General features: G+C 45.1%; 6 non-coding genes across 6 annotated transcripts; 3 read left to right on the top strand and 3 right to left on the bottom strand.

Annotated features, from left to right (window-relative positions):
- Window positions 1-268: 268 nt before the first annotated feature.
- trnas-uga (transfer RNA serine (anticodon UGA)) lies at window positions 269-350 on the top strand. The gene has a single exon. It is a non-coding gene; the product is annotated as a tRNA-Ser (tRNA).
- An 8,777-nt stretch (window positions 351-9,127) lies between these two features.
- On the top strand, window positions 9,128-9,209 carry trnas-gcu (transfer RNA serine (anticodon GCU)). Its single transcript has one exon. It is a non-coding gene; the product is annotated as a tRNA-Ser (tRNA).
- Window positions 9,210-48,101: 38,892 nt separating this feature from the next.
- trnal-cag (transfer RNA leucine (anticodon CAG)) lies at window positions 48,102-48,184 on the bottom strand. The gene has a single exon. It is a non-coding gene; the product is annotated as a tRNA-Leu (tRNA).
- Window positions 48,185-49,926: 1,742 nt separating this feature from the next.
- On the bottom strand, window positions 49,927-50,009 carry trnal-cag (transfer RNA leucine (anticodon CAG)). Its single transcript has one exon. It is a non-coding gene; the product is annotated as a tRNA-Leu (tRNA).
- A 580-nt stretch (window positions 50,010-50,589) lies between these two features.
- trnam-cau (transfer RNA methionine (anticodon CAU)) lies at window positions 50,590-50,661 on the bottom strand. The gene has a single exon. It is a non-coding gene; the product is annotated as a tRNA-Met (tRNA).
- Window positions 50,662-57,104: 6,443 nt separating this feature from the next.
- Window positions 57,105-57,177, top strand: trnak-cuu (transfer RNA lysine (anticodon CUU)). The gene has a single exon. It is a non-coding gene; the product is annotated as a tRNA-Lys (tRNA).
- The last annotated feature ends 3,771 nt before the right edge of the window (window positions 57,178-60,948 follow it).

Consider the following 60,948-nt stretch of genomic DNA (forward strand, 5'->3'; position numbering starts at 1 on the left):
AATTTCTAATATATTTCCAATGTAACTGATGTTGTTCCACAATCTATTTAATCGGTGGAATTGTGCGTTTAGGGAGCTGAGGTTTTCGAGTCTCTCAAGGCCTCTCTCCAAATCCAATGGTCATTTTCCACGAAGATTCAACCTCTCCTCACATAAACATCGGGGCCCCGTTGATCGTTTGAATGCAATAACTTCCTGGAGTGATTCCAGGCTGGTTTTAGAATGTATTCTATCGACCAAATTACTAATGAATGGCACACTAGACACAGCTGCGATGGCCGAGTGGTTAAGGCGTTAGACTTGAAATCCCGTGGGGCTTCCCGACGCTGGTTCGAACTCTGTTCGCAGCGACTGTGTTTCGAAGTGTTTGCGAAACTCCCCGCGCAAACCACTGACTCGAGAATGAATTGGAATGTTTGTAAATGAACGGTTTGAGTCAGTCAGATGTTCAGCATTGGTTTTGGAAACTGAACGAAATATAAAGAAGCTCGCACTCAAAACAACAATCAATAACTAATAACGTTTCCTGCAACGTTTGGAAGAGAAGCAGCAACGGCAGCGAATGGAAACGTGGTTCGGTTTCATTCAGCTGAATGTTTTTTTGGGTAAAAAGATCGTGTTAGAAATGGAACATATTTTATCTCTCTATCTGTTTCTTTGTTTCTTTCTCTCTCCCTCACTCACTGTTTTTGTGCTTCTCCGGGGACTGATTGGATACAGTGAAACTCAGCCCTATTTCATCCCAACTCTTTTGGACGAATACATCCTGGCGATGGGCGGTCCTGAATCAGTGGAAGAATCGACAAACTATTCCATTCTTGGCTCTGTGAGAAGTTCCATTCCTGGTTGTGAGGTGGTTCTGGGATAAAGGGATCGAGAGAGAACGAAGTGACTGCAGTCTGACTCTTACTCTGAAAACCAGTTAGTGCGCCCTTGTACAAAGTGGATGTGTCTGAGAACAGGAGGAAAGCAGATCATGGGCCTGTGATTGATTTTATTGAGCCAGACCTTGAAAAGTGAAGCAAACTTCTAACTAGTCGGTGCCTGTCTGAGAACTGGTAAGGAATTACGGCTGATATTGAAACGGTTCATCTTTAATTAGTTACAGCAAATCGATTCTTTCAGAGGTCATGGTGTATTGTTTTCAGAGTCACTGTCATAGTTTCTTAAAATATGATTTGTGCTTGTTTTTGTTTTGTTCAGTAATTTGGGGAATCTATTTGGAGCGGGTGCAGTTGGTCAGTATCTGTGCCTCTTGCTTGGCAGCTCCCCGGGAAGCAGCAGCTCCATTCCTATCGAGATCTGTGGACACAATCAGGAGACCCAAACTATTGCGCACTGCTGCCATCTCCTGGCTGAAAGCAAGTTGTGCAACAAGTTAACGAGGTATTCGTGATACGTTTCAATTGGAGCAAAATAACATTAACATGGTTAATATTATCACTGTAGTAATCACATTTAAATCCCCAGATATCTGATTTCTGACTGAGCGATCTGTTCATCCCGATTTATCGGAAAATGAAGGATTCCCATTCCAGCCGTATTGGTTACAAGAATATCCAATCTCTGATTTAATACATTCTCCCGCTTCATTGTTTGTGTATTCGTTCTATAAATACAGGCAAAGCTTGAAGAAATCAGTAACAGAGTAATCAATGTTCCCGGAGAGATGAAACTGCCGCCCCGAACTTCATTTTATGAAGGTGATTCCAGTCACTCCCCACTTTCCCATCAGAACAAATCACATCCCCTTCACAGAATAACCATTCAGCACGAAAGTAAATTATCTGAACTATGCTGACCAGAATCAGTGTGCTCAAACGTGTGTTCTTGTTGAAAGAAAAAATGAGGAAGTGAATAGCTGTGTGGCTACCGCAGGGCAGTAATGTTGTAGCTCCTGGTTTAAGGAGCAGAGTGCCGCAGCGGATGCGTGTTGGGTCATTAGCCCAAGGTCGAGGAATCGAGGCCATTCTCTGCTATTTACATCCTCCCTGACACGTAAAGTAAAAATAACGCACGTTCCTGTTTGCTTTGCAGCAAATACCGATCAGAAACTTTCTTGCAGTCTCATCCCGACATTAAACCCAGGATAAAGCAGACAGCATGACACATTACAACATTGTAAAGCTCACACAGAGGGAACCACAGAGAAAATGCTTTAAAGTCTCAGCAAGACTGACCAGATCTGTAGGGAGAGAAAAGAGTTAACGTTTCGAGTCCAGATGACACTTTGTCAAAGCTGGACCGGATACGATATCCAGTAGTACCCCACAAAGGGGCAATATAGATATATAACGATATCCATTAATAACTCACATGGGGCATATAAGGAAATAAAGCTTTATCGAGCAACAAATCACAATAGAAACTAAGTTCCCATCTTCCCCTCTCGGGCGGATGTGAACAATCGAACCTGCCTGACTATTTCCAAGAGAAGACGAATTTTACCCGGATCCTGGGATCAATATTAATTCCTCAACCAAAGTCACTGAAGCAGATTATCGAGTCATTAACTGCGCTTTTGCCTGTGTGGTCTTGCTGTGCGTATTTAAGCGGGAATCTCATGTCCTGAGACCAACGCTTTTCCATTGAAAGGAAGGTATTGGACATTCGTGAGGTTGAAAATCTCGCTGGAGAAAATTAACCTCGTGGGGGAAAGGTCAATATCAGGAGTGGGATTCGCACCCACGCTTCCAGAAGGGACTGCGACCTGAACCTTTGACCGCTCGGTCACCCTGATGCGTTGTCGCCGAAACTAAGATCCGTGCACACATCGGCTCAAATTCTATCTTCATCGTCATTCCATTTCAAACAAGATATGCTTATCCTACTTTTGAACACCAGCCAGAGTCCTGTATCTGAGTGTCATCCTTGTCCAGGCCGCTGAGGGTTAAGGAGCTCCTCATTGCTGCATTGATCAGTTTGCTCCAATCAACCAGGAACGAATTCCCGCTCTACCTGTTCCTCACTCGAAGATATTGAAAGCCTAAGATCTGAGCGACGTGAAGTATCCAATTGGAGAGTTGCTTCCTGACGACTGCATTCTCTCTCCACAGCTGCTCCCGGTGCTGCTTTCACAGACAAGTAGCCGAAGAATCCCTCCTTTTTCCAAACAGGAGAACGTTCATCCAGGAGAGGCGCCAGAAGAGTGTTCTGGGAGAAGTCAACTTTGTCACCTCGACTATACTGTGGGTAGCTGAAGAACAGGTGTCAAAGAGCGGATCAGACTGTAAGCAAAACGTTGATACTAATAAAGAAAAAGGTAGATGTGCTGCTGACTAATAGCGACTTGTTTTCGTTTGGTGTGATTGAGAATATATATAGCAGAGAGTGGTTTCGATCCATCGACCACTGGGTTATGGGCCGCTGCTCCACGCTGCTCGTGCTTGACCCTGTCCGGGGTCGGACTTGAGGCAATGTTTGAAGAAATCAATAACAGCGTGATCAATGTTCCCAGAGAGGTGAAACTGCCGCCCCGAACTTCATTCTATGAAGGTGATTCCAGTCACTCCCCACTTTATCATCAGAACAACGTCACACAAGAAATCACATCACCTTCACAGAACAAAATTCAGAACGCAAGCAAATTATCTGAAATATGCTGACCAGAATTACTGTGCTCAAACGTGTGTTCTAGTTGAAAGAAAAAAAATGAGCAAGTGAATACCTGTGTGGCTACCGCAGGGCAGTAAAATCGTAGCTCCTGGTTTAAGGAGCAGAGTGCCGCAGCGGAAGCGTGCTGGGCCATTAGCCCAGGTCGAGGAATCGAGGTAGTTCTCTGCTATTTACATTCTCCCGGACACAAAAAGAAAACATAACACACGTTCCTGTTTGCTTTGCAGCAAATACCTATCAGAAACATTCTTGCAGTCTCATCCCGACATTAGTCCCAAGAATGAAGGAGACAGCATGACGCAGTACAACATTGTAAAGCTCACACATAGGGAACCACAGAGAAAATGCCTTAAAGTCTCAGCAGATCTGACAGCATCTGTAGGGAGAGGAAAGAGCAAACGTTTCGAGTCCAGGTGACCATTTGTCAAAGCTGGACTGGAAACGTTATCCAATAGTACCCAACAGAGGGGCAATATAGAGAAATAACGATATCCAGTAATACCTCACAGGGGGCCAATAAGGAAATAAAGTTTTATCCAGCAGTAAATCACAATAGAAACCGAGTTTCCAACTTCCCCTCTCAGACGGATGTAATCACTCCAACCAGCCAGACTATTTACAAGAAGATAAGACGAATTTTACCCGGAGTCCTGTGCTCAATATTAATTCCTCAACCAGAGTCACTGAAGCAGATTATCGAGGCATTAACTGCGCTTTTGCCTGTGTGGTCTTGCTGTGCGTATTTAAACAAGAATCTCATGTCCTGAGACCAACACTTTTCCACTGAAAGGGAGGTATTGGATCTTCCTGATGTTGAAAATCTTGCTGGAGAAATTTAACCACATGGAGAAAAAAGGCAATATCAGTTGTGGGAGTCAAACCCACGCCTCTAGTAAAGACTTCGATCTAAACGCAGCAACTTAGACCACTCGGCTGTCGTCCAAACTAAGATCCACTCGCAAATCGACATAAATTCTATCTTCATCGTCATTTCATTTCAAACAATAGATGCTTTCCCTACTTTTAATCCCTAGCCAGAGCCCTTATCTGAGTGCCATCCTTATCCAACCCGCTGGGGGTGAAGGAGCTTCTCATTGCTGCATTGAACAGTTTGCTCCAATCAACAAGAACCGAATTCCCGCTCTACCTCTTCCTCACACGAAGCTATTGAGAGTCTAAGATCTGAGCGACGTGAAGTGTACAAATGGAGAGTTGCATTCTGGCGACTGCAATCTCTCTCCACAGCTGCTTCCGGTACTGCTTTCACGGACAAGTAGCCGAAGAACCCCTCCAGTGTCCAATCAGGTGAACGTTCATCCACTAGAGGAGCCAGAAGAATGTTCTGGGAGAACTCAACTTAGTCTCCTCGACTGTACTGTGGGTAGCTGAAGAACCGGTGCCAAAGAGCGGATCAGACTGAAAGCAAAACTTTGATACTAATAAAGAAAAAGGCAGATGTGCTGCTGACATATAGCAACTTGTTTCCGTTTCGTGTGAGTGAGAATATAAATAGCAGATGATGGTTTAGATCCATCGACCTCTGGGTTAGAGGTCCAGCACACGTCCGCTGCGCCACTTTGCTCGTAGTTGTCTTCTCTGGGGTCGGACTTGAAGCAAAGCTTGAAGAAATCAGTAAGAGCGTGATCAATGTTCCCAGAGAGGTGAAACTGCCGTCCCGAACTTCCTTCTATGAAGGTGATTCCAGTCATTCCCCACTTTCTCATCAGAACAACGTCACAGAATAAATCACATCCCCTTCACAGAACAACCGTTCAGCACGAAAGTAAATTAACTGAACTATGCTGACCAGAATCAGTGTGCTCAAACGTGTATTCTTGTTGAAAGAACAAATGTGGAAGTGAATAGATGTGTGGCTACAGCCAGGCAGTAATGTTGTAGCTCCTGGTTTAAGGAGCAGAGTGCCGCAGCGGAAGCGTGTTGGGCCATTAGCCCGAGGTCGAGGAATCGAGGCTATTCTCTGCTATTTACATTCTACCTCATAACAAAAGTAAACATAACGCACGTTCCTGTTTGCTTTGCAGCAAATACCTTTCAGAATCCTTCTTGCAGTCTCGTCCTAGGAATGAAGGAGACAGCATGACACAGTACAATGTTGCATAGCTCACACAGAGGGAACCACAGATAAAATGCTTTAAAGTCTCTGCTCAATTGATCCTCAAGATAAACACTTCCAAATTCCACCAATTCCATTGGGAAATGCATGAATATAGATTGTTTAAATTTTACATACTCCTAACACCTCTCCGTCCACCCGATCACATTCTATCACCGACAGTTCATGTGAATCTCCCCCGCTCTATTGCGGTTCTGTGTCGTGGCCAGTAGCTGTCAACACACTGTGGTAGAGCAAAGTTCACAGATTAGAGTGAGACACAACTGATAAAAATTGTTTTTATTATATCAAAGTTGGGACGGCGGGATTTCGAAGAAGATAATATGTGGTGATGATCTTTTCTTATATTTTGGTTGTGTTGAATCCGTCAACATGTTGTATGTGGGAGTGACGTGCATTCTCTCTGCCCTTCTCTGGTCCCGTTTGTAAATGGGGGATTCCTGTCACTCTCGGGTAATGTGTGAGAGTGTAAGAGACATTCTGAACCTGTCAGTCTTCGTCACTATATGTGCCTCTGGATACGTTGTCAATGGAACCGCACCGTGACACCAGTTCTTCGGCGACCCACAGTACAGTTGAGGTTACCGGGATGACGTCTCCCATAATTCTCCTCACCCACCTCTCCAGAATGAACTTCCTCCTGTTTGTAGACTGGAGGGGTTCTTTGGCTACTTGCCTGTAATAAGATCGCATATTAAAATTCCATTGAAGTAAATGAGTTGTATCATGTGGTTAAGGAGACGCACAATAATCCATTGTACTCTGCACACGTGGATTCAAATCCCATCCTCGTCTGTAATGTGTCTGTTGTGTCTCTGTTTGGTCCACTTCATGAGCATGAAGTACAAATGCTGTGATTTTTTGCTTTGGTTCACGGGCTTGGCGGGTGGTGAATTCGACGAACACTGTCCATGTTGAAACCACATTATAAAAAGGTTAGAAAGCTACTTATTTCACTCCCTGACCTAATTGCGTATAAATTCTGAGTTAGAAACAGTTCCGTCCTCTCAGTTTGAAACTCACAAAGTCGAGCAAAAAGTAAGTTCATAAAATAAAGAAGCAGACTTCAGCCATTAGACCCATCGAGTCTGCCCAGCCATTCTATTATGGCTGATATATTCCCCATCTGCGACCTAAAATGTTACAGACGAAGAGGTCGATTGCGTTATCAGCAGGAACACCTTCTCCCTAGAACGCATGACCTCGGAGCGGGAGTAGGCAATTTAGCCTCCTGAGCCTAACACCTCCCATGTGATGTTGGCTGATCCCATCCTGGCCTCAACTCCACCGTCTTCCCGTTCTCCGTATCCCTTGAACTCCTTACCAATAAAATCTCTCTACCTCCTCCTTAAACTTACTCACTCTCCCTCCATCCAACGCAATCTGTGGTACCGAATTCCACGGAATCATAAACCCTTTGGGATAAGTAGTTTTTCCTCAATTCTTTTTTAAAATTGCAATCTGTTATTCTAAGAGCATGACCTCTCGTTTTAGAATGCCCCACAAGAGGAAGCAACAGCCCCACGTCAACTTTTTACATACCTTTTGGTACCTTGAACATCTCAATTAGATAATTACGCATACATTCTGAGTGAGAAACTGTGGACCAGTCTTCCTCAGTTTAAAACTCACGATGTCGCACAATAACATCCGATTCAACTATTAGATCGATGACCAGGAATCGAACTGGGACAACTGCTTGGAAGAAAACTTTGCTCACCACTCTCCCACCATCGCTGCATTTCCAATTTTGAACACCAGGTGAATAGAAGGAAGCAGATACATTCCATCAGTTCATGGATGCAAAACGAATTAAAACCTGTTGACATGTGCAGTTGTGGGACGAGGTGGCCGAGTGGTTAAGGCGATGGGCTGCTAATCCATTGTACTCTACATACGTGTGTTCGAATTCCATTCTCGTTGATTTTAAATCCACTTTTCTCGGACGTGGGCCTTATTTTTCCTAGATGGATCTGCAATCACTGATGTGACAATCTATTCCAAGTTGTCAGGCCAGATTGCAGTAAGTTGGGTTAGAGGACGGAGGAACGAAGGCAGACGGGTTTGGGGCTTAACCGTTATTGACACCAGTTCTTCTTCGGCTATCCACAGTACAGTCGAGGATACCGGGTTGACTTCTCCCATAATTACCTTCTGCCACCTCTCCTGGATGAACATCCTCCTGTTTGTGCACTGGAGGGTTGCTTCGGTCACTTGTCTGTGAGAAGGTCAGACATTAAAGTTCCATGAAGTAAGGAGTTGTACCACGTGGTTAAGGGGATGCACAAGAAACCTTTGTGCTCTGCGCACTTGAGTTCGAATCCAATCCTCGTCTGTAACGTATCTGTTGTGTCTCTGTTTGATCCACTTCATGAGGGTGACGGAAAAATGCTGTGATTTTTAGTGTTTGGGACTTGGGGTTGTGAATAATCGAACACTTTGCATATTGAAACCACTTTAGAAAATGACGAGAAAGTTACTTAATTCACTTCCCCCCCATAATTGCGCACAAATTCTGAGTTGGAAACTATTTCTTTCCCTCAGTTAGAAAGTCATGAAGCCGCGCAAACGATAGATTCTTCAGATATGTGAGCAGTGTTACGCCATTCGACCCATCGAGTCTGCCCGCCATTCGATCATGACTGAAATGTTCATCATCTGCTACCTGAAATGTTACGGAACAAGAGGTCGATTGAGATATCAGCCAGAACACCTCGCTCCCGAGAACACATAACATTGGAGCTGGGATGTGCAATTCAGCCTCTTGGGCGTAAAACCTTCCATGTGATCTTGCCTGATCAAACATAATGGCCTCAACACCACCGTCCTGCCCGTTCTCCAGAACCCTTCAACTCATTACCAATAAAAGTCTCTCTAAGTCCTCCTTAACTTTCTCACTGTCCCTGCATCCACCACACTCTGAGGAAGTGAATTCCACAGAATTAAAACCTTTTGGGAGAAGTAGTTTTTCTTTAAATCTTTTGTAAATTTGCAGCCTCATATTCTAAGATGATGACCTCTCGTTTTAGACTGACCCACAACAGGTAACATCAACTCCACGTCTACAATATCTACACCTTTTCGCATCTTAAACACCTCACTTAGATAATCCGTATAAATTCTGAATGAGAAACAGTTGACCAGTCTTCCTCAGTTTGAAACTCAGGATGTCGCGCAAAAACATCCGATTCAACTACTACTGCGATGGCCGGGAATCGAAACGGAGTCAACGGTTTCAAAAGAAGTGATGCTCACCACTATACCACCACCACTGCAATTCCCCCTGTTGAACACCTGGTTGAATAGAAAGAGGCAAATAATTTCCATCAGTTCATGGGTGCAAAACGAATTAAGACGTATTGCCGCAAAAATTTGTGCGACAAGGTGGCCGAGTGGTTAAGGCGATGGACTGCTAATCCATTGTGCTCTGCACACGTGGGTTCGAATCCTATCTTCGTCGATTTTTCGCCCATTGTTTCTCGGAAGTGGGATTCATTTTACACGATGGATCTGCAATCACTGATGTGACAAACTATTCCAAGTTGTCAGGCCACTTGCATCGAGTTGGGTTAGAGGAGGGACGAACGGAAGTACGAACGGAGGCAGACGTGTTTGGGGCTTAACCCCACATTGCCACCAATTCTTCTTCGGCTACCCACTGTGCAGTCGAGGTTACCGTATTCACTTCTCCCATTATTACCTTCTGCCACCTCTCGTGGATGAACGTCCTCCTGATTGTACATTGGTGGGGTGCTTCGGCTACTTATCTGTGACAAGATCAGATATTAAAGTTACATGAAGTAAAGGGGTTGTACCACGTGGTTAAGGTGATGCACAATAATCCATTGTACTCTGCACACGTGGAATCAAATCCTATTCTTGTCTGTAACGTGTCTGTTGTATCTCTGTTTCGTCCACTTCATGAGGATATAGAAAAAAGGCTGTGAGTTTTAGCTTTTGTTTAAGGGCTTGGCGGGCGGTGAACAGTCGAACACTGTCCATGGTGAAACCAAATAATAAAAAGCTGAGAAAGTTACTTTTCACTCCCTGCCCTAATTGCGCATAAATTCGTAGTGGAAAATGTTCCTTCCCCTCAGTTTGAAACTCACGAAGTCGCGCAAAACGTAAGTTCATAAAATATAGGAGCAGAATTAAGCCATTAGACCCATCTAGTCTGCCCCGCCATTCTATCATGGTTGATGTGTTCCTCATCTGTTACCTACAGTGTTACAGATGAAGAGGGCGATTGATCTCAGTTAGAATACGTCCTCACTATAACACATCACCTAGGAGCGGGAGAAGGCAATTTAGCCTCCTGAGCCTAACACCTTCCATGAGATCTTGGCTAATCCCATACTGGCCGCAACTCCACCCGTTCTCCATAACCCTTCCACTCAATACCAACAAAAATCTCTCGACCTCCTCCTTAAATTTATTCACTATACCTGCATCCACCGCACTCTGGGGTAGCGAATTCCACAGAATCACAAGCCTTTAGAGGCTAGATTCACAGTATAAAAGTGATCCCCTACAGTGCAGACTTTGTTTGCACTGAGTGCTGAATTTGGTGCATTTGAGTGCTATAGTGAGAGTTTGGTGACTGAGTGAGTGCTGAATTTGGTGCATTTGAGTGCTAGAGTGAGAGTTTGGTGACTGAGGGAGTTAGGTGAGGAGGGAGTAAGGTGCTCCTTTCATTTTCTTTCCTACATTTCCACAAAGAGTTGGAAGAGAGCCAGGAGTTTACAGAGAGTGCAGCTGACTGGGAGTCGGAGGGCGGAGATCCAGTTGGTCCACAGGGCAGCTATATTCTGTAAGGTAAGAGGGGATGGAGGCTAGGCCAGTTGCATGCTCCTCCTGTAGGATGTGGGTGGTGAGCGATACCACCGGTGTCCCTGCTGACTATACCTGCGGGAAGTGCACCCAACTCCAGCTCCTCAAAGACCGTGTTAGGGAACTGGAGCTGAAGCTGGATGAACTTCGGATCATCCGAGAGGCAGAGGGGGTGATAGAGAAGAGTTACATGGAGGTAACCACACCCAATGTACAGGACAAGAATAGCTGGGTTAGAGTCAGGGGAAAGAAAAAAAAAGCAGACAGTGCAGGGATTCCTCGTGGCCGTTCCCCTTCAAAACAAGTATACCGTTTTGGACGCTGTTGGCGGGGATGACCAACCGGGGGAAGGCCCTAGCGGCCAGGTCTCTGGCACTGAGTCTGGCTCTGGGGCTCAGAAGGGAAGGGGGAAGAATAGAAAAGCAATAGTTGTAGGAGATTCAATGGTTAGGGGAATAGATAGGAGATTCTGTGGTCGCGAGCGAGACTCGCAGAAGGTATGTTGCCTCCCGGGTACCAGGGCCAGGGATGTCTCGGATCGTGTCTTCAGGATCCTTAAGGGGGAGGGGGAGCAGCCAGAAGTCGTGGTGCACATTGGTACCAACGACATAGGTAAGAAAAGGGGTGTGGAGGCAATAAATGAGTTTAGGGAGTTAGGGTGGAAGTTAAAAGCCAGGACAGACAGAGTTGTCATCTCTGGTTTGTTGCCGGTGCCACGTGATAGCGAGGCTAGGAACAGGGAGAGGGTGCAGCTGAACACGTGGCTGCAGGAATGGTGTAGGAGGGAGGACTTCAGGTATTTGGATAATTGGAGCGCATTCTGGGGAAGGTGGGACCTGTACAAGCAGGACGGGTTGCATCTGAACCAGAGGGGCACTAATATCCTGGGAGGGAGATTTTCTAGTACTCTTCGGGAGGGTTTAAACTAATTTAGCAGGGTAATGACAACCGGATTTGTAGTCCAGCAACTAAGGTAGCCGATATTCAGGACGCCAAAGCGTGTAATGAGGCAGTGGGGAAGGGAACACTGACAAAGGAGAGTACTTGAAGGCACGGAGATGGGTTGAAGTGTGTATACTTCAACGCAAGAAGCATCAGGAATAAGGTGGGTGAACTTATGGCATGGATCGGTACTGGGGACTACGATGTGGTGGCTATAACGGAAACTTGGATAGAAGAGGGGCGTAAATGGTTGTTGGAGGTCCCTGGTTATAGATGTTTCAATAAGATTTGGGAGGGTTGTAAAAGAGGTGGTGTTGGGGGTGGCATTGTTAATTAGAGATAGTATAACAGCTGCAGAAAGGCAGTTCGAGGAGTATCAGCCTACTGAGGTAGCATGGGTTGAATTCAGAAATAGGAAAGGAGCAGTCACCTTGTTAGGAGTTTTCTATAGGCCCCCCAATAGTAGCAGAGATGTGGAGGAACAGATTGGGAAACAGATTTTGGAAAGGTGCAGAAGTCACAGGGTAGTAGTCATGGGTGACTTCAACTTCCCAAACATTATGTGGAAACTCTTTAGATCAAAATAGTTTGAATGGGGTGGTGTTTGTGCATTGTGTCCAGGAAGCTTTTCTAACACAATATGTAGATTGTCCGACCAGAGGAGGGGCAATATTGGATTTAGTACTTGGTAATGAACCAGGGCAAGTGATAGATTTGTTAGTGGGGGAGCATTTTGGAGATAGTGACCATAATTCTGTGACTTTCACTTTAGTAATGGGGAGGGATAGGTGCGTGCAACAGGGCAAGTTTTACAATTGGGGGAAGGGTCAATACGATGTTGTCAGACAAGAATTCAAGTGCATAAGTTGGGAACATAGGCTGTCAGGGAAGGACACAAGTGAAATGTGGAACTTGTTCAAGGAACAGGTACTACGTGTCCTTGATATGTATGTCCCTGTCAGGCAGGGAAGAGATGGTCGAGTGAGGGAACCATGGTTGACAAGAGAGGTTGAATATCTTGTTAAGAGGAAAAAGGAGACTTATGTAAGGCTGAGGAAACAAGGTTGAGACAGGGCGTTGGAGGGATACAAGGTAGCCAGGAGGGAACTGAAGAAAGGGATTAGGAGAGCAAAGAGAGGGCATGAACAATCTTTGGCGGGTAGGATCAAGGAAAACCCCAAGGCCTTTTGTACATATGTGAGAAATATGAGAATGACTAGAGCGAGGGTAGGTCCGATCAAGGACAGTAGCGGGAGATTGTGTATTGAATCTGAAGAGATAGGAGAGGTCTTGAACGAGTACTTTTCTTCTGTATTTACAAATGAGAGGGGCCATATTGTTGGAGAGGACAGTGTGAAACAGACTGGTAAGCTCGAGGAAATACTTGTTAGGAAGGAAGATGTGTTGGTCATTTTGAAAAACTTTAGGATAGACAAGTCCCCCGGGCCTGACGGGATATATCCAAGGATTCTATGGGAAGCAAGAGATGAAATTGCAGAGCCGTTGGCAATGATCTTTTCGTCCTCACTGTCAACAGGGGTGGTACCAGGGGATTGGAGAGTGGCGAATGTCGTGCCCCTGTTCAAAAAAGGGACTAGGGATAACCCTGGGAATTACAGGCCAGTTAGTCTTACTTCGGTGGTAGGCAAAGTCATGGAAAGGTTACTGAAGGATAGGATTTCTGAGCATCTGGAAAGACACTTCTTGATTCGGGATAGTCAGCACGGATTTGTGAGGGGTAGGTCTTGCCTTACGAGTCATATTGAATTCGTTGAGGAGGTGACCAAGCATGTGGATGAAGGTAAAGAGTGTATGTAGTGTACATGGATTTTAGTAAGGAATTGATAAGGTTCCCCATGGTAGGCTTCTGCAGAAAGTAAGGAGGCATGGGATAGTGGGAAATTTGGCCAGTTGTATAACGTACTGGCTAACCGATAGAAGTCGGAGAGTGGTGGTGGATGGCAAATAATCAGCCTGGATCCGAGTTACCAGTGGCGTACCGGAGGGATTAGTTCTGGGTCCTCTGCTGTTTGTGATTTTCATTAATGACTTGGATGAGGGAGTTGAAGGGTGGGTCAGTAAATTTGCATTCGATACGAAGATTGGTGGAGTTGTGGATAGTAAGGAGGGCTGTTGTCGGCTGCAAAGAGACATAGATAGGATGCAGAGCTGGGCTGAGAAGTGGCAGATGGAGTTTAACCCTGAAAAGTGTGAGGTTGTCCATTTTGGAAGGCCAAATATGAATGCGGAATGCAGGGTTAACGGTAGAGTTCTTGGCAATGTGGAGGAGCAGAGAGATCTTGGGCTCTATGATCATACATCTTTGAAAGTTGCCACTCAAGTGGATAGAGGTGTGAAGAATGCCTATGGTGTGCTAGCGTTCATTAAAGAGGGATTGAATTTAAGAGCCGTGAGGTGATGATGCAGCTGTACAAAACTTTGGTAAGGCCACATTTGGAGTACTGTGTACATCTTATGCACCTCAATTACATAATTGCGCATTAATTCTGAATGAAAAACTGTTGGCCAGTCTTCCTCAGTTTGAAACTCACAATGTCGCGCAAACACATCCGTTACAACTATTACTGCGATGCGACAAGTAGTTTTTCCTCAAATGGTTTTTAAATTTGCTATCTCTTACTCTAAGCTTAAGAACTCAAGTTTTAGAATGCCGCAAAAGAGGAAGCATTAGCTCCACATAAACATAAACAGCTCGGCGTCATAGATCGCAGTTATGTAAATGTGGTCACACCCAAGGTGCAGGCAGAGAAATGGGTGACCACCAGAAAGGGCAGGCAGTCAGTGCAGGAATCCCTTATGGTTGTCCCCCTCTCGAACAGGTGTACCCCTTTGGATACTGTCGGGGGGATAGCCTATCAGCGGAAAACAGCAGCAGCCAGAGCAGTGGCACCACGGCTGGCTCTGATGTTCAGAAGGGAGGGTCAAAGCGCAGAAGCGTAATAGTAATAGGGGACTCTATAGTCAGGGGCACAGATAGGCGCTTCTGTGGACGTGAAAGAGACTCCAGGATGGTATGTTGCCTCCCTGGTGCCAGGGTCCAGGATGTCTCCGAAAGGGTAGAGGGCATCCTGAAGGGGGAGGGCAAACAGGCAGAGGTCGTTGTACATATTGGTACTAACGACATAGGCAGGAAGGGGCATGAGGTCCTGCAGCAGGAGTTCAGGGAGCTAGGCAGAAAGTTAAAAGACAGGACCTCTAGGGTTGTAATCTCGGGATTACTCCCTGTGCCTCGTGCCAGTGAGGCTAGAAATGGGAAGATAGAGCAGCTAAACACGTGGCTAAACAGCTGGTGTAGGAGGGAGGGTTTCCGTTATCTGGACCACTGGGAGCTCTTCCGGGGCAGGTGTGACCTATATAAGAAGGACGCGTTGCATCTAAACTGGAGAGGCATAAATATCCTGGCCGCGAGGTTTGCTAGTGTCACACGGGAGGGTTTAAACTAGTATGGCAGGGGGGTGGGCACGGGAGCAATAGGTCAGATGTTGAGAGCATTGAGGAAAAGCTAGGGAATAGGGACAGTGGGGCTCTGAGGCAGAGCAGACAGGGAGAATTTGCTGAACACAGCGGGTCTGGTGGCCTGAAGTGCATATGTTTTAGTGCAAGAAGTATTACGGGTAAGGCAGATGAACTTAGAGCTTGGATTAGTACTTGGAACTATGATGCGGTTGCCATTACAGAGACCTGGTTGAGGGAAGGGCAGGATTGGCAGCTAAATGTTCCAGGATTTAGATGTTTCAGGCGGGATAGAGGGGGATGTAAAAGGGAAGACGGAGTTGCGCTACTGGTTCGGGAGAATATCACAGCTGTTCTGCGGGAGGATACCTCAGAGGGCAGTGAGGCTATATGGGTAGAGATCAGGAATAAGAAGGGTGCAGTCACAATGTTGGGGGTTTAGTATAGGCCTCCAAACAGCCAGCGGGAGATAGAGGAGCAGATAGGTAGACAGATTTTGGAAAAGAGTAAAAACAACAGGGTGTGGTGATGGGAGACTTCAACTTCCCCAATGTTGTCTGGGACTCACTTAGTGCCAGGGGCTTAGACGGGGAGGAGTTTGTAAGGAACATCCAGGAGGGCTTCTTAAAACAATATGTAGACAGTCCAACTAGGGAAGGGGCGGTACTGGACCTGGTATTGTGGAATGAGCCCGGCCAGGTGCTAGATGTTTCAGTAGGGGAGCATTTCGGGAACACTGCCCACAATTCAGTAAGTTTTAAAGTACTGGTGGACAAGGATAAGAGTGGTCCGAGGATGAATGCGCTAAATTGGGGGAAGGCTAATTATAACAATATTAGGCGGGAACTGAAGAACATGAATTGGTGGCGGATGTTTGAGGGCAAATAAACATCTGACATGTGGGAGACTTTCAAGTGGCAGTTGAAAGGAATTCAGGACCGGCATGTTTTTGTGAGGCAGAAGGATAAATACGGCAATTTTCTGGAACCTTGGATAACGAGAGATATTGTAGGCCTCGTCAAAAGAAAAAGGAGGCATTTGTCAGGGCTAAAAGGCTGGGAACAGACAAAGCCTGCGTGGAATATAAGGAAAGTAGGAAGGAACTTAAGCAAGGAGTCAGGAGGGCTAGAAGGGGTCACGAAAAGTCATTGGCAAATAGGGTTAAGGAAAATCCCAAGGCTTTTTACACGTACATAAAAAGCAAGAGGGTAGCCAGGGAAAGGGTTGACCCACTGAAGGATAGGCAAGGGAATCTATGTGTGGAGCCAGAGGAAATGGGCGAGGTACTAAATGAATACTTTGCATCAGTATTCACCAAAGAGAAGAAATTGGTAGATGTTGAGTCTGGAGAAGGGTGTGTAGATAGCCTGGATCACATTCAGATCCAAGAAGACGAGGTGTTGGGTGTCTTAAAAAATATTAAGGTAGATAAGTCCCCAGGGCCTGATGGGATCTACCCCAGAATACTGAAGGAGGCTGGAGAGGAAATTGCTGAGGCCTTGACAGAAATCTTTGGATCCTCACTGTCTTCAGGGGATGTCCCGGAGGACTGGAGAATAGCCAATGTTGTTCCTCTGTTTAAGAAGGGTATCAAGGATAATCCCGGGAACTACAGGCCGGTGAGCCTTACTTCAGTGGTAGGGAAATTACTGGAGAGAATTCTTCGAGACAGGATCTACTCCCATTTGGAAGCAAATGGACGTATTAGTGAGAGGCAGCATGGTTTTGTGAAGGGGAGGCCGTGTCTCACTAACTTGATAGAGTTTTTCGAGGAGGTCACTAAGATGATTGATGCAGGTAGGGCAGTGGATGTTGTCAATATGGACTTCAGTAAGGCCTTTGACAAGGTCCCTCATGGTAGACTAGTACAAAAGGTGAAGTCACACGGGATCAGGGGTGATGTTTCCTCCACACAAGTTACAGGGAAGAGTGTCGCCAGCTCTTTCCCACACACAATCCGTACATTGTCACTGACAGAGCAAAGAGACACAGACAGGTCATCAGTTCCACAGTCTCAGGCAGCAGAAACAGTTCCAGAGACACATTTTCAACCCATCAATCAAACAGCAGGAGAGACAGACGCTGTGTCCATGTCACCCTAACACAGTACCACTGACAGGAGGCCCCATAAATCCCAGTGCAAATTCTCACCCATTCTCATCATCACTGTATCAGTTCCACAATGGAGCAGCTTAGTAAAATAATCAATATCAGAGAAAACTGACACATGGATTCCGGTTTAGAATTACACAATTAACCGTAATAATGTACTCTGAGAATAGAGTGAAATACCAGCCACATCACTCACATCAGGGGTGGCTGTACTAATCCTCAGAGTGCGTCCTCACAAATACATTAGAAGCAAACACAAATATCAGGTGCCTTCTCAGATTGAGATATGCTGAAAGCGACAAAGATACAAACACTGATTCTCGTTTAAAACTCACCTAATTTATGAAAATAAAAGATGCAATATAATTTCGCTGACTATGAACTGAGCTGTAACTTGCAAACTATTGCAAAATCCTCACTCACTCTGTTCCGGATGGAAGATACTGCAGCAATTCCAGACTGTGGTCCATTTTACATTCATGTCAAAATTCTAACTCAGAATCAGACTGAGTGTGACAGATCAAATCAATCTGTACAACCTGAGTTAAACTTCCAGAGCAATCCAGTATCAGGTTGAAGGTTACATTATCTTTCACAATTGTGTTCTGATATTAAATGCTGGTCCAAAACTATCACACATTGTTTGCTTCAAGCCTCCCACAGCAATGGTTTCTTTCTGTGCTGGAAAATTACGTGGAATGAAGGCAAACTTATAAACTGTCCCAGAGATTGAAAGGTCACATCCTGAACCGCATCTTCACACTGAGTCACAGAGCCTGACAGGTACAGGATAATCCTCAAACACATGTTCAGACTAAGATCCATCATGCCACTGAGTCCTGGAGCATGACAGATTCAGGATTATTCTCAAACGGTTGTTCAGAGTAAAATGCTGAAAGACACTGTACTCATTCATAAATAGCAATCACAAAAAGCAATCAGACTCAACAATTGTACCTCTGAGAGATTTAGAAATGGTTAAAAGACTCTCAGAGAGGAAACAATAGTGACATACAATCACACGTATACACACAGTGTACAGGCCCACACACATTATACACAGAGTTACACAGATACACAAACATACACACACAGGTATATACACGTGTACACACACAGTACACAGAGTTGTACACACCCGCAAACACAGGTATACAGACACAGGCACATAAACATTCACACATATTCTCAGATACACACATATATATAGAAACACGCATGTACACACAGACAGAGATATACACAGAGACAGGTACATTACATCAGAGAAATAAAATTAATCCAGCTATAGTGAAGTAACAGAGATATAGTTCTAAGACAGGATGGTGAGTGGCTGGAGGAGAGCCTCCAGGTCGCGGTGTCGCTATGTGTCGGCCGCCCTTGTAGTATATATAAATGATTTGGAGGAAAATGTAACTGGTCTGATTAGTAAGTTTGCAGACGACACAAAGTTTGGTGGAATTGCGGATAGCGATGAGGACTGTCAGAGGATGCAGCAGGATTTAGATTGTTTGGAGACTTGGGCGGAGAGATGGCAGGTGGAGTTTAATCCGGACAAATGTGAGATAATGCATTTTGGAAGGTCTAATGCAGGTAGGGAATATACAGTGAATGGTAGAACCCTCAAGAGTATTGAAAGTCAAAGAGATCTAGGAGTACAGGTCCACAAGTCATTGAAAGGGGCAACACAGGGGGAGAAGGTAGTCAAGAAGGCATACGGCATGCTTGCCTTCATTGGCCGGGTATTGAGTATAAGAATTGGCAAGTCATGTTGCAGCTGTATAGAACCTTAGTTAGGCCACACTTGGAGTATAGTGTTCAATTCTGGTCGCCACATTACCAGAAGGATGTGGAGGCTTTAGAGAGGGTGCAGAAGAGATTTACCAGAATGTTGCCTGGTATGGAGGGCATTAGCTATGAGGAGCGGTTGAATAAACTCGGTTTGTTCTCACTGGAACGAAGGAGGTTGAGGGGAGACCTGATAGAGGTATACAAAATTATGAGTGGCACAGACAGAGTGGATAGTCAGAGGCTTTTCCCCAGGGTAGAGGGGCCAATTACTAGGGCGCATAGGTTTAAGGTGAGAGGGGCAAGGTTTAGAGTAGATGGACGAGGCAAGTTTTTTACGCAGAGGGTAGTGGGTGCCTGAAACTCGCTACCGGAGGAGGTGGTGGAAGCAGGGACGATAGTGACATTTAAGGGGCATCTTGACAAATACATGAATAGGATGGGAATAGAGGGATACGAACCCAGGAAGTGTAGAAGATTGTAGTTTAGTCGGGCAGCGTGGTCGGCACGGGCTTGGAGGGCCGAAGGGCCTGTTCCTGTGCTGTACATTTCTTTGTTTTTTGTTCTTTGTTCAGACATGGGGAGAACGTGCAAACTCCGCACACAGTCACCCAATGCTGGAATTGAACCCGGATACCTGGCTCTGTGATGCAGCAGTGCTAACCACTGTGCCTTGGTCCCACCCAAAAGCCGACTCCGCTGGGCAGCACGCTGGCGCAGTGGTTAGCACTGTGGTATCATGCGCCGCGGTCCCAGGTTCGATCGTGGCTCTATGTGACTGTCCGTGTGAAGTTTGCACATTCTCCCCGTGACTGCGTGTGTTTCGCCCCCACAACCCAAAATAAATGTGTAAGCTAGGTGGATTGTCGACGCTAATTTGCCCCTTAATTGGAAAAAATGAATTGAGTACTCTAAATTTATTTTAAAAAGGCGACTCTGGCTGATTTCGAACCAATAACGTCAGAACGTCTCAGCAGAACACGAAATACAAGTCCTACACTGTATCACTTGCTCCATCGAGCCACCAATCATATATTTTTTATTATTGTTTATTATGTAAATAATTTAGTTGCTAATTCATCTGGCCCCAGGAGTATCCATAACACAGTTTGTAAATTGAACTTTGATTGTGTCGTTTTTTTGACCCGATTAACCCACCTTTTTACCAATGTTTCTATTTACTATTTACTATTGTTGCCTAAACCTTCCACGGAAAACAAATTGAAACGGGAGAGATGAAGTTAGATGATGAGAATATTTTGTGAATTTTATTTGAGGACTGTCCCCTCATTTTCTGTCCTGACCTGCGATATCTAATTAAATAATTCACCACTGTGATGGCCAGGAGCTGAATCTGTGTCAATTGTTCAGACAGATGTAACTCTACGACCATCTCTTACCGGGCTCGGTCACACAGATTCATAGAATTTACAGAGCAGAAGGAGGCCATTCGGCCCATCGAGTCTGCACCGGCTCTTGGAAAGAGCAACCTACCCAAGGTCCACACCTCCACCCTATCCCCATAACCCAGCAACCCCACCCAACACTATGGGCAATTTTGGACACTAAGGGCAATTTAGCATGGTCAATCCACCTAACCTGCACATCTTTGGACTGTGGGAGGAAACCGGAGCACTCCGAGGAAACCCACGCACCCACGGGGAGAATGTGCAGACGCCGCACAGACAGTGACCCAAGCCGGAATCAAAACAGGGACCCTGGAGCTGTGAAGCAATTGTGCTAACCACTGTGCTACCGTGCTGCCCCCTCTGTATTTATCGAACGAATACACAAGCAATGAACCGGGATAATGGATTAAATCAGAGATTAGATTGTTTTGCAACAATATGGCTGGAATGGGAGTCTTACATTTTCCGATAGATCGGGATGAGCAGGTTCGCTCAGTCAGAAAGCAGATGTCTGGGGCTTTAATAGTGACTAATTGGTGTTTTACAATAATGTTAACCGCTAAAAGCCATGTTGGGCGGCACTGTACCACATTGATTTGCATTGTCCCTGCACAGTGCCAGGGACCTGGGCTCGATTCCTGGCTTGGGCCCCTGACTGTGCCGGGTCTGCACGTTCTCCCCTTGTCTGCGTGGGGTTCCTCTGGCTGCTTCGGTTTCCTCCCAAAAGATGTACTTGTTAGGCGAATTGGACATTCTGAATTCCTCTCAGTTATCCCGAACAGGCGCCGGAGTGTGACGACTAGGGGATTTTCACAGCATCATCACGTAATCGGGATTACGACACTGATAAAGATGATTATTATGTTGATGTTTTTTCGCTGCAATTCAAACGGGTAATGAATACATCGTTGCCTTTTCGCACAACTCGCTTTCAGCCACTTTTCCTTTTTTTAAATTTAGAGTACCCAATTTTTAAAAAAATATATATTAAGGGGCAATTCAGCGTGTCCAATCCACCTACCCTGCAGCACTTTAGGTTGTGGGGACTAAACCCACGCAAAGACGGGGAGACTGTGCAAATTCCACGCAGACGGGATCCCAGAGCCGTGACCGAACCTGGCATCTCAAACGCCGTGAGGCAATAGAGCTAGCCCACTGCGACTGGGCTGCCGTCTTCTTTAGTACGAAGTCTTACAACACCAGGTTAAAGTCCAACAGGTTTGTTTCGATGTCACTAGCTTTCGGAGCGCTGCTCCTTCCTCAGGCTCCTTCCTCTTCTTTAGTGTCACAAGCATGCTTACATTAATACTGTTATAATGTTAGTGCGGATAACCACTAGTCGCCACACTCCGGCGCCTGTTCGGGTTCACTAAAGGACGATTCTGAATGTCCAATTCACCTAAAAGCACATCTTTCTGGGCTTGTGGGAGGGAACCTGAGCACCCGGAGGAAACCCACGCAAACACGGAGAGAACGTGCAGACTCCGCACAGACAGTGACCCAGCGGCGAATCAAATCCGGGACCCTGGCGCTGTGAAGCAACAGGGCTAACCACTGTGCTCCTGCCGCGCATTGTTGTTTCTTACAAGCCCTTGGTCGCCAGTCTTTGTGAAATTAGCTGATCTACATGGTGTCAGGAGTGGGATGTACGGCACAAGGACTTCCCCACATGACTCACTTGTGTCTGACCACCACATTGGGTATAGTTGGGTGCAGTTCGTGCAGGAGTGGCGTATTTACTGTGGTGTCTCTGACAAGTCAATAAAGATACAAGTTGTCACATTACTAAACTTAGCGGGTTCTGATGGCAGCCAGAAGTTTGGGTGGTTTGTTTTTCAAATGGAGGCGGAGGAAGTGGACCCCAGAAGTAATTGAAATAAAGCAAGAAAATATTTGCCTTCCCGTGAAGAATATAAAACTCAACAGACACGTGTTTCACTTGACAAACCAAAGAACAGATGAAAAAATACAATCATGTTTGGCAATCTCGAAAATTTTAGGGAGAAATGTGCATGTGAAACCTTTACCAATGAGTTGGGGATTGAATATTCTGCTGGGGCCACAGCCACCTGCTCCACAGGCCGCTGCCACGAGAGCAGGATTTAAAACTATTAAAAAAATAACAGCTGCATGTGAAATAACAATCAAAAAGCAACAACGATGATAAGCGGTGACATAAGCTTTCACCCCCGTGAACAAATAAACAGGTAATTCAGCTCATTCCTGAGGAGAAAGGAATTCCCTCCACAGGATTTTATTAAATCGATTGAGACAAAGCATTTTGTTCTAGTTGGCAGCATCAATACTTTATCCGGGTGAAACATATATTGTGGATCAGTTCGGAGCCAAACAAAGTACGACGAGTAAAGAGAATTGAATGCACAAAATAACAAGGAAATACATTCTGAGAAAAGCCCTGCAATGTTTGGAAAGAAAGGCGGAACTTTGAGCTGACGAGGAAAAACTTCAGCAAGGCGGACTGGATTTCGGTACAAAGCAACCGCGGCAAGACTTGAATTTGCAACCTTCTGACATCATCGAAGTCAGACGCCTTATCCATTCGGCCGCGCGGCCAACGGCTGCAACGCTTTTTCAGTTTTCATGATCCGCTGTCACCAAGATCGCAGAAAATACAAGGGAGAGCTCCAGCTGCCAAACTTGGTCATTTTCCATGTCGATAATATTCTTCACTCCGTGAGCCGTGAAGGGTTTTGAGGCATCATCCATAAATGTGGATGCTCACTGACATGTGTTACGATCCTCTGCCCGAGAACAAGTCAAAATTAAAACTGGATTAACTGTTATAAAGACCAATGAGTAAACGCTGGGAATTCCGAGCATCATCAGTGCATCAACCAGAAACACTCACAGAATGATTTAATACAATATGTTTCTCATGTAAACCTCAAGATACGAAAATTCACCTGAACAGCTCATGGTGAACTTGGAGATTTATTTCCAAATTTAAATCAGTGATTGAGAGGAACGATCAGATCTGTCAAATACTTATTAACTGTGTATTTAAAGTGATGTTGTTTCCGCTGTGCTGACCCTCTTCTCCTTCTCTATGTCACTGAATCACAGAATTATACATGCAGAAGAGGCTCTTTGGCACATCGAATCTACACCGACGCATGAAAAACACGTGACCTGGCGACCGAATCCAATTTCCCAGCACTTGGCCAATACCTTGAAGGTTATGACGTGCCAAGTGCTTATCCGGATACATTTACAACCTGCCTCTGTCACACTCCGAAGCAATGCATTCCAGTGCATGACAAAGGGAGGGCGCTGCTGTCCAAATAAGCATGGAGAATTACTGCAGTGTGTCCTGTAGATCAGACAGACTGTAGTAATATGTATGCACTTCTCTGTCTTGTTTTTATGGAGGGTAATTGGATTTTTTCCTCTTTGCTGTTCTGATGATCAAGGTGTATGAGGGAACAAGGGAAGGTAATTCGCAGCATGGCCTGAAATGGGCTGAGAAAAAAGGGTGCACGGTAACACAAGTGTCTTGCACTGTGGCTTCACAGCGCCAGGGTCCCCGCTGGGTCACTGTCTGTGCGGAGTCTGCACGTCCCCCCCCCCCCCCTGTCTGCGTTGGTTTCGTCCAGGTGCTCCGGTTTACACCCACAGTCCAAAGACATGCAGGTGAGATAGATTGTCCATGATAAATTGCCCTTCGTGTCCAAAAAGGTTAGGACGGGTTATTGGGTTCCGGGGATTGGGTGGGTGCAGACTCGATCAGCTGAGTGGCCTCCTGCGGCACTCTATGTTCCATGTAATTCTGAATATGGCCTGAAATGGGCTGAGAGCAAGGCGAAATCCTCGGCGGGTGTGCTTTTGAAGCACTTACTGCTCGTGTCAATTTGCGAATAAAAACGACTCTGGAGATTGCTTGTCGATTGAGGGCAGACTAATAAACATTTACCACAAGGAAAATCCAGGTGATCTGTTGCATAGCAGAAGATAGTTTCGATCCATTGACTTTTGGATCATGTGATCAGTCCGCTTTGCTGCGCTCTTCTGCTCAGGAGCAAGTTACTATTGTCGTTACTGCTATACGGTAGCCAGGCAGCAAAGACTGTTCTCATTGACAAGACATACCTGTTGCCGAAGCAGTGGCACCCATGTGAAACTCTAGTGAAAGCACGACTGGATTATACTTCGTGTGAGTGTAAATGATTCACCCTGTATCAGTCATTCTCTGGTTCAATATATCTGTGTAATATTCAGACTGTTTTTGCATTTCCCGCTGCTGTGTGAAGGTTGGATCACTTGCTAATTGTGTCGTTGAAACCGTGCATGTCCAAGCGATTTGTTCTGACTGCCAGATTCCGGACTGTAAATTAGTTTGGGATTAATTTTGTATTTATCAATCTCTCGTTTTGAATTTCCGATCTTTTAAATTCATTCATGCGATGTGGGCGCCGCTGGCTTGGCCAGAAATTACTGCCCATCACAAACTGCCGTGAAATGAGCGGCTTGGTAAGTCATCCGGAGGCAGGTAAGGGAAAACCACATTGCTGTGGGTCGGGAGGCACATGTACAGCCAGACCAGGTAAGATTTCTCTGCCTAAAGTTAACCAGTTGGGCTTTCGGACAATCGGTTCATGGTCATCAGACTTTTAATTCCAGATGTTTTTATTGATTTCATATTTCACCATCTGCCGTGGCGGGATGTGTGTGTGTGTTTGTGTGTCAGTCCCTCATTATCAGTCTGTATGTGAGTGTGGATTAAACCCTTATATGCCCTCACAGACACTGTGATCTTCTTCTTGCGAATTTCAGAGAAATACTTAAACTACCTGAGACTCTGGTGGGCAGTTGGAGGGGCTGGTTTGAAGAAACTGCAGCAAGATGTGAGTCAGAAAGTGAAGAGTGGACTTGTCTGTGAGAAGACCACAGAAAAGCTGTGCCTGGAGTGTGTCCTGCAGACAATTAATGAGTAAAATACCTTATTGCTCAAATCAGAGGCTGAAGGATGAATAGAATGGGAAGCGATCAGGCAGTGGGACCTCGGTACTGCACCGCATTCCTCCCACAGTCCAACTATCTGCAGGTTTGGTGGATGGGCCATGTTTAATTGACTCTTATTTTCCAAACATTAGTTCGAGCTTTGGGGGTAGGGCATGGATAGGGCCGAGCTGTAGTGCTCCGTCAGGAAGGGAATCAAGGGTTAGGGGGTAAGGCAGCAAAGTGGAGTTGAGATGTTATCATCAGATCACTCAATCTCATTGATAGCACGGTAGTTAGCACTGTCGCGTCACAGGTCCAGAGTCCCAGGTACGATTCCGTGCTTGGGCCATTGTCTGCACATTCTCCTCGTGTCTGCGTGGGTTGCATCCCACAGTGCAAAGACCTGCAGGTTGGATGGGGTTGCTGGGTTCCGGGTATACAGCGGCGGTGTTAGCTTTGGTGGGGTTCTCTTTCCAAGGGCCGGTGCAGACTCAATAGGCCGGATGTGCTCCTTATGCACGTGTCCTCCCATTGCACCAACCTGTCTGCGTGCTTTCAGAGTTCTACTGGAATTTCTTTCGATCTTTGCACAACGGCAATACGGCCCAAACTTTTACAGACAATAAAGTACTTTTAAAATGTAATCACTGTCAAAATTACTGAACTTTTGAACTGCCTGTTGGACAACTTCAGACATTCCCATGCGGGGAACTGTCTGTCAGAAACAGTCTGGAACGTTGACTGAACAGTTGCCCGCTGACATATATGTCCAGTTGGCAATCTGTTTTAGGAGTGAGCAGCCTGACTCTGGTCAGCAGCTTTCAAAGATTTTATTTTTGTTCTGAATGGGTGTTCCGAGAAGGTGATGAGTTTTCTTCTGTGACGTCATTCTGATGGGATAGTGAAAAGTGACTGGAGCCACATTTACAGAAGGGGTTCGACTGGAATGTCTGTCGCTCTTTTCACCACAGGACGGCCCAAACATTTACAGACAATAAAGTACGTTTACAATGCACAGTAAAAAGTTTTACAACACCAGGTTAAAGTCCAATAGGTTTGTTTCAAATCACCAGCTTTCTGAGCACTGCTCCTTCCTCAGGTGCAGTCACTGACCAAATTACTGAACTTTTGAACTGCCTGTTGGACAACTTCAGACATTCCCAAATAGGGATGGGGATTTTGCTGCAGGCGTGGCTCTGTGGCGCAACGGAGAGCGCTTTGTCCTTCTCGTCATGATGAGACATTCGAAGGTTGTGGGTTCGAATCTCGACAGAGTCGGGTGTTAAGTAAAGTATGAATCAATTAGTAAAACGTTTATCAATGTTCGCAGAAAAGTGGAACTGTCGCCCGAAATTCATTCCACAACCGTGACGCCATTCACTTTTCACTTTCCCATCAGAAGACGTCACAGAAGAAAACTCAGCACCTTCACAGAACAAGCAGAGTCAGGACCAAAATAAAATCTTTGCAAACTGGGCACACACATCAGTTCAGTCAGGTTTCCAGACTGTTTCTGATAGACAGCTGCAAACAAGGATGTGAATCTTCACCATTCAATGCTAACACCAACACGTTTATCACAGCTGTAATGAACAGCTCATGACAGTGGAGGTTTATCACAGGCGCTATGTTAAACTGCATGTTGCTTCAGACAGGTTTCCGACTGGATACATGGAATGAGCGGCTGTGTGAACGTCAGTAGTTCAGGGGGAAATTTCTCACTTCCCAGACTGGAGTTCCGGTTCCATTCCCAGACATTTCTCTTTCTCTTTCTGAATCCATCCCTCTCCTCTTGCTCAGTTACACTTTCATTTCTCCGCCAATGGCGGCCACGATTCAAGTTGTCTCAGCATATAGATCTTCAATTCATTTTCGAAACATCTCCAAATACCTCTCCGCCGTCCAACTGAAAAGGGAAGGAATGCAATATGATTCAATAAACTATTGAACTCGATGTTGTGTCCCGAATTCTCTGGCGTACTGAGTTACAGACGACGTAACCTTCCTCGAGGTTACGTTGATCTCTATTGGAACACTGTAACAGATCAAGGACAGAAAGGTCAGAGTAGGAGCAATGGAGATTTGAAATGACAAGTGGGAGGAAGTTCGGAGTCAGGCTGACGGACTAAACTAAGATGTCTCCAAGCGGGCAGCCAGTCTGCGATTTGGTGTGCTGAAGTAGATGAGACCAAAATGTAGGAGCAAATACAGTGGATTAAACTGAAAAAGAACTAGTGTGTTACTGTTTCACTAGGGAAGAGTGTTTGGGGCCTTGGATATTGAGAAGGGAGGAGGTACAAAGACGGTGACGGCCGAGTGGGTAAGGTGTTCCACTCAAGGTCGCACCGGGTTTCCCTGTGCAGCTTCGAACCCCCCTCGCAGTGGCTCTGTTCCAGAATATGAACTCAGTTCCATAAACAAATCACTGACCACGGTTCTCCTTTTGCCTCTCATTGATAGTTTTCACCCAATTTGGCTGTTTGGGGAATGAAAGAAAAAATTTCTCCTGTATTAGAATTATCATTTTTTAAATAAACTAAATTAAATATCGAAAAGAATTATTGATAACTGATATTTAATCAATATTAATAAGGTGAGCCGCAACGTTTGGAAGGAAAACCCCATCCCATCAGGTGATGGAATGTTGGGAATGGACCGGTGTGAAACATTCCCAGACCATGTCCAACATGTTTCTTCTCAGCATGAAAACTCCCCGCGGAAAGACTGAAACAGACTCTCATTTGATCACATCATGATTAATATCACTCACACCTTAACCATGAGGCCACTTGTGAAGTCATGATGACTTCGAATTTCTCCTAAAATGACAACTGAACCCACTGACTGGCAGAATTACATAAACACGATATTGCCGACGCACAACCACAGGCCGACTTGTCGAGTTGTGCAAACTGACATCACTGCTTCTGATCAGCTCCAGTACAAAGAGATAAATGTCACATTGTTCATTCACATTTCTGATTCATAATTGTGTGGGGAACATATGGGCGTTAGCCTTTGGGAGGCAATGATAATTGCATGGAGTGAAATTCAACCACCGAGTAGATCGTTGGTCTCGGGGTGTGACTCTCGCGTCGAAGATTTCATTTCTCTACAGAGCGAGATGTCCCGGATTCAAATCCCGGGCAAGCTTCGCAAAGCACCATTTAACAAATCTGTGCGATCGAGATGGAGACATTGACTTAAATTGGGAGGCGTTTGGAGCTCCAGAGAAATTCTTTCAGAGATTATCTCACTACAGCGCACGTGAACAAAGAACAAAGAATTGTACAGCACAGGAACAGGCCCTTCGGCCCTCCAGGCCCGTGCCGACCATGCTGCCCGAACAAACTACAATCTTCTACAATTCCTGGGTCCGTATCCCTCTATTCCCATCCTATTCATGTATTTGTCAAGATGCCCCTTAAATGACACTATCGTCCCTGCTTCCACCACCTCCTCTGGTAGAGAGTTCCAGGCACCCACTACACTCTGCGTAAAAAACTTGCCTCGTACATCTACTCTAAACCTTGCCCCTCTCACCTTAAACCTATGCCCCCTAGTAATTGACCCCTCTACCCTGGGGAAAAGCCTCTGACTATCCACTCTGTCTATGCCCCTCATAATTTTGTAGACCTCTATCAGGTCTCCCCACAACCTCCTTCGTTCCAGTGAGAACGATCCGAGTTTATTCAACCGCTCCTCATAGCTAATGCCCTCCATACCAGGCAACATTCTGGTAAATCTCTTCTGCACCCTCTCTAAAGGCTCCACATCCTTCTGGTAGTGCGGCGACCAGAATTGAACACTATACCCCAAGTGTGGCCTAACTAAGGTTCTATACAGCTGCAACATGACTTGCCAATACTTATACTTAATGCCCCGGCCAATGAAGGCAAGCATGCCGTATGCCTTCTTGACTACCTTCTCCACCTGTGTTGCCCCTTTCAATGACCTGTGGGCCTGTACTCCTAGATCTCTTTGACTTTCAATACTCTTGAGGGTTCTACAATTCACTGTATATTCCCTACCTGCATTAGACCTTCCAAAATGCATTACCTCACATTTGTCCGGATTAAACTTCACCTGCCATCTCTCCGCCCAAGTCTCCAGACAATCTAAATCCTGCTGTATCCTCCGACAGTCCTCATCGCTATCCGCAATTCCACCAACCTTTGTGTCGTCTGCAAACTTACTAATCAGACCAGTTACATTTTCCTCCAAATCATTTATATATACTACAAAGAGCAAAGGTCCCAGCACTGATCCCGGTGGAACACCACTGGTCACAGCCCTCCAATTAGAAAAGCATCCTTCCATTGCTACTCTCTGCCTGCTGTGACCTAGCCAGTTCTGTATCCACCTTGCCAGCTCACCCCTGATCCCGTGTGACTTCACCTTTTGTACTAGTCTACCATGAGGGACCTTGTCAAAGGCCTTACTGAAGTCCATATAGACAACATCCACTGCCCTACCTGCATCAATCATCTTAGTGACCTCCTCGAAAAACTCTATCAAGTTAGTGAGACACGACCTCCCCTTCACAAAACCATGCTGCCTCTCACTAATACGTCCATTTGCTTCCAAATAGGAGTAGATCCTGTCTCGAAGAAGTCTCTCCAGTAATTTCCCTACCACTGCAGTAAGGCTCACCGGCCTGTAGTTCCCTGGATTATCCTTGCTACCCTTCTTAAACAGAGGAACAACATTGGCTATTCTCCAGTCCTCCGAGACATCCCCTGAAGACAGTGAGGATCCAAAGATTTCTGTCAAGGCCTCAGCAATTTCCTCTCCAGCCTCCTTCAGTATTCTGGGATAGATCCCATCAGGCCCTGGGAACTTATCTACCTTAATACTTTTTAAGGCACCCAACACCTCGTCTTCTTGGATCTCAATGTGACCCAGGCTATCTACACACCCTTCTCCAGACTCAACATCTACCAATTTCTTCTCTTTGGTGAATACTGATGCAAAGTATTCATTTAGTACCTCGCCCATTTCCTCTGGCTCCACACATAGATTCCCTTCCCTATCCTTCAGTGGGCCAACCCTTTCCCTGGCTATCCTCTAGCTTTTTATGTACGTGTAAAAAGCCGTGGGATTTTCCTTAACCCTATTTGCCAATGACTTTTCGTGACCCCTTCTAGCCCTCCTGACTCCTTGCTTAAGTTCCTTCCTACTTTCCTTATATTCCACGCAGGCTTCATCTGTTCCCAGCCTTTTAGCCCAGACAAATGCCTCCTTTTTCTTTTTGACGAGGCCTACAATATCTCTCGTTATCCAAGGTTCCAGAAAATTGCCATATTTATCCTTCTTCCTCACAGGAACATGCCGGTCCTGAATTCCTTTCAACTGACACTTGAAAGCCTCCCACATGTCAGATGTTGATTTGCCCTCAAACATCCGCCCCCACCCTATGTTCTTCAGTTCCCGCCTAATATTGTTTTAATTAGCCTTCCCCCAATTTAGCACATTCATCCTAGGACCACTCTTATCCTTGTCCACCAGTACTTTAAAACTTACTGAATTGTGGTCACTGTTACCGAAATACTCCCCTACTGAAACATCTACCACCTGGCCGGGCTCATTCCCCAATACCAGGTCCAGTACCGCCCCTTCCCTAGTTGGACTGTCTACATATTGTTTTAAGAAGCCTTCCTGGATGCTCCTTACAAGCACCGCCCCGTCTAAGCCCCTGGCACTAAGTGTGTCCCAGTCAATATTGGGGAAGTTGAAGTCTCCCATCACCACAACCCTGTTGTTTTTACTCTTTTCCAAAATCTGTCTACCTATCTGCTCCTCTATCTCCTGCTGGCTGTTGGGAGGCCTGTAGTAAACCCCCAACATTGTGACTGCACCTTCTTATTCCTGATCTCTACCCCGATAGCCTCACTGCCCTCTGAGGTGTCCTCCCGCAGTACAGCTGTGATATTCTCCCGAACCAGTAGCGCAACTCCGCCTTCCCTTTTACATCCCCCTCTATCCCGCCTGAAACATCTAAATCCTGGAACGTTTAGCTGTCAATCCTGCCCTTCCCTCAACCCGGTCTCTGTAATGGCAACAACATCATAGTTCCAAGTACTAATCCAAGCTCTAACTTCATCTGCCTTACCTGTAATACTTCTTGCATTAAAACATATGCACTTCAGGCCACCAGACCCGCTGTGTTCAGCAACTTCTCCATGTCTGCTCTGCCTCAGAGCCCCACTGTCCCTATTCCCTAGTTCTCCCTCAATGCTCTCACCTTCTGACCTATTGCTCCCGTGCCCACCCACCTGCCATACTAGTTTAAACCCTCCCGTGTGACACTAGCAAACCTCGCGGCCAGGATAGTTATGCCTCTCCTGTTTAGATGCAACGCGTCCTTCTTATATAGGTCACACCTGCCCCGGAAGAGCTCCCAGTGGTCCAGATAACGGAAACCCTCCCTCCTACACCAGCTGTTTAGCCACGTGTTTAGCTGCTCTATCTTCCTATTTCTAGAGTCACTGGCATGTAATCCCGAGATTACAACCCTAGAGGTCCTGTCTTTTAACTTTCTGCCTAGCTCCCTGAACTCCTGCTGCAGGACCTCATGCCCCTTCCTGCCTATGTCGTTAGTACCAATATGTACAACGACCTCTGCCTGTTTGCCCTCCCCCTTCAAGATGCCCTCTACCCGTTCGGAGACATCCTGTACGTTGGCACCAGGGAGGCAACATACCATCCTGGAGTCTCTTTCACGTCCACAGAAGCGCCTATCTGTGCCCCTGACTATAGAGTCCCCTATTACTATTGCTCTTCTGCGCTTTGACCTCCCTTCTGAACATCAGAGCCAGCCGTGGTGCCACTGCTCTGGCTGCTGCTGTTTTCCACTGATAGGCTATCCCCCCGACAGTATCCAAAGGGGTATACCTGTTCGAGAGGCGGACAACCATAAGGGATTCCTGCACTGACTGCCTGCCCTTTCTGGTGGTCACCCATTTCTCTGCCTGCACCTTGGGTGTGACCACATTTACATAACTGCGATCTATGACGCTTTCCGCCACCTGCATGCTCCTAAGTGCATCCAATTGCTGCTCCAACCGAACCATGTGGTCTGTGAGGAGCTCCAGTTGGGTGCACTTTCTGCTGATGAAGCCATCCGGGACGCTGGAAGCCTCCCGGACCTGCCACATCTCACAGTCAGAGCACTGCACCCCTCTAACTGACATTGCGTCATATAATAAAAATGAAAATTAAAAAAAAATCATTTTTTAATATATATATTTTTTAATTTCAAAGTTACTGTTAACTATCTGTTTCCTAGCAGTAGATTTCTAATAGAAAGGCGAAAGCTAAATATAGTACTCTCCGATCTCTGGCTTAGATACCCCTCTAAATTATAATTAAGTAATTATGTTTAATTAGTTACCAATGCTTAATTTTTTTTAATTTAGTGTAGATTCCCAACCAGCCACACAGGCCACAGCTTTTCTGTGATGTCACTTCAGTCCCCCCCCCCCCCCCCCCCCCCCGACACACACAATTTGACAAAGTTATAAAAGTAAAAATGAGTAAAAATCGCTTACTTACCTTCTTACCATCTGAGTGTCTTAGATGTTCTCAGGTTCTCTCCCTGACAGAGACTGCTCTCCACCTCCGAACCTTGACCTGCACAATGCTAATAATATAATATAATAATAATATAATATGGCACTTACCTCACACCAATGGGTCTTATTATTAGGTTAGAGGAGGAGGGCGGGTGGGAGACACTACTCGGGTTTCCTCTCCACCAGAATTTATTGGTTGGGGGCGGGGGGGGGGGGGGGGGGTGGAGGGGGGCTTCCCTGAAGTCCGCGGGTCGAAAAAAATAAAACAGAAAAGAAGTGTTTTTAAAGGATAAACTTACCTCCCAGAAATCACTTGCGCACCGCTCCCGCTGAAAGCGACTGGCCTGTTCCTGTGAAGGTAAGTGTTTTTAAAGGATAAACTTACCTCCCAGAAATCACTTGCGCACCGCTCCCGCTGAAATCGACTGGCCTGGTCCTGTGAAGGTAAGTGTTTTTAAAGGACAAACCTACCTCCCAGAAATCACTTGTGCACCGCTCCCGCTGAAATCGACTGGCCTGGTCCTGTGAAGGTAAGTGTTTTTAAAGGATAAACTTACCTCCCAGAAATCACTTGCGCACCGCTCCCGCTGCGGTGAACGAAACGAACACGAGATTGAAAGATTGTTTGACCGTGCCGTGTGTCTCTGAATTTATCGTACACCAAATAAAGCAACCTTAAATTCACAGAGAGCACCAGGGTGAGATTCACAGAATGATACAACACAGCCACACACAGCAACAGAGACTGCAGATAGAGAATTGATCCAATATTCACATGTCACACCAGAGACTGACAGTTAAAGATTTATTTACACCCAAACGCCGAAATGCACCCTCTCCTCCACACACAGACAATGCACAATGCCACTGAAAGCTTTGTGTTGATTCTGACATGCAGACATTTTAACGGACACTGGCAGACAACTGACACACACATACAATGCCCCAATCTCAGCTATTGTTATTGAGTGGATCAAATCATTATGTTGTTTCACAGTTTCGTTTAAAACGTCTGCATATCAGAATCATCACAAAGCTTTCAGTGACCTCCGGGGTCGGATGTGAGGCAAAGTTTGAAGGAATCAGTAACAGGTTGATCAATGTCCCCTGAGAGGTGAAACTGCCGCCCCGAACTTCCTTCTATAAAGGTGATTCCAGTCACTCCCCACTTTTCCATCAGAATAACGTCACAGAAGAAATCACATCACCTTCACAGAACAACCATTCAGCACGAAAGTAAAGTATCTGAACTACGCTGACCTGAATCAGTGTGCTCAAACGTGTGTTGTTGTTGAAAGAAAAAACGAGGAAGTGAATAGTTTTCTGGCTACCGCAGGGCAGTAATGTTGTAGCTCCTGGTTTAAGGAGCAGAATGCCGCAGCGGAACCGTGCTGGGCCATTAGCCCGAGGTCGAGGAATCGAGGGTATTCTCTGCTATTTACTTTCTCCCACACACCAAAAGTAAACATAACGCACCTTCCTGTTTTTGCAGCAAATACCTATCAGGATCTTTCTTCCAGTCTCATCCCGACATTTGTCCCAGGATTGAAGGAGACAGCATGACACATTACAACATTGTACAGCTCACACATAGGGAACCACAGAGAAAATGCTGTAAAATCTCAACAGGCGTGACAGCATCTGTAGGGAGAGAAAAGAGCTAAAGTTTCGAGTCCAGAAGGCCTTTCTCAAAGCTGGACTGGAAACGTTATCCAGCAGTACCCCACAGAGGGGCAATATAGATATATAACGATATCCATAATAACTCACAGGGGCCAATAAGGAAATAAAGCTTTATCGAGCAATGAATCACAATAGAAACCGAGTTCCCAACTTCCCCTCTCGGCCGGATGTGAACCATCCAACCAGCCAGACTATTTACAACAAGATAAGACGAATGTTCCCCGGAGCCCTGGGATCAATATTAATTCCTCAACCAGAGTCACTGAAGCAGATTATCGAGTCATTAACTGGGCTTTTGCCTGTGGGGACTTGCTGTGCGTTTATAAGCAGGAATCACCTGTCCTTGAGCCCAACGCTTTGACATTGAATATTAGATATTGGATCTTCCTCCGGTTGAAAACCTTGCTGCAGAAATTTAACCTCGTGGAGGAAAAGTTACTATCAGGAGTGGGAATCGAACCCACGCCTGCAGAGGAGACTACAAAGCTTAGCGCAGCACCTTGGACCGCTCAGCCACCCTAACGCGTTGGCGTGGAAAAAAAGCTCCCTGCACAAATCGACTTAAATTGTATCTTGATCGTCATTTCATTTCAAACAAGATGTGCTTTGTCTATTTTCAAACCCCAGCCAGAGTCCTGTACCTGAGTGCTATCCCTCTCCAAGCCTCTGGGGGTTAAGGAGCTTCTCGTTGCTGCATTTATCCGTTTGCTCCAATCAAGGAGGACCGAATTCCCGATCTACCTGTTCCTCACACGAAGATATTGAGAGTCTAAGATCTGAGCGATCTGAAAACCTCATCACTATTCTTAGAATTCCCCTTATACCAGAAAAGGGTCAAGATATTCTAACAGGTGAACAGGGATTCTCACTCTCTGAATCCTGTGCAGACTTAGCTGGGTGTTATTCGGGTCAAACTAGTGTTTCAAGTCATCCGCCGGTATAACACATGTCTTCATAGAAGATTCTGTTTACTTTCCATTCAGTAGCTTCACTCACGGGTCCGGCTTTTCTAAGTGGAGTAAAGTAACCTTTCTAATAACCACTCTTTCACGTTCTCAATTTAAGTTCGTTTTAATTTCAAATTAAAAGATAAAATCACTGTTTTACAGAAAAGTAATAAGACCTTTTCTTTGGACCGTCCTGGTCAGTTGTTAGGCCTTCAGGACTGCCTTGACAATCTTTCTTCTTTAACATTTGGTTTTCTCCTGATGGAGTCGCTGTTCTGCTCGGTTTCCGTGTTCAGTCCTTTCCATGACCGAGGGCAGCTATGAGAGCTGACTCGCTGGATGCTGAATTATTACCATTCATAGAGCCCTTTGCGCAGCCTAACTTTCTACATGACCTTTATTGAAATGTAACTGCTGCTTTCCGACTGTAGCTAATGTAAGCTCCCAGTCTTATTTTGCTTGACAGGTAATACATTTGTTTGGCAGCTAATAAATTTATTTGTTGCTTGGTCAGCAATTTTTCTGATATCTGCCTCTAGTGATGTTTTTCTCAGTGTCAATACTGGATATGAACTCGTGTTCAACGAAGCAGTTCGCCTCTGCACTTTTACGGTTCAGCTGGTGTCGAAGCCCTCTGTAATTCTAACCTTATCTGTCTTGGACCTATACCCCATGGGCTGATTACTTTCTAAAAGGTTTTTAACGTCAAAAATGTGTAAATTATGTTATAAACGTGCCACCTCATGTGTTTTGCTGGAAAGCAGTTGTCTCATATTTAACTGGCGTCAGCAGGGTTTCACGCCTAACCTTTATCCCTCAATTTAAACCGAAGATCCTGGCTGTTCCTTTTTGAATTGTTCTATAAAATAATGCACTTCTAAAGAAGTGTGAAGTACTGTTCCCTTTTATATAACTTAAACATTTAAATTGATTGAATGTCTTTTTAACTTGAAAAACAGGATGAGTTGGCTCTAGCTCTGTTCTTTAATGCCTGTGAAGCTATCTGTATTTCAAACAAGCTGCGGCTGTTAACCCTTTGTGGGACCTTTCGCCTTCTTTTAAAATCTCAGGCTTTTCCAGGCTTACTTTCATGGTTCAAATGACATATTGTTCAACTTTTGCATTACACCCCTCTTGGCATTTGAAACATGGCCCCATTCTTTTAATTCTTATCCCCCTACTCATTTTATACCATCGTATCCCATATCTGTGCTTTCAATATTCAATTTTCCTGTTTTCAAATCGTGTCCCAACCCCATCGTGTGATTTTATCCATCGCTTATACCACAGGTGACAGACAGGTCATTCTTTAATTATAATCACCGTGGACTATAGTGGCAGCTGTTCATAAAGGTAACCCAATAGCTATTTTTCGTGTGTTCCACTATCTCCAAAGCATTTTATCTCCTTGGGATAGCAGCACCGTACAAGCTGCCTCGTGTCCCTTAGGATCAGTAAGCCACTCAATACATCAGTAACCAAAAAGTTTGTTTACCTGTCACTGGCAGTCGAGTGTCCCATTCCTGTTGCATCCAAATTGCCTTATGTTCCTCATTGGTATCGTAAACGACTTTATCATGTATTAACCACTTACTCCCGTGCATCATCAATTTAAAAGGTGTCTTTGACCCCACTTCCAACCCTGATTTTCTCTCATGGGTAACTAAAATGTCCCTGAACCAAGTACGTCCGGAACCATTTGATATACATGCTATTGTAACTGACTGCCATGTCTCTTCAAGATCCCTTTCCTCCGTTATCATCTCTTGAAACACATGACGCGTATATTTGCCCTTATAACAGTCGCCACATAACCAACCAAAAATGGTTGACAACCCTGTTTCTATTGCAAGGAGCAATACATTTAATACATCCAACTGGTGGGGGTCCAACTCAATTGAGCCCACTTTCTTCACATCGAATCATCACTTTATCGTCTTCCATATAAACATTATTCCTCCCTGTTGTCAAGTACAAAGTTACAAAAGTAAGCCTTATCTTAACACTTTGCTATGCAACTAATCACACAAACAGTTTGTGTGTTACATCTTCACATATTTTTTAGCAATCACAATCTGTAAGACAAAATTTAATATCAACACATCGTTTCCTGGTCTTAACAGAGTGATTTTTAAGCCAGAACTTGTGCCCAATAATGAGAGTATATAAATCACACATGGTATTAACAACATCAATATTCCCCGTGATATGATATGTGCTGGTACTTTGGTAAATTACCCACGAGATTACCCTTACTACACTTTAAGTGAACCCTTGTTTAACCCCTTTGTATTAAAACAGTCCCATTTTACAGAAAACTCACACCCTTTGTGGATGTTGAGTAAACTAAATTTGTTCAAACTGTTGAGCAGCTTTAGCTCCGTCATCATCAGACAGACTGAGATTCCCTGCTGGTTTTCGCTATTGTATGACAAGTTGTGCTCCTGTCTCAAGTTCTAATTAACTCTGTCAGATTCTGTGCTGTTGCGTTTAGTTCTAAGCATGTCAATTGTATCTGTAGATGTCACTTGTTCTTTAGAATAATTCATGCTTTTGACAGCATCCAATGCTATCCTAGTTCCAATTGTTCTATTGCCCAGCTATCTGCCGCCCATTGTAGTGCTGTAAGGCTCCCTCTAACTAAAATCAACTACCAAAGTCCTGCATTTGTTCCTTGTCAGTTGGCATCTGTTATCTCAAGCCATGTCAAATTCTTTTTCATACATACATAACAATTCTTAATAAGATGCGCGACATTTTAAAAAAAATAATTATCATAATGCCTCAAGGAAACTTCGTTTAAAACATTGGTTGTAAATTTCGCACTGCAACATCAAGCTCAAACAAACAAAAATGTCTTAATACTATTGTCTCGTAAACTGTGGGGGTTCCTCGTCAGTCGCTGCTGTCTGTCGCGACCCTTAAAAAATCCATCATGTAGTACACGTCCCGTGGAGAACTCAGATCATCCATCAGCTGGTGTCCAGGCCACATGTCCAGTCAGAGAAGTGTGACCGAAGGTTTCACTGCTCAGTAATCATTTGATACTTCGGTTTATTCCCAACTCGAAAAGATTTCTTCCTGGCTTTGTCAGTTACGGTCCTCAAATATGTAACCAATTATATCATTTTTCTCTCTTTCCGTTGAGCAATTTTATTTCAACATTTGCAACATAGGTTTTGACATAATTTAAAATTTCCCAATTTCCACAGCAATGCGGCGGCAATTACCCCTCCCGCAATTGATACAAACAAGTACCAATTGTTTTGAACCAAGGTTAACGTAGTCCAAAACCATTTAAATGGACTTGCTATAATTTTAATTGCTGTTTTAAATGTTTCTTTAATTTTTAAGCCCACGTCTATCAAATCGTTTCCCAAATTACTCCTACTTGTGGTTTTGTTTTGCAACGCATTTCTTATCTTAACTTGCCCTTTCTCGGGGTCCCAGTTAGTATCATTAGTTTTCCCCGAATACTGTCTAAAAATCTTTAACCGATCTGATAATTTTAGTACGTATTCCAGGCTGCTTGCAAGTGCTCCCAACATTCTACTGAATATGTTGTTACTGACACTGTTGCTTGATTCTAACAGACTGCTGTTGAGCCTATCTCCTGGATGATTTGGAAATTAATGATTTCTTCCGTTATATTTAAACATTTGCTTATTCTTATTTTTATTATGTGTTTTATCTGACTGAAGCTGGTATCTATTTTTCCATATCCCATTACTTCACCTGATTCCCCCAATGCAATTAGAATACTAATATTCCGAAACTAATCACGGCAATCCCCATTAACATTGTTGCCCCCCATTTTAACCAATCTAGCTTACTCCTAATCCTAGCTTCTTCCATTCCTTCTTTAAACCCGATCCTTGTATCCCTCTTGATTGTAGTCCCTTTTCTCCTTCCAAACAAATGTGTCTGTATCATTCTATCTATCTGAAAAATCAAACGAACAGGCCAAGGTTGGAGAGGGCCCTATTTGTTCATTTGTATGTTCTATTCTTGTTTGGACACTCCAGAAGTGCCCTCTCCAGGACCTCCGGATGTCCTTTTTGTTTCTTTTTGGGTTTTTTGCTGGCTTGGTTTTTGCTCAATTATGTACATCATACAATTAAGGCCGGTTAAGCCTTCTCCTTCTATCATTGCACCCCTGAGTGAGATTCGAAGAATCTCAAACTTCTCCTCTTTTGCTCGCTCAGTGGTCCAATCTGGTTGAAACTTACCCTGATACATTTCGGATATTGCTACTGACTTAACTCCAATTTCTTTATTTCTGATTATGACAGGATTTTTATGAAAGGTAAGTTCTGAACATGACATTTTATCTTCATCATCTGTCCTATCAATGCTGCTAACAGGTTTTAATTCACTGTCATCCCACTCTACTTCATCACATAATACTAGTGAGTGCAGTAATTCACTGACACTCATAACTAAACATTCCTTTCCTCTAAAGCCTGTCCATTGTCTGGGGGTTTCAATTTATCCACAGAAACCCCTTCCCTGTATCGGGAAAGTTTTGGTTCATATTTTTTCCAAATCCATATCCCGGGTCAATCATTAATTTCGTACAACATTCCTTTTCTCCTTGTCCAACCGGTTTGGGGGTATGGTCTACCCTCTGGCACGGCACCATTGCGGTGATACAGTCTCTGAACACTGTTAGGCTAATTTTATGTCCCCGGGTCATCCCAACATATTTTAAACTATATACTCCCTCACTAATTGGGATAATAAGTTTGTCACTTCTCCACAATCCTGCACATCATTTCAGAATTACATCATCGTTAGCTAGGTTTTCTCTGCAGTAATGACATTTTGTCACTTTCATACCATCCCATATACAATCCTTGCTGATTACGTTTCTTCTTTGCTGCCGAAAGGTTGCCTATGGATTATCATAATCCCTTGGTTATTATTTAGCTGGGTCAGATGTTTCATTTCTGATATAATTCTTTTTGCTCCAGACGCCATGCTTCTCTAATTCAACTATATGTTCACCCAAATTCTGAACGATCTTTTCTTTACCTTTTACCTAGTTTTAGTTGGTAGCTTCACCCAAACTGCCTCTGTGCTATCGATTGGTATTTAATATCCTAATTTTTCCTGCATCGAATTTTATTGAATATTTCCCTGCCATCAGATTCTCATTTCCTGATACTGAAAGTAATTCTCCTAATCTAACTTCTGGTCTAATATCTTTATTCCCTAAAGCTCCTTCTACCATGTATTTAACATTCTAAACATCATTTTTCCTGCTCCTGACTATCTTTTGAGTCTTCGGGCACGAGGAACCTGCTGGAGCTGTGCCGTGTCAATTTCAACGGGTTAGTTTCAAAGTACTTTCCTGCACAGAGCTCTGACTGCTCCCGAGTAAAACCTCTTTTTGTGTTTATGCTGTGACCAATTTAGTTCTGAACATACTGATTTACTACCTCATAATATTGGTCACATTTCTACCTGCCGTTTATAACTTCTAATTGATGTGAAACTCGGTTTTGCAAAATACAACATTTTAAAAACTTGAAACACCAAAGGGAAATTCACAAATCCTTATTAAACACACACACACTCATTTATCCACCGAGACCTTGGATGTCTATTCCATCGGGTTTTAGGCACTCTAACAAAAATGAGACCCCTCCGTTCTGATAAGCCTCCCTTATAAAGGAGGTTTTTTTTGCCTCTTTTAATCTCTTCCACTCTCGCCCCGTACGCTCGCCCCGTTGCTTCACATCTCTTGACCGTGTTTCAGAGCAAGAGGATTACCCTAATTGCCATTTTCTGGATTCTAAATTTCTGTTCCTGGTTGTCCCTTTCAGGTGCACTCCGACATTCAGGATATGCACCCTATCTGGGACCTATCCAGGGGTACTGAGGCACTGTCTTCTTGTTTTAGTTAAAGGTCGATTGATCTTGGTTTCTAAAGTTTTCTCGGCGTCCCTATTTCTCTAGGCTTTCCCTCATAATCTGCTTGACTCCAAGGAAGATTTATTTTTGTCCTCCTTCTACCAGTAATGGATGCAAGAATCCCAGTACCTTTACTAAGATGTCTTGCAGACTTTTACTCAGGGTCAGTATCTTCTAGTCTTCTGACGCTCGCACCCAACTAAGTTTTGGGTCCCCCCGATCCACAGAATATCCTTCCAAAAGTCAATCACACATGACTTTCCGCATTAAACTCGGCAGGTAAAGTTCGCCTCACACATATACTAGAAACTTCTAATATTCTAACAATTATTTGGGAACTAGAATCGTCTAATATTCCATTCCCCGTGTAGGTAAGAAACTTCTAATATTCAAACCTCCACCTGCTTAACTAGAAACTTCTAATATTCGAGCCTCGCTTTACCCAGAAACTTCTAACATTCTAGCCCTCCACGTTGCGCGACATGAAGTTAAAACCTCACCACTATTCTTAGAATTCCCCCTGTACCAGAAAAGGGTCAAGATATTCTCAATGATGAACAGGGATTCTCACTCCCTGACTCCTATGCAGACTTAGGTGGGCGCTATTCGGGTCAAACCAGTGTTTCATGTTATCCCACGGCATAACCCATGTCTTCAGAGAAGATTCTGTTTACTTTCCACTCAGGTGCTTCACTCACGGGTCCGGCTTTTCTAAGTAGAGTGAAGTAAACTTTCGAAAAACACTCTTTCAGGTTATCAATTTAAGTTCGTTTTAATTTCAAATTAAAAGATGTAATCACTGTTTTTACAGAAAAGTAATAAGATATTTTCTTTGCATCTTCCTGGTCAGTTGTTCGACCTTCAAGTCTGCCTTGACAATTATCTCCTGTAACTTTTGTTTTTTTCCTGATGGATTCGCTGTTCTGCTCGGCTTCCGTGTTCAGTCCTACCCATGACCGAGGGCAGCTATGAGAGCTGGCTGCTGAATTATTAGGTATTATATAGCCCTTTGCGCAGACTTAGTTTCTACATGGCATTTATTGAAATGTAGCTGTTGCTTGCTGACTGTAGCTAATGCAATCTCCCTGTCGTTGAACTAGCTTATTCTGCTTGACATGTAATACTTTTGTTTGGCAGGTAATACATGTATTTGTTGCTTCGCCAGCAACTTTTCTGATATCTGTCTTTACTGATGTGTTTTCTCAGTCTTAATACTAAATATGAACTCGTGTTCAACGAAGCAGTTCGCCTCAGCACTTCTACTGGTCAGCTGGTGTCAACGGCAGGTCGCCCCCTATATTTCTAACCTTATCTGGCTTGGACCTATACCCTATGACCTGATTATTTGCTAAAAGATTTTTAACGTCAAAAATGTGTAAATTATGGTAGAAACGTACCACCTCATGTGTTTCTTAGCTGGAAAGCAGTTGTCTCATATTTAAGTGGCGTCAGCAAGGTTTCCCGCTTAACCTTCTCCCCCAATTTAAATCTAAGATCCTGGTTGTTCCTTTTTTAATTGTTCAGTAAAATAATGCACTTCTCAGGAAGTGTGAAATACTGTTCCCGTTTATATAACTTAAGATTTTAAATTGATTGAATGTCTTTTTAACTTTAAAACCAGGTTGATTTGTCCCTATCTGTTTTCTTTAACGCCTGCGAAGCTATCTGTATTTTAAACAACCTGCGGCTGTTAACCCTTTGTGGGACCTTTCCATTTCATTTCAAATCTCAGTCTTTTCCAGGTTCACATTCATGGTTCAAATGATATATTTTTTCATTATAACCTGTTCCTCACACGAAGGTATTGAGAGACGAAGATCTGAGCGACGTGAAGTATCCAATTGGAGAGATGCATCCTGGCGACTGGAATCTCTCTCCACAGCTGCTTCCGGTGCTGCTTTCACAGCCGAAGAACCCCTCCAGTGTCCAAACAGGTGAAAGTTCATCCAGTAGAGGCGGCAGAAGGGAGTTCTGGGAGAAGTCAACTTAGTCAACTCGACTATACTGTGGGTAGCTGAAGAACAGGTGTCAAGGAGCAGATCATACTGAAAGGAAAATGTTGATACTAATAAAGAAAAAGGCAGATGTGCTGCTGGGAGATAGCGCCTTGTTTGCTTTTGGTGTGAGTGAGAATACAAATAGCAGACGATGGTTTTGTTCCAGCGACTGCTGGGCTATGGGCCCACCACGCTCCCGCTGCGCCAGTCCGCTCGTGGTTGAGCTATTCGCGGTCGGACATAAGGCAAAGTTTGAAGTATTCGGTAACAGCTTGATCAACGTTCCCAGGGAGGTGAAACTTTCGCCCCGAACTTCTTTCTGTAAAAGTGATGCCAGTCACTCCCCACTTTCCCATCAGAACAACGTCACAGAAGAAATCACATCACCTTCACAGAACAACCATGCAGCACGAAAGCAAAATATACATTCTTCCTCACGCCAAAAGTAAACATAACGCACGATCCTGTTTGCTTTGCAGCAAATTTCTATTGTAGTCAGAATCTCTATTGTAGTCTCATCCCGACATTAGTCCCAGGAATGAAGGAGACAGCATGACAAATTACAACATTGTAAATGTCACAAATAGGGAACCACAGAGAAAATGCTTTAAAATCTCAGCAAGTCTCCCAGCATCTGTAGGGGGAGAAAAGAGCTAATGTTTCGAGTCCAGGAGAACCTTTGTCAAAGCTGGACTGCAAACGTCATCCAGTAGTACCACACAGAGGGGCAATATAGAGATATAACGATATCCAGTAATACCTCACAGGGGGGCAAAACGTTAATAAAGCATTAACTAGAAATAAATCACAATAGATACCGTGTTCCCAACTTCCCGTCTCGGACGGATGTGAACAACCCAACCAGCCAGACCGATGTACAACAAAAGAAGATTAATTTTAGCCGGAGTCCTGTGATCCATTTGAATTCCTCAACCAGAGTCATTAAGCCGATTATCGAGTCGTTACATGGGCTTCTGCCTGGAGGGTATTGCTGAGTGTATTTAAGCAGGAATCGCATGTCCTGAGACCAACACTTTTCCATTGAATGGGAGGGATTGGATCTTCCTGAGGTTGAAATATTGCGGGGGAAATTTAACCTCGTGGAGGAAAAGTCAATATCAGGAATGGGATTCAAACCCACGCCTCCAGCAGAGACTGCGATCTCAACGCAGACCGCTCGGCCATCCTAATGCGTTGTCTTCGAAGCGAAGATCCGTGCACAAATCGACTTAAAGTCTATCTTCATCGTTATTTCATTTCAAACAAGATATGCTTTTCCTACTTTTGAACACCTGCCAGAGTCCTGTGTCTGAGTGCCATCCTTGTCCAAACCGCTGGAAGTTTAAGGAGCTTCCCATTGCTGTATTGATCAGTTTGCTGTCATCAACAAGGCCCGAATTCCCGCTCTACCTGTTCCTCACACGAAGGTATTGAAAGTCTAAGATCTTAGCGAATGAAATATCTAATTGGAGAGTTGCGCTCTGGCGACTGCAATTCTCTCCACAGCTTCTTCCGGTTCTGCTTTCACAGACAATTAGCCGAAGAATCCCTCCAGTGCCCAATCAGGTGAACGTTAATCCAGTAGAGGCGGCAGAAGAGTGTGCTGGGAGAGGTCAACTTGGACACCTCGACTGTACTGTGGTTAGCTGAAGAACAGGTGTCAAAGAGCGGATCAGACTGAAAGCAAAACTTTGATACTAATAAAAATATTGGCATCAGTGCTGCTGACAAGTAGCATCTTTTTCCGTTTGGTGTGAGTGAGAATACGAATAGCAAAGGATGGTTTCGATCCATCGACATCAGGGTTTTGAGCCCAGCACACTCCCGCGGTGCCATTCGGCTCGTAGCAAATATTTTTCGTGGTCGGACTTGAGGCAACGTTTGAGGAAATCTGTAATAACGTGATCAATGTCCCCAGAGAGGCGAAACTGCCGCCCCGAACTTCAGTTTATGAAGGTGATTCCAGTCACTCCCCACTTTCCCATCAGAACAACGTCCCAGAAGAAATCACATCACCATCACAGAACAACCATTCAGCACGAAAGTAAAGTATCTGAACTATGCTGACCAGAATCAGTGTGCTCAAACGTGTGTTCTTGTTGAAAGAAAAAAATGAGGAAGTGAATAGTTGTGTGGCTACCGCAGGGCAGTAATGTTGTAGCTCCTGGTTTAAGGAGCAGAGTGCCGCAGCGGAAGCGTGCTGGGCCATTAGCCCGAGGTCGAGGATATTCTCTGCTTTTAACATTCTCCCTCACACCAAAAGTTAACAAAACACACGTTCCTATTTGCTTTGCAGAAAATAGCTATCAGAAACTTTCTTGCAGTCTCATCCCGACATTAGTCCCAAGAATGAAAGAGACAGCATGACACATTACAACATTGTAAAGCTCACACATAGGGAACCACAGAGAAAATGCTTTAAAACCTCAGCAGATCTGACAGCATCTGGAGGGAGAGAAATGAGCTAACGTTTAGAGTCCAGGTGACCCTTAGTCAAAGCTGCTCGGGAAACGTTATCCAGCAGTACCCCACAGAGGGGCAATATAGATATATAACGATATCCAGTAATAACTCACAGGGGGCCAATAAGGAAATAAAGCTTTATCGAGCAATGAATCACAATAGAAACCGAGTCCCCAACTTCCCCTCTTGGACGGATGTGAACAATCCAACCTGCCAGACTATTTACAAGAGAAGACGAATTTTACCCTTCTCTTGCGGTCAATATTAATTCCTCAACCAGAGTCACTGAAGCAGATTATCGAGTCATGAACTGGGCTTCTGCCGGTGGGGTCTTGCTGTGCATATTTAAGCTGGAATCTCATGTCCTGAGACCAACGCTTTTCCATTGAAAGGGAGGTATTGGACCTTCCTGAGGTTGAAAATCTTGCTGGAGAAATGTAACCTCGTGGAGTAAAAGGCAATATCAGGAGTGGGATTCGAACCCACGCCTCCAGAAGAGACCGCTCGGGTACCCTGATGCGTTGAAACCGAAGCTAAGATCGGTGCACAAATCGACTTAAAGTCTGTCTTCATCTTTATTTCATTTCAAACAAGATATGCTTTCCCTACTTTTGAACCACAGCCAGTGTCCTGTATCTGAGTGCCATTCTTGTCCAAACCGCTGATGGTTAAGGAGCTTCTCATTGCTGCATTGTTCAGTTTGCTCTAATCAACAAGGTCCGATATCCGCTCTACCTGTTCCTCAGTCGAAGGTATTGAAAGTCTAAGATCTGAGGACGTGAAGAATCCAATTGGAGAGTTGCATTCTGGCAACTGCAATATGTCTCCACAGCTGCTTCCGGTGCTGCTTTCACAGACAAGTAGCCGAAGAACCCCTTCAGTGTCCAATCAGGTGAACGTTCATCCAGTCGAGGCGGCAGAAGAGTGTTCTGGGAGAAATCAACTTAGTCACCTCGACTGTACTGTGGTTAGCTGAAGACCAGGTGTGAAAGAGCGGATCAGACTGAAAGCAAAACTTTGATACTAATAAAGAAAAAGGCCGATGTGCTGCTGACAAACAGCAACTTGTTTCCGTTTGCTGTGAGTGAGAATACGAATAGCAGAGAATGGTTTCGATCCATCGACCTCTGGGTTATGGGCACAGAACACTCCCGCTATGCTGCGCGGATCGTGGCTCATTCTTTCCGTGGTCGGTATTGAGGCAAAGTTTGAAGAAATCTCTAACAGTGTGATCAATATTCCCAGAGAGGCGAATCTACCGCCCCGAACTTCATTCTATGAAGATGATTCCAGTCACTCCACACTTTCCCATCAGAACAACGTCACAGAAGAAATCACATCACCTTCACAGAACAACCATTCCTCACGAAAGTAAAGTATCTGAACTATGCTAACCAGAATCAGTGAGCTCAAACGTGTGTTCTTGTTGAAAGAAAAAAATAACGAAGTGAATAGTTGTGTGGTTACTGCAGGGCAGTAATGTTGTAGCTCCTGGTTTAAGGAGCAGAGTGCGCAGCGGAAGCGTGCTGGGTCATTAGCCCGAGGTCGAGGAATCGAGGGTAATCTCTGCTATTTACATTCTCCCTCACACCAAAAGTAAACATAACACACGTTCCTGTTTGCTTTGCAGAAAATAGCTATCAGAAACTTTCTTGCAGTCTCATCCCGGCATTAGTCCCAAGACTGAAAGAGACAGCATGACACATTACAACATTGTAAAGCTCACACATAGGGAACCACAGAGAAAATGCTTTAAAGTCTCAGCAGATCTGACAGCATCTGGAGGGAGAGAAATGAGCTGACGTTTCGTGTCCAGGTGACCCTTAGTCAAAGCTGCTCGGGAAACGTTATCCAGTCGTACCCCACAGAGGGGAAATATAGATATATAACGATATCCAGTAATAACTCACAGGGGGCCAATAAGGAAATAGAGCTTTATCGAGCAATGAATCACAATAGAAGCCGAGTCCCCAACTTCCCCTCTTGGACGGATGTGAACAATCGAACCTGCCAGACTATTTACAAGAGAAGACGAATTTTACCCTTCTCTTGGGATCAATATGAATTCCTCAACCAGACTCACCGAAGCAGATTTTCGAGTCATGAGCTGGGCTTTTGCCGGTGGGGTCTTGCTGTGCGTATTTAAGCGGGAATCTCATGTACTGAGACCAACGCTTTTCCATTGAAAGGGAGGTATTAGATCTTCCTGAGGTTGAAAATCGTGCTGGAGAAATTTAACCTCGTGGAGTAAAAGGCAGTATAACGAGTGGGATTCGAACCCACGCCTCCAGAAGAGACTGCGACCTGAACGCAGCGCCTTAGACCGCTCGGCCATCCTGATGCGTTGACGCAAAAACTAAGATCCGTGCACAAATCGACTTAAAGTCTGTCTTCATCTTTATTACATTTCAAACAAGATATGCTTTCCCTACTTTTGAACCCCAGCCAGAGTCCTGTATCTGAGTGCCATCCTTGTCCAAACCGCTGGTGGTTAAGGAGCTTCTCATTGCTGCATTGATCAGTTTCCTCTAATCAGCAAGGTCCGATATACCGCTCTACCTGTTCCTCAGACGAAGGTTTTGAAAGTCTAAGATCTGAGGGCGTGAAGTATCTAATTAGATAGTTGCATTCTGGCGACTGCAATCTCTCTCCACAGCTGCTTCCGGTGCTGCTCTCACAGACAAGTAGCCGAAGAACCCCTCCACTGTCCAATCAGGTAAACGTTCATCCAGTAGAGGCGGCAGAAGAGTGTTCTGGGAGAAGTCAACTTAGTCACCTCGACTGTACTGTGGCTAGCTGAAGAACAGGTGTCAAAGAGTGGATAAGACTGAAAGCAAAACTTTGGTACCAATAAAGAAAAAGGCAGATGTGCTGCTGACAAATAGCAACTTGTTTCCGTTTGGTGTGATTGAGAGTACGAATAGCAGAGGATGGTTTCAATCCATCGACCTCTGGGTTATGGGCCCAGCACGCTTCCGCTGCGCCACTCTGCTCGGTGCTCTTTTATTTTGTGGTCGGACTTGAGGCAAAGTTTGAGGAAGTCTGTAACAGCGTGATCAATGTTCCCAGATAGATGGAACTGCTGCCCCGAACTTCATTTTATAAAGGTGATTCCAGTCACTCCCCACTTTCCCATCAGAACAACGTCACAGAAGAAATCACATCACCTTCCACAGAACAACCATTCCGCACGAAAGTTAATTATCTGAACTGTGCTGACCAGTATCAGTGTGCTCAAACGTCTGTTCTTGTTGAAAGAAAAAAATGAGGAAGTGAATAATTGTGTGGTTACCGCAGGGCAGTAATGTTGTAGCTCCTGGTTTAAGGAGCAGAGTGCGCAGCGGAAGCGTGCAGGGCTATTAGCCCTTGGTCGAGGAATCGAGGGTATTCTCTGCTATTTGCATTCTCCCTCACAACAAAAGTAAACATAACACGCGTTCCTGTTTGCTTTGCAGAAAATAGCTATCAGAAACTTTCTTGCAGTCTCATCCCGATATTAGTCCCAAGAATGAAAGAGACAGCATGACACATTACAACATTGTAAAGCTCACACATAGGGAACCACAGAGAAAATGCTTTAAAGTCTCAGCAGATCTGACAGCATCTGGAGGGAGAGAAATGAGCTGACGTTTCGTGTCCAGGTGACCCTTAGTCAAAGCTGCTCGGGAAACGTTATCCAGTCGTACCCCACAGAGGGGCAATATTGATATATAACGGTATCCAGTAATAACTCACAGGGGGCCAATAAGGAAATAAAGCTTTATCGAGCAATGAATCACAATAGAAACCGAGTCCCCAACTTCCCCTCTTGGACGGATGTGAACAATCCAACCTGCCAGACTATTTACAAGAGAAGACGAATTTTACCCTTCTCTTGGGATCAATATGAATTCCTCAACCAGACTCACCGAAGCAGATTGTCGAGTCATGAGCTGGGCTTTTGCCGGTGAGGTCTTGCTGTGCGTATTTAAGCGGGAATCTCATGTACTGAGACAAACGCTTTTCCATTGAAAGGGAGGTCTTGGATCTTCCTGAGGTTGAAAATCTTGCTGGAGAAATCTAACCTCGTGGAGTAAAAGATAACATCAGGAGTGGGATTCGAACCCACGCCTCCAGAAGACACTGCGACCTGAACGCAGCGCCTTAGACCGCTCGGCCATCCTGATGCGTTGACGCAAAAACTAAGATCCGTGCACAAATCGACTTAAAGTCTGTCTTCATCTTTATTACATTTCAAACAAGACATGCTTTCCCTACTTTTGAACCCCAGCCAGAGTCCTGTATCTGAGTGCCATCCTTGTCCAAACCGCTGGTGGTTCAGGAGCTTCTCATTGCTGCATTGATCAGTTTCCTCTAATCAGCAAGGTCCGATATACCGCTCTACCTGTTCCTCAGACGAAGGTTTTGAAACTCTAAGATCTGAGGGCGTGAAGTATCTCATTGGAGAGTTGCTTTCTGGCGACTGCAATCTCTCTCCACAGCTGCTTCCGGTGCTGCCCTCACAGACAAGTAGCCGAAGAACCCCTCCAGTGTCCAATCAGGTGAACGTTCTTCCAGTAGAGGCGGCAGAAGAGTGTTCTGGGAGAAGTCAACTTAATCACCTCGACTGTACTGTGGCTCGCTGAAGAACAGGTGTCAAAGAGTGGATAAGACGGAAGGCAAAACTTTGGTACCAATAAAGACAAAGGCAGATGTGCTGCTGACAAATAGCAACTTTTTTCCGTTTGGTGTGATTGAGAGTACGAATAGCAGAGGATGGTTTCGATCCATCGACCTCTGGGTTATGGGCCCAGCACGCTCCCGCTGCGCCACTCTGCTCGGTGCTCTTTTTTTTTTGTGGTCGGACTTGAGGCAAAGTTTGAGGAAGTCTGTAACAGCGTGATCAATGTTCCCAGAGAGATGAAACTGCTGCCCCGAACTTCATTTTATAAAGGTGATTCCAGTCACTCCCCACTTTCCCATCAGAACAACATCACAGAAGAAATCACATCACCTTCCACAGAACAACCATTCCGCACGAAAGTAAATTATCTGAACTGTGCTGACCAGAATCAGTGTGCTCAAACGTCTGTTCTTGTTGAAAGAAAAAAATGAGGAAGTGAATAATTGTGTGGTTACCGCAGGGCAGTAATGTTGTAGCTCCTGGTTTAAGGAGGAGAGTGCGCAGCGGAAGTGCTGGGCCATTAGACCGAGATCGAGGAATCGAGGGTATTCTCTGCTATTTACATTCTCCCTCACGCCAAAAGTAAACATAACACACGTTCCTGTTTGCTTTGCAGCAAATACCTATCAGAAAATTTCTTGCAGTCTCATATCGACATTAGTCCCAAGAATGAAAGAGACAGCATGACACATTACAACATTGTAAAGCTCACACAGAGGGAATCACAGAGAAAATGCTTTAAAGTCTCAACAGATCTGACAGCATCTGGAGTGAGAGAAATGAGCTAAGGTTTCGAGTCCAGATGACCCTTAGTCAAAGCTGCACAGGAAACGTTATCCAGTAGTACCCCACAGAGGGGCAATATAGATATAGAACGATATCCAGTAATAACTCACAGGGGGCCAATAGGGAAATAAAGCTTTATCGAGCAATGAATCACAATAGAAACCGAGTTCCCAACTGCCCCTCTTGGAGGGATGTGAACAATCCAACCTGCCAGACTATTTACAAGAGAAGACGAATTTTACCCTTCTCTTGGGATCACTATTAATTCCTCAACCAGAGTCACTGAAGCAGATTATCGAGTCATGAACTGGGCTTCTGCCGGTGGAGTCTTGCTGTGCATATTTAAGCTGGAATCTCATGTCCTGAGACCAACGCTTTTCCATTGAAAAGGAGGTATTGGATCTTCCTTTTATAAAGAAGAAGGCAGGTGTGCTGCTGACAAATAGCGACTTGTTTCCGTTTGGTGTGAGTGAGAATATAAATAGGCTTGGAACTTGCTGGCGAGGCCGTCGCCGGTGATGATGACGTGGCGTGGACTCGCTGAACCAGGTTCAGGAGCTCGAGCACCGAGCAGGGACGCTCTATCAGGCCCGACGATTTCAAACCACAGTGTTGCCGTGTCGCCTTGTTGGATACCCCTAGTTGACAGGAACCACTGGCAGCTATGGCATTGCCATTGTAGTCAAGGAACTGGCAGGCCGGTGGAAGAATGCTTGGTCTGGCGCGCATGGTGTCGAGGCCGGATTTTGAGATGAGGTTCGCTGATGCGCCGGTGTGAAGTTTGAATCGGATGCAAGCCTTGTCTCATTTCATTTCATTTCGTTTTCATTTCATTAATTGTGTGGACAGCACACCACTCGTCGATCCACACTGAGGATCGAGAGGCGTTCCGCGTTGTGGTGGAAGGCAGCGCATGTGTCGTTATGATGCCCACCCGGTATGGGGACCTAACGCACTCAGCATCAGGGTCTGTTGGGCTGTTGGGATCGGAATCTGGCATGCCTTGTTGTATTGAGCGGACACTTCTGCGCCGCAGCTGGGATCGCTGGCTGCTGAGCGGTGGAGCAGATCTGCAAAGGGCTGCATAGTGGCCACGCTTGCCACACTGTAGACACCGGCGTCCTTTTGCCGGACATTTCCGCTTTAAGTGGGTGGAGCCACAATTCGGAGATGTCATGACGCCGACGGCAGGGCATTTCGTGCGCCATCGTGCATGCGCAGTGCGATCGGTCGATGTACGCACCTGTGCAGTCATGTTTTCGGCCTCGTCGTCCACTCGGTCATGGCGCACATGCGCAGGGACCCGGGAAAAGCGCACAAAGCGACCACTCTTCTCGATGCTCAGGCCGTGCATTTGAACAATGGCCTGCACCCGTTCCACCTCATGGGAGGCCAGTTTTGCAGTTTCTGCCGCCCTGATGTGGGAGTAACGATTCTTAGCATGCTCATGGATAACGCATGTCTCGATAGCAACTGAGAGGGTCAACTGTTTGACTTTCAGGAGCTGCTGCCGAAGGGAGTCGGAGTGGACACCGAAAACGATCTGATCCCGGATCATGGAATCTGCCGTCGAGTCATAGTTACATGACTGCGCTAGGATGCGGAGATGGGTCACGCAGGACTGAAAAGTTTCATTCTTACCCTGAAGCCTCTAATGGAAAAAGTACCATTCAAAGCTCTCATTCACCTCAGTGTCGCAGTGGCTGTCAAACATCAGCAGGACTGTTTCAATTTTGTTTTGTCTTCGCCGGCAGCGAATGTAAGGGAGTTGTAGATGTGGATGGCGTGGTCCCCCACGGTGGAGAGAAATAATGTGATCTTCCTGGCATCCGATGCTGCTTCGAGGTCAGAGGCCTCGATCTGCAGGAGGAACTTTTGCTTGAAGATTTTCCAATTGGCGCCAAGGTTGCCGGAGATGCGGAGCTGCGGAGGAGGCTGGTGTTTTCCATTTCACCGGATGGCTGCTTCCTGGTCAATGCTGATTCACTCGAGATAGGTCCGTCAAGATCAGTATCACTCTGGTACCATGATGTGTTAGGCAGGTAGGCTCAATGTGGACTGCACTCGATGCAGGGAAGCTAAAAACAGACGTCGAACACTGGAGAAAATCCAACACTGTTTTATTCAACGATAGAACTGATACACATATGCAGCTGTGGGTCGACACTATACTGAACTGACTGGAGACCTTGTAGTAGCCTGATCAGACTTACTAGCTACCGCATGGTGTTTGCACTTGCTAGCTCGTGGACTCTGACTGTCTCAGTGGCTGGGTCCAGAGAGAGCGGGAAACCTAGTGCCCTCTGGCTTTATAGTGGTAGTGTCCTGTTTGGTGATTGGCTGCACTGTGTTGTGCTTACTGGTCATCCTGTGTGTCCATCACTGACTGTCTGCATCTCATTATATACATGAGTGGATATTATGACAGACTCCAAATCCAATGGTCTTTTTCCACGGATATTCTATCCCTTCTCACAGACAGACTGGGAGACCCGTCATCGCATGAAAGCAATAACTTCCTGGAGTGATTCCAGGTTGGGTTTATATCGCATAAATTGTCAATGAATGTCTTGTTAAACGTAGTTCAGTTAGCGGAGTGGCTGTGGCTTGGTACTTGCAGTCAAATGGGGTTCCTCCGCACAGATTCGAAACCTACTCACACTGTAGGCAGCACGGTAGCACAGTGGCTATCACAGTTGTTTCACAGCTCCAGGGAGCTGTCTGTGCAGTGTCTGCGTAGGTTTCCTCCGGGTGCCTCCGGTATCTTTCGGAAGTTCGGTGCAGACTCAAGAGGCCGAATGTCCTGCAGGGATTCTCTGGATAACAAATTAGAATCGTCAGAACTCCGACATTGACGGGATGTTTAAGGCGTCTGACTGATCTTCATCATGATGCGATCAAATGTTTGTATCTTTCAGTCTTTCCGCGGTGTTTTATTTACAATGTGTAGAAACATGTGAAACATGGTGTTGAAGTGTTTCCCATCAGTCCATTCAGAACAATCCTTCAGCTGATATGATGGAAATGTAATTTGCTGACAGAAACAACATTCCCAACACTTCACATCTGGCTGCACATCTGGACCAATGCACACAGACGACCTTCTTCCGTTTTATTGTGCACATTAAATATCCATGAGGTGGTTTGGTGAAGTCAGGTCATATGGCGAGTTGGCCGAGGGGTGATGGCGATGCGCTGCTAATCCATTGTGCTTTCCATCTGCGGGTCTGAATCCATTCTCGTCGATGATCCATTTCCTGCGTCTCCGCGTTGGGCCACTTATTGAGGGTGACCTGATGATTCATTCAGTGTCTCAGGAACTAGGATGGAGTTTAGATTCGGAGTTCAACAGGCCTGAGGAGTGAATCTTCTTGCACCAATCTCTATACCGATATTCCGAATCCTCTGTCTGATAATCGATTTGAATCACGACACCAGCTTTGGGCAGGAGTTGGCACCATGAAAACTTGCGGCTTCAGAAACTCCAAAACAGACGCCAGCTTCATCTGGGGCACTGCTGGCAGATTTTGTCTTTCCAGAACCGGCCGCCCAGCCGTGAAATCAACTTCATCAGATGACCTCATTACACTGTAAGACGGAGGAGCAGAAGTATGCCATTCGGCCAATCGTGTCTGCTCCACCATTCAAAGAGATTATGACTGATCTGATATAATCCTCAAACCCACTTTCCCGCCACATCCCCATAATCCTTGTTTTCTTTACTGATTAAATCTTGAACATATTAACTGACCCATCCTCGACAATCGTATTCGCTTAGAAACGATATTTCCACAGATACACTATCTCCTTAGAGAAGAAATTACTCATCATTTCTGGCTTAACTGGGCGGTCCCTTCCCCTGAGATTAATCCCTCAGGTCCCAGACTCTCCCACATGGAGAATCAAACTCTCAGCATCCCCCCTGTCAACCCCCCTGAAAAGCTATTAAATCAGTGATTTTGAATGCTAGGAATTATTCCCTGTCCCAAAGATTAGGTCAGGCCTCTGGATTCCCAATCCAGTGACATAATCTTTCATCCCTCTGAACAACAGTTGATTCGGCTCATTATTAAACATCTTGGGCCAGTGGGCCGATGAATGGCAGATGGAGTTTAATTTGGATAAATTTGAGGTGATGCATTTTGGTAGGTCAAATCAGTGATTGACCTACTCAGTTACTAGTAGGGAGTTGGGGAGAAATACAGAACCAACAGATCGAGGAGAACAGGTTCACACATCCTTGAAGGTGGTGTCGCAAGTGGAAAGGGTGGGGAAGAAGGCATTCAGCATGCTAGGTTTTAAGGTCAAAATATTGAATACAAGAGTTGTGATGTCTTGTTCAAGTTGTACAATACATGCTGGTAAGACCACAAGGGAAATACTGTGTTCAATTCTGGTCACCCTATTTCCGGAAGGATATTGTTGAACTAGAAAGGGTGCAGAAGTGATTTACAAGGATGCTACCAGGACTTGATGGTGTGAGTGAAAAGTAGAGGCTGGATAGGCAGGGACTTTTTTTTCCTGGAGCGTAGGAGGCTTATGGGTGATGTCATAGAGGTCTATGAAATAATGAAGAGCATAAATAAGGTAATGAGGAGCATCTGGAACGGGCTGCCAGAGACAGGGGCAGAGGCAGTTATCATTTTGTCTTTTAAAAATCAGTTAGACAGTTACATGGGCAGGGTGGGTGTAGATGGATATGGGCCAAATGCGGGCAAGTGGGACTAGCTTAGTGATAGAAACTGGGCGGCATTGACAAGCTGGGACGAAGGGCTGTTTCCATGCTGCCAACATCCAATACTCTTTGACTCTGTCTGTCTTCCTGATGATATTAGAATTTCCTCCACAGAATTGTATTGAACCGATTGATACATAATATTTTATTCTATATTTTATCCAAGTCAAACAGATTCATCAGGGGATAAATAAAATATTAAGATGAAAGCGAATTGAATGAACAATGTTCCAAAAAATTATATTCCAAAAAGAGCCCTGCAACGTTTGGATGGAAAGGTGAAACTTTGAACGGAGGAAGGAAAACTCTGCTGACAGCAAGTTCCACCGGATTTCTATATCAAACGATCGCGGTGGGACTCGAGCCTCCAATCTTCTGATAGCTTCATTAGGTTCACAGAAATCAGATGCCTTAGCCATTAAGCCACGCGACCACCGCATGGGACATACGGGCTGATGTTTATCGCATGTGAATAAATACTGTGATTCTCTCTGTTTCCCTAGAAACCAGTACAATGCAGAAGGAGGCCATTCGGCCCATCGACTCTGCATGACCCTCCAATCCTGCACCCCACTCATGCTTTAATTTGGATCTAGACTGGGAAGTTCTGTGCTGTTCCATGTAAAGCAAAAATGAACTTCGAGGATATTTCCAATGCAACTGTTTTTCTTACGCAAACAATTGAATTCGTGAAATTGTGCGTTTCGGGAGCTGGGATTTTCGAGTCTCTCAAGGCTTCTCTCCAAATCCAATGGTCATTTTAAGGTAGATTCAACCGCTCCTCACATAAACACCGGGGCACCGTTCATCGCAGGAATGCAAGAACTTCCTGGAGTGATTCCAGGCCGGTTTTATAATGTTTTGTATGTTTTATAATGTTTAATGAATGACCTATTGAACACAGCTGCGATGATCGAGTGGTTAAGGTGTTGGACTTTCCCCAGTAGGTTCGAGCCATGCTCCCAACGACTGTGACTGAAGAATTAATCGATTTTTAGCAAACGGTTTGACACAAAGTTCGTTGCTTAGCAAATTCTAATCTCCTCAGGAAGAGGGTTAATGGTAATTTGGACATCAGCCCGGCTAGTTCAGTCGGTGGAGCATGGGACTCTTAATCCCAGGGTCGTGGGTTCCAGACCCACGTTGGGCGCTTCCATATTGTAATCTGAGAGTGTTGAGCTGATCGGACTGATTTGATAACAGGAACACAAGGATATGTTCCTGAACTGGGACTCCAGAGGCCTGAACTGATCTTTCGTGACAAGATTTACTTAATCTGGAATTGAAATTTCGTCTCAGTAATGGCGCAGAAAGGTTCTGCTTCAGACGGATCATATTTCCACAACTGGGAACACATTTACACAACAGGGAATGATCTGACACAATCACAGTGAAGATCTGTCACCGGCACAGTCACGGTTCCAAGAGAGAGAACAGTTACACAGCAGAGAGCTCAGTTACACAGCAGGAAAAACATTTAATTGCCTATCTTTGTGGAACAGAAAATCCCTTTTTCCTAAATAACCAGTTTTTCCATTTCAGTACCTTGCTGGTTTGCTCGGCACCTTTTCTGTGTGTCATTGTGTGTGTGTCCTGATAGTCTCTTCCTGCTTTACTGTGTGTCTTTCTCTGTCTGTTACAGCCGTGCTGATGTTCCGTGTTATTGTCCAGCCAAGGTGAGCTTCACAACACGTGGTTCTCGTTTAAGAGTAAAATAGTTATGTGGCTGCCGCAGAACAGCAATTGCGAACACAGTGGGTCTAAAAAGCAGAGTGGCGCAGCGCAGCGTGTTGGGCCCATAACCCAGAGGTCGATGGATCGAAACCATCCTCTGCTATTTATATTCTCAGTCACCCCAAAATTAAACATGACTGTATCACCCTGCGGCACATCCGCCTTTTCTTTTCAGTAGATTAGTATCAAAGTGTTGCATCCAGTGTGAACGGGACATTTTCCCCAGGAATGAAGCAGACAGCATTACATCACTGTGAAGCTCAAAGTAACAAAATAGGGAAGCTCTTCAATTGACTCTCTCTGAGGAAAACAGACAACATCTGCTGTGGTGTGTGAGTATTATTGGTGCCAATATCACATCTCCACTGACTGGAATGAGTTATGTTTTATTAACACAGTCATGTCATTTGGTAAAGATCAAACCGGGAGTTTTTTTAGTGTTTTCAAATCCTTTAACAGCGAGAAGGGGTAAAGTTTATATAATAACTTCCAGGAATACCCCACAGAGGGGCAATAAGCATATATAATAATATCCAATAATAAACTACTATAGAAACCGAGATCACACTTTCGCCACTCGGACGGACGTGAACAATCAAACCAGACTATTTAGAACAAGCGAAGATTCCTGCCTCCAGCTACCTCATTTTCTCCAGCTCTCTTCCTCAGCTCGAAACACACGAAATCACGCAAACGCCTCATCAAATTATTATTGCGATGGCCGGGAATCGCACCCGGATCAACTGCTTGGAAGGCAGCGATGCTCACCAGTATCCCCCCATCACATACCGCCGAAGGTTGAGTCCTTTTGATGCTTTGCATTAGTTTGATAAATTGTTTCGTAAACGATGTCTTACTATGTTTATGTTATTTCACTCCAATTTGAAATGCTCCTGAAAGAAAGTGTCCGTGTCGCACTGCTCCCTGTCAGCCAGGAGATGGCACCAGTCCACAATAAATGTATTTATTTCTGATGTTCTGTGTGTCATTACATAGGACTCTTGCTCTGGCCTGAGACCTTACCTATTCCTTGTGGCCTGATGCTGCCGTTTGCACCCTGGTTAAGTAATCATAGAATGCCTCCAGTGCAGAAGTAGACCATTCAGCCCATCCAGTCTGCACCGACGCACGGAAAGATCACCCCAACACGGCCCAATCATCTCCGAACCGTTTGGATACATCAGGTGTCAGTCTCCTCTGGAGACCAGGGTTCAATCCCACTCCTGACATTGACATTGATTCTCAGCTGCGATAAAATGCCAGATGTCCCGGGTTCAAAAATCCGGGCGAGCCCGGATGGTGTCACTGACTGAAATCGGGAGGAGGTTTGATCTCCCGGGAAGTTATTGCAGCGAATATATCAGTGCAGAACACGTGAAGAAACGGACAGGGTATTTAAAGGTCGTTTGATCATGGTGTGGGATTCTGAATTTCTCCTCAAGTAAAAGCAGACGCACGCTTTTGAATCCGCGCAGCTGGCTGAATACAATGGTTATTTGTACCTGATAAGCCTTTGATTTGAACAATGCGCTTTCGGGGTGAGGTGGCCGAGTGGTTAAGGGGACGGACTGCTAATCCATTGTGCTCTGCATGCGTGGGTTCGAAACCCATCATTGTCGATTTTCCATCCTGCTTTCTCCCAGTGGGACTCATTTTTCCAAAGTTTCTGCAATCACCGATGTGACAATCCAGTCCAAGTTGTGAGGCAGGATTGCATCGAGTTAGAACATAGAACATAGAACGGTACAGGCCCTTCGGCCCACGATGTTGCACCGAAACGAAAGTCATCTAACCTACACTATGCCATTATCATCCATATGTTTATTCAATAAACATTTAAATGCCCTCAATGTTGGCGAATTCACTACTGTTGCAGGTAGGGCATTCCACGGCCTCACTACTCTTTGCGTAAAGAACCTACCTCTGAACTCTGTCCGATATCTATTACCCCTCAGTTTAAAGCTATGTCCCCTCGTGCAAGCCATTTCCATCCGCGGGAGAAGGCTCTCACTGTCCACCCTATCTAACCCCCTGATCATTTTGTATGCCTCTATTAAGTCTCCTCTTCTCTCCAACGAAAACAACATCAAGTCCATCAGCCTTTCCTCATAATATTTTCCCTCCATACCAGGCAACATCCTGGTAAATCTCCTCTGCGCCCGCTCCAAAGCCTCCACGTCCTTCCTATAATGCGGTGACCAGAACTGTACGCAATACTCCAAATGCGGCCGAACCAGAGTTCTGTACAGCTGCAACATGACCTCCCGACTCCGGAACTCAATCCCTCTACCAATAAAGGCCAACACTCCATAGGCCTTCTTCACAACCCTATCAACCTGGGTGGCAACTTTCAGGGATCTATGTACATGGACACCTAGATCCCTCTGCTCATCCACACTTTCAAGAACTTTACCATTAGCCAAATATTCCGCATTCCTGTTATTCCTGCCAAAGTGAATCACCTCACACTTCTCTACATTAAACTCCATTTGCCACCTTTCAGCCCAGCTCTGCAGCTTATCTATATCCCTCTGTAACCTGCTACATCCTTCCACACTATCGACAACACCACCGACTTTAGTATCGTCTGCAAATTTACTCACCCTCCCTTCTGCGCCTTCCTCTAGGTCATTGATAAAAATGACAAACAGCAACGGCCCAAGAACAGATCCTTGTGGTACTCCACTTGTAACTGAACTCCATTCTGAACATTTCCCATCAACCACCACCCTCTGTCTTCTTTCAGCTAGCCAATTTCTGATCCACATCTCTAAATCACCCTCAATCCCCAGCCTCCGTATTTTCTGCAATAGCCTACCGTGGGGAACCTTATCAAACGCTTTGCTGAAATCCATATACACCAACATCAACTGCTCTACCCTCGTCTACCTGTTCAGTCACCTTCTCAAAGAACTCAATAAGGTTTGTGAGGCATGACCTACCCTTCACAAAGCCATGCTGACTATCCCTGATCATATTATTCCTATCTAGATGATTATAAATCTTGTCTCTTATAATCCCCTCCAAGACTTTACCCACTACAGACGTGAGGCTCACCGGTCTATAGTTGCCGGGGTTGTCTCTGCTCCCCTTTTTGAACAAAGGGACCACATTTGCTGTCCTCCAGTCCTCTGGCACTATTCCTGTAGCAAATGCTGGAATGGGTATTAAGGGCGCTGGTTACATC

The sequence above is a fragment of the Scyliorhinus torazame genome, chromosome 24, assembly GCF_047496885.1.
Source record: "Scyliorhinus torazame isolate Kashiwa2021f chromosome 24, sScyTor2.1, whole genome shotgun sequence".
NCBI lineage: Eukaryota > Metazoa > Chordata > Chondrichthyes > Carcharhiniformes > Scyliorhinidae > Scyliorhinus > Scyliorhinus torazame.